Genomic DNA, 63,428 nt, shown 5'->3' with positions numbered 1-63,428 from the left:
TCCAGCGCCTGACCACTTGCTTCCCCAACTTCTAGCATCACCTTCTCTCCTTCTAGTACTAGAAAGGCATTCTCCTCCCATCTTATCCTTATAGTAAGCTTTACCCTCCCTTTCCATGTAACCATGATGACAGAATCATTTCAACAGAACGTGATTTATGGGAAAGTGGCAAGGATTTCAACAAACGCGTCTGTTTAGGCTGGGTGCAGTGGCACATCCCTGTAATCCCAGTGCTTTGGGAGGCCAAGGCAGGAGAATTACTTGAGCCCAAGAGCTCCAGATCAGCCTGGGCAACATAGTGAGATGCCATCTCTTTTTTAAAAAAATTATCCAGGTGTCGTGTTGTGTGCCTGTAGTCCCAACTAACTACCCGGGAAGCTGAAGCAGGAGGAGCCCTTCAACCCAGAAGTTTGAAGCTGCAGCGAGCTATGAATGCACCACTGCACTCCAGCCTGGGTGACAGAGTGAGACCCTGTCTCTTAAAAAAAAAAACTGTTTAGAATTTTCAAAATAGTATCCTTGTGAGTCATGTAATCATGTATATGTTTAAATACACAGAATGAGCAGCAGAAATGGAAAACAGAGATGCAAGGAGAAGCATTGAAAAGGCAAGGCACAGATGTCTACATGAAAAGTTAGAGTTATATAAGATGATGACTCAGTTTCCCCAGCATGATCAGAAGAGTATTGATGGGGAGAGTTTCCCTTAGGCTTGGCCTATTTTCTTCTTAGGCAATTCTACTTGTAAGTGTATCAACTGGATTCAACAGGAAATGGAAGACACCTTGCTTCTGGGTAATTTAGGGGAAGTTTTTCAAAGGGGCTGTTTGTAATGATGTGGACAAAGTTAAGGGCTGGTGTGGCACCCCAGAACTAGCAACACTGGGGAGCTGTTAACACTTACTAATGCCTGATGGTGCAAGGAAGAGAATGCTTACAGATGCCCAGAGAAAGCGGCTGTGTGGAAGGGCCTATGGCCCCTAATAAAGAGAGCAGCCAACTACAGCAACCAGGCATCTGCTATCTCTATAGTCTCCCTGACCTTTCTTTCCTTCTGACCTCCATCTCCTGACAATGCCTCCAATTGGCCAAACCCAACCAGAAACCAGAGGGTGCCAAGCCCATCAGCGTGGTCCATATAGGTTGTTCTCCTGAGACAACAAGCAAAGTAGACCTTTTGGGACAAATAGAAAACACAGCACATAAAGCACAGCCCATATCATATTTTCTTGGAGAATTTTATGGTGTCGGCTTCATCACCAGTGTTCAGCAAACTTTCCTTTTCCTAATTCCACAAAGTATAAAGGTAGGTTATTGATTTAGGTTCTTTCTTCTTTTTCAATGTAAGCATTCACAGCAATGAATTGCCCTCTGAGCCCTGCTTTTGCTGCATCCCATAAGTTTTAGTATGTTTTGTTTTCATTTTCATTCATCTCAATGTACTTTCCAATCTAACATAATTTCTTCTTTGACCTCCTGGTTAAGAGCATGTTGTTTAATGTCTGCATATTTGTAAAGTTTTCTTCTGTTACTGATTTCTTACTTTATTCCATTGTAGTCAAAGATACTTTGGATTATTTCAACCCAACACCAGCGTCTAATTAAACAAAAGTTAACTACTAAAGCACATTGAGACACCACTTTACATCTATTAGGATTGATATGATTTTTAAAAACATAAAATAGGCCAAGCATGGTGGTTCATGCCTGTAATCCCAGCACTTTGGGAGGCCAAGATGGCAGGATCATGAAGTCAGGAGTTCGAGATGATCCTGGCCAACATGGTGAAACCCCATCTCTACTAAAAATACAAAAATTAGCCGGGCATGGTGGCACGTGCCTGTAGTCTCGCTACTCAGGAGGCTGAGGCAGGAGAATCATTTGAACCCGGGAGGTGGACCCTGCAGTGAGCCAAGATTGCGCCACTGCACTCCAGCCTGGGCAACAAAGCGAGACTCTGTCTCAAAGAAAAAAAAAATTTAAAAAAAAAACTACTTCTTAGTGTGACAAAATAAAAGAATGCCGAGGACAGTGTCAGTCCAGATCAATGCTACTAGACACAACCTTCCACAGCCCACCCTCAAGGGGCTGCCTTAATGGCACCCTCCACTGGTGCACATCAGACACTGCAGACCACCATGCATAGCAGCCAAGTCCAGGAAATGAAGACAAAAGAAAAAGCATCCATTCCTGAGCTTATGCCAAGTCTCAGGCACTATTAGTTGACAAAGTCTATCTCATTTAAGGCATGGGAGTGAACCCTGTTTACCAGATGGGACAACTGAGTCTGTGGAGGTACACATGCTAATAAAAACCCTAGAGTGCCTGGGCTCAGTGGCTCACATCTGTAATCCCAGCATTTAGGGAAGCCAAGACAGGAGGCTCACTTGGGGCCAAGAGTCTGAGATCAGCCTGGGCAACAGAGTGAGACCCTATCTGTACAAAATTAGAATTTTAAAAATTAATTGGGCATGGTGGTGAACGCCTGTAGTCCCAGCCATGTGGGAGGCTGAGGAGGGAGGATCACTTAAGCCCAGGAGTTGGAGGCTGCAGTCAGCCATCATTGCACCACTGCACTCCAGCCTTGGCGACAGAGCAAGACCCTGTCTCCAAAAGGAAAAAAAAACCAAAAACTAGAATAGCATGAAATGTAGAGTGGGTTTTTGTTTGTTTGTTTGTTTCTGTTTTGTTTTGAGATGAAGTTTCGCTCTTGTCTCCCAGGCTGGAGTGCAATGGGGTGATCTCGGCTCACTGCAACCTCCACCTCCTGAGTTCAAGCAATTCTCCTGCCTCAGCTTCCCCAGTAGCTGGAATTGCAGGCGTGCATCATCACGCTCGGCTAATTTTTGTATTTTTATTAGAGACGGGGTTTCACCACGTTTGCCAGGTTGGTCTCCAACTCCTGACCTCAGGTAATCTGCCCGCCTTGGCCTCTCAAAGTGTGGGGATTACAGGCGTGAGCCACCGTGCCCAGTCAAGCAGGTTCTTATTTAAAAACCCCACGGCTCCACGCCAGGGTCCTCCTCAGAGCCACCCTCACCTCCTTGTTCCGCAGAGCGTACACCACACGGTTCAGCAGCGGCGTCACCACCGTGTAGAACACAGCCACCAGGCGGTCCTGGTCGGGGTTGGCCCTGGACTCCGGACGCAGGTAGACGATGGAAGCGCAGCCAAAATGCACCACGACCATGGTGACGTGGGCCGCGCAGGTGGAGAAGGACTTGTGCCGGCCGGCTGCTGAGGGAATCCTCACGATGGCAGCCACGATGAAGGCATAGGAGAGGAGGATCGGGACGAAGGACATCAGCACCACCAGGACGCTCAGGAAAAAGATGCCCAGCGCCTTGCGGGCGCTCTCGGCGCAGCTGAGCTTCAGCACCAGGGCGATGTCACAGAAGAAGTGCTCCACGCGGTCTCCGTGGCAAAAAGGCGATGAGAAGATCATGCTGGTCTCGATCAAGGCCACCAAGAACCCAGAACAGAAAACCAGGGCTCCCAGGTAGAGGCAAACGGTGGGTCTCATGATCATAGAGTAGCGCAGGGGGTGGCAGATGGCCACATAGCGGCCATAACCCATCAGGGTAAGGAGGAAGCAGTGGCTGCATCCCAGACCCAGGAAGAAAAACATCTGAGCCCGACAGCCAGGGATGGAGATGGCCTGGCTCTCCATCAGCAGATGAGCCAGCATGTTGGGGACGGTGACCAGCGTGTGGCAGGTCTCTGAGAGGGACAGCACTGCCAGGAAGTGGTACATGGGAGTGTGGAGGGACCTATCCGCATGGATGATGGTGATGATGGTGACGTTGCCACCGAGGGTGACCAGGTAGGTGAGGAAGAACAGTGTGAAGAGTGTGTGATCCTCAGGTGTGGGAAGTTGGAGAATCCAATCATCAGGAACTTTGTCACCAGCCAAGTCCCATTTTCCTGCTGCTTGTAAAGAGACAGAGAGGCGACAACAGAATAGGTAAAATAGAGTGATTCGTAAGGGTCTGCGACGCATCAGGTAGCAGTGCAGAAAGAAAATCATTCCTGGCCAGGCATGGTGGCTCACTCCTGTAATCCCAGCACTTTGGGAGGCCAAGGCGGGTGGATCACCCAAGGTCAGGAGTTCGAGACCAGCCTGGCCAACATGGCAGAACCCCGTCTCTACTAAAAATACAAAAAACGTAGCTGGGCGTATTGGTATGCACCTGTAATCCCAGCTACTTGGGAGGTTGAGGCAGGAGAATTGCTTGAACCCAGGAAGCGGAGGTTGTAGTGAGCTGAGATCACGCCACTGCACTCCAGCCTAGGCGACTGAGTGAAACTCCATCTCAGAAAAATAATAATAATAATAACTCCTGTTTTGCAAAAACTGAAAGGGGTACTCAGAAACAGTAAGTCCTTTGTTTTCCTAAGAGTCACACAACTAGCAAGTGACTCTTCCACAGATAAGAACATCAGAGGAATGTATGAGAAAATGATATCTGGTGTGTGGAAGGAAGATGGTAAGTTTGAATTTCCCTAGAAATAGATGCTTGATAAGGATTCAAGAGAAATATTTTACATAAAAGATGATTTCAAATGACATACGTAGGGAAGTGGGACATGAAACAAGGAAGGTAGACAACCGATACAACATACATCACCAAGGAAGATGCTGCCGTGGGCTACTGGAATTTAATCTTATGTGCAGAACCCTGGGATGTGTCCAGGAATATACACTTCTGTGTTTTTCTACCTAAGGTATGAGGGAGCTTGGGGATATATCCACTCAGTCCCATTAGCCACTGGTTGAAGGTTTCTCTCAGGAGGCATTAAAGTGCCAGCACATGCCGCTTGCCAGGTGTACAGAAAATTCAAAGTCCGGCTGCTGAGCAAGAAAAATAGGAGCAACAGGGATGTAGGTGAGAATTTTACAGGGTCTGCTATAGTCCATGTGAAAAAGAATACCTGGCCAGACACAGTGGCTCACGCTTGTAATCCCAACACTTTGGGAAGCCAAGGCAGGTGGATCACTTGAGGCCAGGAGTTCGAGACCAGCCCGACCAACATGGTAAAACCCTGTCTCTACTAAAAATACAAAAATTAGCCAGGCGTGGTTGTGTGCACCTGTAATCCCAGCTACTCAGGAGGCTGAGGCAAGAGTATTGCTTGAACCCAAGAGGTGGAGGTTGCAATGAGCCAGGATCGTGCCACTACACTCCAGCTTGGACGACAAAGCAAGACTCTGTTTCAAAAAAAAAACAAAAACCTTAGGAAGCCAAAGGCAAAGACTGCAAAATTGATACCTGAAATAAACCAAATAACACTTTCAGGAGAACGAGGTCAGCAAGATTATGGAATAGAAGTTTTCTGCCTTTACTTCCGTCAGCTACTGGAAATTGCTGGCAACTGTTCAAAGTCAAGAATTCTATCATTAATATCAAGACCTTAGGAGTGAGGCTGAGATGCCCCCTTGGATTGAAGAATTAAAAAAAAAAAAAAAAATTCATGGTGAAACAGTAAGAGGAATGGTTTTCTCTGACTACACTGTCCCTCCCTGAGGCCAGCAGGACACCATATGCTGAGAGTTCTCCTGGACGCATGGTTTTTGCAGTAGAAGGGATGAATTGGAAGTGAACATTCAGCTTCTCCGTCATTCTGGGATGCTTCGCGGGTAGCTTGCTCCTATCTCGTCCCACTTGAAATGTTGAGAATGCCGGCATGTCTGGACACCAGGGATCAGCTGGGTCAAAGAACAGCGGCCAAGGGGCTCACAGGAACCAGTTCATGGGTTTTGGTGCTTGCTCTGCATCCCCACCAGCAGAAGTGCCGATATGGTTAGGATATTTGTTCCCACCCAAATCTCATGTTGAATTATAATCCCTAATGTTGGAGGTGGGGCTTAGTGGGAGGTGTTTGGGTCATGGAGGCAGATCCCTCATGGCTTGGTGCTGTCCTCACAATAGTGAGTGAGTTCTTGCAAGATCTGGTCATTTAAAAGTGTGGAACTATTCCACCCCACTCTCTCTCTCTTGCTCCTGCTTTTGTTATGTGAATTGCCTGCTCCCATTTTGCCTTTCATCATGAGTAATGCTTCCTGAGGCCTCCCCAGAAGCAAAGCAGATGACACCATGAAGCATGCTGGCACCATGCTTCCTGCACAGCCTGCAGCACTCTTAGCCAATTAAACCTCTTTTCCTCATGAATTACTCAGTCTCAGGTATTTCTTTATAGCAATGCCAAGAATGGCTTACTACACTTGCCACACCATAGAAACTAGCAAACAGCATCATGTGCAAGAAACATGGTTCATGTTATTGTTCCTGACAACATTACCACCCAGCCAGGGAAAACAACATCCAACCATGCCTGATCAGAGACAATTGCAGAGCCCAGCCAGCAGCCCCACATAATGGCAGAGTCCAGCCAGGTGCCCTTACCAGACTGTGGAGCACATTCAGAAATACCACTCAACCTCAGAGAACAGGAAGCAACTCAGCCCAGTTAGAGAACCCCACAGCAAAGTCTGCCTGTCTGGAGTTTCAACGAGCCAGCCCATCCAGAATTCCAAACTAAACTAAGTAATAAAGGTCTATCACAACCAAATTACACCTGCAAAGACTGGAAAAGATGGCTATCTCCTCAAATGTAAAAGCAACTACATAGGACGCAGGTTGATGTTTTAAAAAACAAACAAATAAAAAGAAAAAAACAAGGAAACATAACACTATTAGAAAAAAATAATAAAGCTCCATTAACAGACCCAGAAGAAAAGGTAATCTATAAAATGACTGAAAATGAATTCACAATGATTCTCTAAAAGTTCAAGAGCCTAAAAGAAAATACAGATAGAAAATTAAATGAAATTTGAAAAAACTTTATCAACAAAATTAGAAGTTTGGCAAAGAAGTAGAAACAATTAAAAGCACGAATAGAAATCCTAGAAAGAAAAAAAACATAATAACCTAAATGAAAAGTTTGATACAAAGTAGGAGTAAGAGTGTAGAGATATTTTATTTCTGTGATCAAAGTTAAGTGGTTATCATCTTAAAATAATCTTTTAACACTATAGGATGTATTTTGCAAGCCTCCTGGCAAGCACAAAGCAAAGGCCTATAATAGATACACAACAAATGAAAAGGAAGGAGTCAGTGTTCGCTTTGGCAGCACATATACTAGAACTGGAATGATACAGGGATGATCGTGGCCCCTGCACAAAGATGACATGCACATTCTTGAAGCATCCCAACATAAAACTTATTTTAAAAGGAAGAAATCAAAACATACCCCTAGAATAAAGCATTTAAGTGCTAAGAAAAGAAAGTAAATGAGGAAGAAACAAAAAGAATACATAAAATAACTAGAAAATAATCAGCAAAATAGCAATAGTAAGTCCTCACCTGTCAACAATTACCTTGAATGGACATGAATTACATTCTCCATCAAAAAACATGGGGTGAAGGAATAGATAGAAAGAGGCACCCAATCATGTGCTGCCTACAAGAGACTTAATTCACCTGTAAGAAACACAGAATGAAAGAGATGGGATGGAAAAAGATATTCTAGGGCTGGGCATGGTGGCTCACATCTGTAATCCAATGCTTTGGGAGGCCAAGGTGAGCAGATCACTTGAGGTAGGCATTCAAGACCAGCCTGGCCAACATAGTGGAACCCCATCTCTACTAAAAGTACAAAAATTAGCCGGACATGGTGGCGTGTGCCTGTAATCCCAGCTGCTAAGGAGGCTGAGGCAGGAGAATCACTTGAACCCAGAGGCAGAGGTTGCAGTGAGTCGAGATCGCGCCACCGCACTCCAGCCTGGGCAACAAAGCAAGACTCCATCTCAAAAAAAAAAGAAAAAGAAAAGAAAGAAAAATATAATCCACTCAAAGGGAAGCCAAAAAAGAGCAGGAATTACAATCCTTATGTCAGGAAAAGAAAATAAACTTTAAATAAAAAACTATAAAGAAACAAAGAAAAACATTATATAATGATAAAGGGATCAATTCAGTAACAGGATACAGCAATTGTAAATATATATGCACCCAACAATGGAAAACACAAATGTATAAAACACATATTCCCTGAGGGATTCATGCCATGAAAAAGTAGGAAGCCTTACTTCAAATCTTCAGAAACTGAAGTAAAATGAAACCCCACGCCAAGAAACTCAGACTCCACTTAAGAAATCCAGATCCAGGCCCGAAGCGATGGCTCATGCCTGTAACCCCAGCACTTTGGGAGGCCAAGGCAGGCAGATCACAAGGTCAGGAGTTTGAGGCCAACCTGGCCAATGTGGTGAAACCCCGTCTCTACTAAAAATAGCCGGGTGTGGTGGCACACGCCTGTATTTCCAGCTACTCAGGAAGCTGAGACAGAAGAATTACTTGAACCCAGGAGGCAAAGGTTGCAGTGAGCTGAGATCAAGCCATTGCACTTCAGCCTGGGCAACAGAGCAAGACTCCATCTCAAAAAAAAAAAAAAGAAAAGAAAAAAAAATCCAGATCTAATAAAAAGCATACTGGCAGACATGCCCTAAATATGTCTGAAACAGGCCTTTTTATGGTGAAGTAAACAACATCAAAGAGAAGAACAGAACCCTTTATAGAGACCGTGATAGAAACTCAATAACAGGGAAGACTTCACAGTGAAAAAATAATGAGATATGACTATTTAAGAAGTATAATTACTTAACATGACAAAACATTGTTAAATTGAAACAAAGTTATAGGCAAATCACAAACTAGAACAAAGCTGTGATAAATGTTTACCTCTTACAAATTAAGAAAAATGTGAACCAGGCACAGTAACTCATGCCTGCAATCCCAACACTTTTGAGAGGCCAATACAGGCAGATCTCTTGAGCCCAAGAGTTTGAGACCAGCCTGAGCAACATGGTGAAAGTTCATCTCTACAAAAATATATATATATATATTAGCCAGCCACAATAGCACGTGCTTGTAGTCCCAGCTACTCTGGAGGCTGAGAAGGGAGGATCACTTGAGACCAGGAGATCAAAACTACAGTAAGCCACGATTGCACCACTGCACTCCAGCCTAGGTGACAGAGAAAGACCCTGAGAAAGAAAGAAGAAAGAAAGAAGAAAGAAAAAGAGAGAAAGAGAGAAAGGAAGGAAGGAAGGAAGGAAGGAAGGAAGGAAGGAAGGAAGGAAGGAAAGAAGGAAGGAAGGAAGGAAAGAAGGAAGGAAGAGAGGGAGGGAGGGAGGGAAAGAAGGAAGAAAGAAAGGAAGAAAGACAAAGGAAGGAAGGGAAGGGAAGGGAAAATGTATAGGACCACTCCCCAACATTCATGGAGCTCAAATAAAGACCCATATACCATGTGACTGATTATTTAAAGTTAAAAGTAAAGCTAATAAACAGTTAAGTAAAATATGCTCTAACTCATCACACTGACAGACAGCCTTCATAATGACATGAAAAAACAGAATTCAATTTAGGATTTCTGGACTCTTTAGAGTTCCACTCCAGAATGTGATGCTGTGGAGAGTACCTCTGTGCTAGTTTCTAGCCCATGTCCTATCCCCTTCTCTTCCCACCCCAGGTGCCACTTAGCACTGCAAGGGGCAGATATCCCAACCGTGCACGTTCAAGATGCAGCTACACCCTCCTTAACTACACCACTGCTTAACGACACCTAAGGAAATACACGCCAGCAGTGTGGTTCATATCAGAAGAAAGAAGTCCTACCTTTTGGCCCTGCTAATGGCTTGGAGCCACCTGGGCAGGGAATTCTAGGGTCTTGTAGAGCATCATCTACAATGAGGTGCAAGCTCAAGGTAAACACATACTCTTGACTTTGTAAACTCTTCACCCCTTGGGATGGGGTAGGACAGAACAGGGTCAGAGTAGAGTCTTCAGATGCATCAGTGCCAGGGCAGAGTCCCTCTTGCCCAAGGCTAACAGTGGTCCTCTAATACCCCAGTATAAAATCAGCAGATGATCCTGATTTCATTATGATATAATGTATACATGGATTGAAACATCAAACTGTACTCCATAAATACATAGAATTATTATGTGTCTGTCTAGATAATTTCACCTCTAGATTTTTCTCATTGAAAAATAACTGCACTTAGATATATAGGAATCTTCATAATTGCATTATTTAAATGTTTAAAGAGAACATGACCTAAGTATTTTATAGTCAAAATGCCCTTACAAACAAGGGTAAAACAAAATACTGACACTCTAATTGAAAAAGATATAAAGCACAAAAATAATAAGACATTATTAAAGTCATATCTTTGAGAATAGATAACAACATGGGAAGAATTCTCATACATGGGTTGTGTGAGAATGGGATACGAAACAGTAAAAATTCTGTGACGACATTTGCATACATTCTTTATACTTTTTTGAATTTCCCAAATTTTCTACATCAATTGCTAGTTGGTATCAATAGAAGAAATAACATTTCTTAGAGGAATTTTTTTCTCTTGATAAAGTCTTTTCCTGTTTAATCAATCTAGTTTGACAGAGGAAGCCAAGGGTTGAGATAAAGAATGCAAAACATGCTAAAGCCATTTGTAACCAAAGCTGTTCTGTTCTGTTCTGTTCTGTTCTGTTCTTTCTGTTCTGTTCTTTCTGTTCTGTTCTGTTTGAAATACAGTCTCACTCTTTCCCCCAGGCTGGACTGGAGTGCAGCGGCGCAATCTCAACTCACTGAAACCTCTACCTCCCGGATTCAAATGATTCTCCTGCCTCAGCCTCCACAGTAGCTAGGATTACAGGCATCTACCTGCCATCAAGCCCGGCTATCATTTGTAATTAAAGTTTTAAGAAACAATCTGAAGAGCAAGTGCCCGTGGAAGAGACCCCTTAAGGTATTATCACAGGCTCCCTTCACGTATAAGTCAGCCCCCTCTTGGGCGTCATATGGAAGGGAATTGGAAAGGAAACCCCCCTCGATATTTGCTCAGTGTAGGAGTGTCCCCTACCACAATTATCCTGCCTCCACTTGCTTGCCTCCAGTGATGAGAAGATCACTACCTGCAAAAGAAAATGCCCATTACCCACAGCAGAAATATCATGCTCAAGGACAGCCCCTCAGTGACCAGCAGCAATACCAAGTAGAGCTCTGTAATTTCGCAAGCCTAGATTTGAATGCTGGTGCCTTACCAGGAACAGGGTGACCTTGGTCAGCTAATTTTGCTCCTCTGAGCTTTATATATGAAAGTGGAGATTGATCTTGTGAAGTCATGGGTAGTAGGAAGATGCCCTGACAGTGTTAGGAATCTTTTCGTCTCTAACTTCTTTTTTTTTTTTTGAGGCTGAGTCTCACTCTGTCACCCAGGCTGGAGTTCAGTGGTGCAGTCTCGGCTCACTGCAACCTCTGCCTCTGGGTTCAAGCAATTCTCTTGCCTCAGCCTCCCAAGTAACTGGGATTACAGGTGCCCACCACCACACCTGGCTAATTTTTTGTATTTTTAGTACAGACGGGGTTTTGCCATGTTGGCCATGGGCCAGGCTGGTCTCGAACTCCTGACCTCAGGTGATCTGCCTGCCTTGGACTCCAAAAGTGCTGGGATTACAGGCGTGAGCCACCACACCCGGCCGGTCTCTAACTTCTTATGAGGACACCTGGGATTCTTATGCTCTGCTCTGCACTGCTTGAGAGGCAGAGTATAGCAGGTTTAATTTGCTCACATTCTCAGTCCTGGCATCAGGATTTTAGCAGGATTTAAGCCTGTCTCTGGAGGCTGTGCTTTCCGGACTGTGAGTTTCAGCGGCTCACCTTTCATTCCACACGTCTTCATGAACAGCTCCTCTGTGCCAGGTGCTGCTAAGGGCATGAGGACACAGCAGGGAACTAAATGGGCAGAGATCCCTGCCCTGGAGGAGCAGAAGGTACTAGGGGAGGCAGCTGGGCAAAAAGCCACAAACAGGATAACTCAACAAGTGAGTTACATCAGAGCTAAGTGCTAGAAACAGGAAAGAGGACTTAAAGGAAGAATTGGGAAATCAGGGGACAGTTGCCATTGTTAATGGGATGGTCAGAAAAGTCCTTGTTGATGTTTAATCACGGTCAGCTCAGAATTTCTCCTTCCTTGACTGCCCAATTTTCTGATCTCAGCTCTAGACTAGAGACGGATCGGGGTGGCTTCTCCAGCCAGGCAAAGACCCCGAACTCACAATTGAAAAACAATGAGGGAATGAGTCAAGACGGAGGAAAGCTTTCTAGGTGGAGGCAACAGTATGTGCAAACGCCCTGTGGCTGCACCATGCCTGGTATAGAAGCAGCAAGGAGGAATGGTGAGGGAGAGAGAGTGAGGGAGAGGGAGCAGGTGAGGACAGGGAGGCGTCAGAGGGATGTTGTGTAGGCCTTGTAGGTCAAGGGGAGGACTTGGCATTTACTCCTAGTGAGGTGGGACTGTGGAGGGTTCTAAGCAGAGGAGGGACATCCCCAGATTCAGGTGTTCCCAGGCGCCCTCTGGTGGCTATGGGAAAACAGTGTGCGTGAGACGTTGGACACACCAGGTTAAGAGGTGACTAGGCTGGTCCAGACCGATGATAATGGGACCAGTGTGGACCACATGGGCCCATGGAAGTGGGCTGGCCACGGTGGGCACATGGAGGTGGTGAGGAGTTGCCCATCTGGATGGGTTGTGAAGATGAAGCCCCATGAATTTCTTGATGGGTTAGAAGTGAGTTTAGAGACAGGCTGGGCATGGTGGCTCATGCCTGTAATCCCAGCACTTTGGGAGGCCAAGGCAGGCAGATCACTTGAGATCTGGCGTTCAAGACCAGCCTGGCCAACATGGTGAAACCCTGTCTGTGCTAAAAATACAAAAATTAGCTGGGTGTGGTGGCACATGCCTGTAATCCCAGCTACTTGGGAGGCTGAGGCAGGAGAATCACTTCAACCCGGGAGGCGGAGGTTGCAGTGAGCTGAGATTATGGCACTGCACTCCAACCTGGGCAAGAGAGTGAGACTCCATCTCAAAAAAAATTCAATAAATAAACAAATAAGTCAGATGCAGTGGTGTGCACTTGTGGTCCCAGCTACTTTGGAGGCTGAGGTGGAAGAATTGCTTGAGCCGGGGACCGGCAAGATGGCGGCGCGGACAGGGTTCGGGGCCGTGGGCCGGCGCCTCTGGCAGGGATTGGGGAATTTTTCTGTAAACACTTCTAAGGGCAATACAGCCAAAAATGGTGGCTTTCTTCTTACCAATATGAAGTGGGTACAGTTTTCAAACCTACACGTTGATGTTCCAAAAGATTTGACCAAACCTGTGATAACAATCTCTGATGAACCAGACACATTATATAAGCGCCTGTCGGTTTTAGTGAAAGGTCACGATAAGGCTGTACTGGACAGTTATGAATATTTTGCTGTGCTTGCTGCTAAAGAACTTGGTATCTCTATTAAAGTACACGAACCTCCAAGGAAAACAGAGCGATTTATTCTTCTCAAATCAGTGCGTATTTACAAGAAGCACAGAGTTCAGTATGAAATGAGGACACTTTACAGATGTTTGGAGTTAGAACATCTAACTGGAAGCACAGCAGATGTCTACTTGGAATATCTTCAGTGAAACTTACCTGAAGGGGTTGCCGTGGAAGTAACAAAGACACAATTAGAACAGTTACCAGAACACATCAAGGAGCCAATCTGGGAAACACTATCAGAAGAAAATGAAGCAAGCAAGTCATAAAGCCTCAGGGAGGCCATTTTTGCCTGAATTTGAAATGAGGGTGGGCCAGATGAGTATGTTTAAGTGGAGAGTGCTTCCAGCTGAGATGATTTGAGTCCACCCTAACTGCTCCATTGAGTTCTCGTGCCCTCATCAGCTGAGAGCAGGGAATGGAACTTTAATGGAAGAACCACTTTTATCTATTCTTTTTATACATGTCATTGTTTCAGTTCTGATTTCAACAAACATGAGCAAACCACTTTGACTCAAAGCGGAAAGAGTGAAAATTCTATTTTGTTATGCTACTGGTGTTCAATTATTAGTTTGTATCATTTTTAATTTATGTCAGTTGATGCATCTGAAATTAAGTGCTTGAAGTGTTCAAAAAAAAAAAAAAAAAAAAAAGAATTGCTTGAGCCTAGGAGATTGAGGCTGCAGTGAGCTGTGATCATGCCGCTACACTCCAGCCTGGGCAACAGAGCGAGATACTGTCTCAAAAAAAAAAAAAAAAAAAACAAAAAAAAAAACCTTAACCATTTCCATTCATTCATGTATTCATTGAAAAAATATTTAAATATTTTTAATTAAAAATTATATTTTCAGCTGGGCACAGTGACCCACTCCTGTAATCCCAGCACTTTGGGAAGCCGAGGTAGGTGGATCACCTGAGATCAGGAGTTCAAGACCAGCATGGACAACATAGTGAAACCCCATCTCTACCAAAAATACAAAAATTAGCCAGGTGTGGTGGCACACGTCTGTAATCCCAGCTACTCGGGAGGCTGAGACAGGAGAATCACTTGACCCAGGAGGCGGAGTTTGTAGTGAGCTGAGATCGCACCATTGCACTCCAGCCTGGGCAACAAGAGTGAGACTCTGTCTCAAAAAAAAAAAAAAGAAAATTATTGTTTTAAAAACAGAAGTAGGTTCACAGAAAGAGCTGGTGGAGGAGCTGGCAGAGTCACACTGGGGGATAGGGGCAGGGCCAGCTCACCTGGAGTTCAGCGAGGACTCTGTGCATCTCAGGATTGCTGGGGGTGGGGACCCACAGTGCCTAGAGCTCTCAAACCAACAACCTGGCCCCTCTCCAATCTCATCTTGGAGGTGGCATCTGCCCCAACCGTCGGAACCCACCCCAGACAGAAGGAAGAAGAAAGGAGGACATCAATCCCAAATGTGGCTGAACATTAACTCTGCAACAGCTGAGGAGTTGTGACTGACTTTGCCGCAATATGCCCAGATTCCAGGCCTGACCCAAAAGGAGGTCAATTTACAGTAGTAGAATATTCTTTATTTGCCTACCTGGAGCCCACGAAAATTGCACCGTTTGAGAGCGTCCAGGCTGGTTGCTTGCTTAGTGAGAGAGTTACAGGGAACCAGTTGGTGCTGAGTTCAGGGACCAAGCCGATGCCACCTCCACAGTGCAAGGAAGAGGGGACCAGGTGACACTCCTGAGAGCTGTCTGGAGCTGGGAAGCCGAGGAATGCATGGGATTGGGGTCTGGAGTCTTTCCTTTTCCTCTTTCTTCTCATCAGGAAGACCCCCAAAGGCCCTTCTCCTCCCCTTTCAGCCCCACCCTAAATGACTCTGTGTGTGTGTGTGTGCGCGTGTGTGCACTCATGAGACTCTAGGGCACATGCGTGTCCACACTCCACATCTTCCCTGTCTGCTTGCACACCTGTTCACACCATGATGCTGTGTCTGCATGTGTGTGACTTTTCAGGGGTCTCCTTTTGGTTCCCCCAGATGCGCCTCCTTTCCTTTCTGGGAAAATCTCATATTCTCCTCCAGCCCATGCTTTGTAGTCGGCAAAAAACAGATTGAACACCTTTCTAGGAAACTCCATCCAAGTGTGTCACTGCTCAGCCTTTTCTGGGTTAGCGTCATCCCTCTACAGTTTCTCTCTCCGCACTTATTTGTAGATCTGAACCTTAAGGCCAGGGATGGGCCGGGGTGGCTCCTTCAACCGGGAAAAGCCTCTGAATTCACACTCACCATTGCCAAGGGAGGCTCCTGCAGTGCCCGCTGGCATCGCTCTGTTCACCACCTAAAAAGGGAGGGGCTGAGGACACAGCTCCTGTTATGCTTAGGGTCCCCAGAGCTGCCATCCCACAGGCTCCCTGAACACTAACAAGTCCCATGAGCTCAGGCAGGTGGCACCCTGAGGGGTTTTTCCCTCCAGGAAACTCAAGACCCCTGGGTCAGCTTCCTAAGCCCACAGACCCTGAATGCACAGAGTGGGAAAAGGACTAATTACCATTTCTTTTTGTGGATGGCAAGCAGAAATTCATTAATGAATGGCAGAGCATTCATTAATGCTCCTAGTACCCACCCGCGCTAGGCAAGACTGCTTCCTTAGGAAATGCACCCCCAGGCCCTGCCCTCAAGAGAGGGAGGAAAGAGTGGATCATTTGATGTTGTTCTACCAATGTTGCCCAGGTTGAACATCTCTTGGTGACCTCAGCCTTCTCCATCCCTCCTTCCCTAGACCATTAATTACCAAATCAGCATTCTTCCTCTCAAAATTCTCTCTATCCCCTCACCTCCACCCTAACTCAGGACTGCATTATTCTTACCTGTTTTAAGAACCTGCAGTGTCAACTCCCTCCAGTCTGACCTCCGCACTGACCCAAGGACAGAAAACTCAAGCTGTGCTCCTCCTCTATGCAAGCGCCTTCCATGGTTCCGCATTGCTCTCAAAGTGTAAAATTCCTCCATCTTCACATCCAAGACCGTTGTGATATGACCCCTGCCACCTCCTCTACTTCTAAATACAGCCATTGCTCCACTCATAACAACACTCACTCTTACTTTTCCTAAAAACACACCACCAGCATCACCTTCTCCAGGAAGCCTTCCATAAGAACCCCCAAGCTAGTCATATGCAGTATCTGGGCTACCAGAGGTCCTGGGTTTTCTCTTCATATTGTCTGTGTTAGCCTGTGAGCTGTCTTGGACCTGGCCTCATCTTAATTCCTTTCTCCAGAAGCATTAATCTTAGATGATAAAGCTGTTCCTTGCAATGCTCCTTTCTCTTTCCTTTCATGGTATATGCTTTTTCTCTAGCCACTCTTCCTTAGTCTCCTCCTCTTCTGACCCCTAATATGATAATTCCCCAGGGCTCAGTCCTAGACCTTCTTATCTCTCCCTAGCTGATGAATACAGAGTCATGATTCTGTGTACCCAATCTATGCCAAAAAGCCTGCATAGTTTGGGTTTCCCCCAGACACAGACTCTGAGACAAGGATTCTAGTGGAAGTAAGTTTATTTGGGAGGTGATCCCAGATCTGAAGAAGTGAAAGTAGGAACAGAAGGAAGTTTATAAAGCATGTCTTATCAAGTAAGTTATTCCTGTAAGCAACTGGGGTCAATCCCACTGGAGACCTCTGGGTGGCAGCATAGAACATTCACTGCAGAGGGGTAAGGGAGCTGAGGTATGTATACACCCACTCCAGTTGGTAATTGTTGAGGGTTGCTCCTGAGTGCATTAATTATTCAATGCTCCTGTCCTGCTGTACATGTGGATGGAGTAAGCTTTAATGTCCCGAGAAAGCCCTCAGACAAATAGATGCAAGCATCGAGTGTTGGAAATCAGGCCAATATGCAGTGAAGTGGTCAGAGAAAGTGGATGCAGGCAGGGGACTGACACCATCTGCTGCATGTGGTTTGTCCACTTCATTTCTGACCATTCTTTGTCACTCTTTTTCTGTACTTTTACTGTTCTGATATTGAAGCAGCTCATGGCTTCAACCTTGACTCTCTTCTCTCTGACTAGTACAATCATATGGTTTTAAATACCACTTCCTTACCAATATTCCCCAAATCTACATCTTAGATCAGCCATCCACTCTGAGCTCCAGATGCATAATCCAACAATCAGTCATCAACCAATGTGAGGTGGAATGTCAGAAAAAATGTCAGAGTAAGGACCTCCATAAATTATGTCCTCCATAAAGAATGAAAAAGCTAGAAAAAATTGTTAGACTAAATTTTTGGGAATTCTAGAATTTAACTAAAGGCTTGACGCAACTCAGAGAAAATGTATTCAAAAAATTACTGAATATCAGTGAGAACAGCATACTCATTGACATTTTAACATCTCTGGTCTTCTCCCCCACTCTCCAGCTCCATGGTCGTCTTGAAAAATACCAGCCCAAACTCTGGTGCAGCCTGGCATCCACCAGAGAAAGCAAAACAGAGCTAAAGCCCTTTCAAGCCTCATTCCCAAAGAATTGTCATTTTTTTTTAATTTTATTTATTTATTTATTTATTGAGATGGAGTCTGTCTCTCTGTCACCCAGGCTGGAGTGCAGTGGTGCAATCTCAGCTCACTGCAACCTCTGCCTCCCAGGTTCAAGCAATTCTCCTGCCTCAGCCTCCCAAGTAGCTGAGATTACAGGCATGCATCACCACGCCTGGCTAATTTTTGTATTTTTAGTAGAGACAGGGCTTTACCATGTTGGCCAAGCTGGTCTCAAACTCCTGACTTGAAATGATCTGCCCACCTCGGCCTCCCAAAGTGCTGGGATTACAGGTGTGAGCCACTGAGCCCGGCCAAGAATTGTCATTATTTACCAAGCTAATGGTTACCCGCAAGATCCCACTGGCAAAGCTCTCTGTATTTGACCTGGCTCGGAGATAAACCATGCAAAAAGCCTTCTCCCTGGGGGTCCTTTGTTGACAGCAGCTGCAGGAAGGTATTTTAGCTTTATGGATGCCTGAGGCAGTGAGTGACAGTTGAGACAAATAGACTAAACCAAAAGCTAGGGAATGAGCTGTCTATAGAGGCTTTGAAAAGCTCAGATAAGGCTGGGTGCAGTGGCTCATGCCTGTAATCCCAGCACACTGGGAGGCCAAGGCGGGTGGATCATAAGGTCAGGAGTTCAAGACCAGCCTGGCCAACATGGTGACCCTGTCTCTACTTAAAAATACAAAAATTAGGCCAGGCGCAGTGGCTCACGCCTGTAATCCCAGCACTTTGGAAGGCTGAGGCTGGTGGATCACCTGAGGTCGGGAGTTTGAGACCAGGCTGACCAACATGAAGAAACCCCATCTCTACTAAAAATACAAAAATTAGCCAGGCGTGGTGGCACATGCCTGTAATCCCAGCTACTCAGGAGGTTAAGGCAGGAGAATCGCTTGAACCCAGGAAGCGGAGGTTGTGGTGAGTCGAGATCGTGCCATTGCACTCCAGCCTGGGCAACAAGAGTGAAACTCCATCTCAAAAAAAAAAAAAAAAAAAGATGAGGCTGGGCACGGTGGCTCACGCCTGTAATCCCAGCACTTTGGGAGGCCGAGACGGGCAGATCACGAGGTCAGGAGATCTAGAACATCCTGGCTAACACGGTGAAACCCCGTCTCTACTAAAAATACAAAAAATTAGCCAGGCGCGGTGGTGGGCGCCTGTAGCAACTTGGGAGGCTGAGGCAGGAGAATGGCGTGAACCTGGGAGGCGGAGTTTGCAGTGAGCCAAGATCGCACCACTGCACTCCAGCCTGGGCGATACAGCAAGACTCTGTCTCAAAAAAAAAAAAGAAGAAGAAGAAAGATTGGTAGATGGATAGAGAGAAAGATAGATACATGATAGATGATAGAAAAATAGAAAGATTCATAGATATAGATAGACAACAGAGGACAGAGAAGCATAAGATGGATATAATGGATGAAAGATAAATGATAGATGATAGACATAGATAGATAATAGATAAATGATTGACATGCTAGACAGATGAGGCATGCGCAGAATGTAGGCAAGGAATGTTACTATACCTTGGGGCTCACAATGGTGGAGAGCCTTTATCGCTTCTAGGACAAAAGGGCCAAGCAGAGGAAACAATAACCCAGACCCACAGAGGGTAGGTAGCTGGAGAGAGAGCACTGCAGGTACCCTGCAGGCAGGTAGCCAGGGAGACAAATACATTCCACCCTCTAATTCCTCACCTGTGTCTCTCACTGGCCAAACCCAAGTGGAAGCCAGAGAGTAAGGAAACCCATTGATGCCATCTACCTGGGTCATTCTCCCAGAGCACAGAGAAGAGTCGATGAAGATGAGTGCAGATCTGAAGGCAAAAAGCAGACACTCAGCTGTTTTATCATTGTCCTCTCAGTCAAGAAACCAACTAGGATGTCAATTCTAAAGTCCCCAACCCTTCCCAACTTATGCATGCCAATGAAATCACATACATCTGAATCTTTGAATCTCATTAGTTAATTTTCCTCAATCACCAATGCAGGCTTCCTAGTCCTCAACCTAACATCCTTTCTGCAATCATTCCAGGGAGCTCCCAGTGTGGGTGAGTCTCACATGTGCTTACAAATAAGTCAGCTCCACCAGGTACGAAAGTGGGTTCCCCCTGTGGGGCACTCTTCTTCAATATTCTGTTGACATAAAGCCAAGGTTGCATGATAGAGTGGACAAAATGGGTAGGGAGAATGACTTTCTCCTCATTTGTACAGCACTTGGGGAGAAGAATACCCAAACTTGCTTAAGCCCCAGTAGATATTTTATTTTTTATTCCCAAGAATCTACTCATGCATAAAGCTAAGATGGACTTCTCTTGGGCCAATGATTCAAGTGCAAGGAATTTATTCACAAGATCATTCCAGAAAGCTCTAGTAGGAATGAGAAAGGGTAGGTTGCTGCTGTGGACAACTGGGGCTTAATCCCAAAGAGCATCCTTTGGGAGACTCTGTGGATCACATCCATGAATTCCCCCAGAGAGTGGCGAGGAAGCTGGCGTATTTATCCACCATCTCTCTTTCATACCTCATATGTTGAGAGTTGCTCCTGCCCCACGCAAGAGAAAGTTCCTAGGTGGGGAGTCTCAAGTATTCAGTCAGATGCTGTCAGCAAGCACTAGAATGGTAAGCTCCGAGGGGATACAGGGGTGCACCCCCCATACATCCCCCAACTAGCCTGAAATTCCATAAAAGCAGAGACTGGGCCTATATAATTCACCATTCTATTCTCAACAACTTGTCCGGAAGTTGGCACACAGTAGGTGCCCAATACAGGTTAGAGGGTAAGGGAATAAACATAAAATAAAGTTGAGACAAACATAAAAGAGACTGTTTCATCTTCAAAGATTTAGCTTAAAGGGGGTGGGAGAGGAGTAAACATTTATTAGAAGCTTCCACAGAATTCATGCTTCTGCACACCTGATTGCCCCTAAATTTAGCACACCAGTAATTCCAAAGAAGAGACTTTAAGACATGCTTTAAGACAACAACAGGTGTAATTCTGCCTCCCAGATGACAATTGGCAATGTCTGGAGACATGTTATATTGGTTGTCACAAGTGGGAAAGGGGGGCTGCTGGTAGCTAATGGGTAGGGACCAGAGATGCTATTAAATATCCTACAATGCACAGGACAGCTCCCCACAGCAAAGAATGATTTGGCCCCAAATGTCAATAATGCTGAAATTAAGAAACCTTAGGTTAGAGGGTGGATACGTGAACCAACTGGAGTCAATAGAAAAATCAACCACAAGGTCGAGTGTGGTCACTCATGCCTGTAATCCCAGCACTTTGGGAGGCCAAGGTGGATGGATCACCTGAGGTCAGGAGTTCGAGACCAGCCTGGCCAACATGGTGAAACCCTGTCTCTACTAAAAATACAAAAATGAGCCAGGCATGGAGGTGGACACCTGTAATCCCAGCTACTCAGGAGGCTGAGGCAGGAGAATTGCTTGAACCCAGAGGCAGGGGATGCAGTGAGCTGAGATTGTGCCATTGCACTCCAGCCTGGGTGACAAGAACAAGACTCTATCTTAAAAAAAAAAAAAAAAAAAAAAGGAAGAAAGTAAAGAAAAGAAAAATCAATCACAATACTAGAAGTTTCTCTCTTCCCTGGAAAGAGCAATATGGCACCTATTTTGATAACACAGAGAGAAGGCTGGAGCTGCATGATGTAGGGAAGAAAGGTTGTACTGGGTGCCATGTGGAGCATGTAGATGAAACTGATGCCCAGAGAAAGCTGTAGAGATGAAGAGAAACTGGGCCATTGTTGACCACATTTGAGCCACTAGATCAATTCTCCCCTGAAGTTGGTCCTTTTAATTTATATGAGCTAATAAACCCCTTTCTTGTTTAAGCCAGTAGACTTTTGTGTCATTTGCAACCAGGAGCACTCCAACTTACAGAATCAACGAATCTGTCAAATCCTATCCTTCTTTCCTGAAGACACCAGTGTAAACAAAACCTTCTCTTGGAGCACGATTGGTTGTGAGAAACAGAAACCCACCGAAGCTGGCACAAGTAAAGAAGTATTTATTACATGGGTCCAAGGTTATCTCCAAAACCCAAAGGAGCATGAAGTAAAAGTGAAATTCATGCAGAACCATGATCAGACACTTAGAAAGCAATTAATAAATATCTGTTGATCTCAATGGAATGAACACTCAATTAACTGGAACTGATACAGCATTGGCAGCTGAGATAACCCCCCAGCCCTCAAGGGGCCATTTGAGCTCTCATTTCTGATTCTCCCTGAATATTAGCTTCATTCTTCTGCCCTGTTTGCTCATCTCTTTGCCCACCACCTCGAATTTGGCCACTGATATTTCTAAATCTGATTGTGACCTTAAGATCTCCACCAACTGACAACTTTCTTAGCCACTCCATTAAAGAAAGTTCTCGAGCAAAAGAATCTGATTGGCTCAGCTTAAGTCAGGTGACAACCACTAATCCAATTGGTAGTCATCTGCCAAAAGAGGAAGCATAAGTAGACTGGCAAGTCAAATGTATTTACCCCAAGAAGGGAGCTCAAGGTAGCCCTGGGTGGGGGAGATAGAAGTCCCGCTGCCACCAATCCCCACCTTACCTAGACAGAGACCAACAACACTGAGTGTTAACTATTCCTTTATTAGGTGGTGAGGGGAGTGGGGGGCTGTACAATGCAGGGCTTGGGAATTCAGCTACACAGGGATTTTGACCAGAAGCCATATTACAAAAATAGCCTAAAAATACCTCTATTCTGCCATGAGGCTGGGCCAGAGGATTACCAGGAAGAGGAAGTACCACTCAGGCAGCTCCTCTTCTTGTAGTCCCGCATTTACAGGGACACAAAGGAATGCATACATCTCCCCTGGTTCCCATTTCCCACCAGCAGCCCCCTAGTTCCCAAAGGGAGGTGGCCAAGGGTGGGGCTAGGGCAGAGGGAGTTGGCAGTGGGCCCTTCCCCAGCAAGGCTATGGAACACGTCCCATCTGGAATGCAGTGAAGTGAGGGAGGTGGGGTGGGGAGGAGGCTCCCAACACTCCCCTGACCCCTGGCCCAAGTGGGTGCGCCCAAGGGTGCCTACTTGGTACATACCTGGGTCGTGTACTCGGTACACGGGATCCCAGTCATGCCTGTGTACTAGGTACACAGAATCCAGCTTGGCCGAATGGGCCCACAGACTCAGCCCCACGGGGGCACTGGGGGGTTCACAGGGGGAGGGAGCATCTCCATATATATATTTTGTAAAAAATAATAATAATAAGTTTGTTTAAATGAATTTGTTTCTATACAAAATGTAAAAAAAAAAGAAAAAGAAAAATAATAATAATTCATTCATGTCAGAGTGTAAGGAAATGAGAGGCCAGAAGGAGAGAGAAAGGAATGAGGGAAGAGAGAAGTGGGGAAGAAGGAGGTCCCAGACTCTTCACAAGACTGAGAGGGTGGGTGGTAGCCCCCACCCATTATAAATAAAGGAAGACTGAAGCCCTGGGCCGATGACCTATCTCGGTCACACTGCAAGGCAAGGATGCAGGAGGGTTGGTGGAAAGAGAAGAGGATGAAAAAGACTAAAAGGAAGGAAGAGACAGAGAAAGAAAGGAGGCAGGACGGGGGTCTCTTTAGCCCCCCAAGATCTAAGAACTGACGAGCATCTCAGGCCAACACTTGCCTCTTGGGGGTAACTTCCGGCTGGGGCCCCAGCTGGGTCTGGGCCTGAGCAAGGGAGCTGGGGACAGACAAGGGAAGTGGCTGGGCAGGCAGTGCCCCAGTGGTGGTGGCCATGGCCCCGGTGGCAGTGGCCGGGCTGGGTGTGGATTCAGACCAGTCTGAGAGGGAGGGAGGCGAGGGGCTGGCCCAGTGCTCAGGGGATTCGGGGGATGGGGTCAGGTAAGGGTGCTCACTGGGAACCCGCAGGAAGCGGGCCTTTGGGGGGCTGCTGTGTGCCCCAGCTGCCGGGTACTCCTCGCCATGTCCTGGGACTGCCAGGTAAGGCGGGGGCCGCTCCTGCGGGGAGACGGGGGTCCCTGGGTTGAGCAGCTGGGGTCCCGGCGCCAGTGGCAGCAGGAACGAGGGGCCTGGAGGGGCAGGTGGGGGCAGCCGGGCCCAATCGAGGGGGACAGCTACAGGGTTCAGCAGGCCCAGGCTGAGTACACATCCTCCAGGGGGCTGGCGCCCTAGACCCGTCCGGCCTGGGCCACCAAGCTGTGCCAGAGACACTGCAGTGGCAGTGGCAGCTGCATAGGGCCCCTCAAGGGGGAAGCCACCAGGGGAAGCAGGGGGCCCACCGAAAGGCCGTGGGGAGTCCAGTGAGTCCACGGGCGACAGCGTGACCGAGCTGTCAGCCAGGGGGCCCGGGCAGGCCAGCGTCAGCTTCTTGCCCCGCCCCCGGGGCCCCTGTGGCCCCAGCCCCGCCTTCCCGGGGGGCCTCCTGCTCTTCTTGGACCCTGACTGTGCCGCTTTGAGGCCGGGGAGGAAGGCCCCTGGAGGACAGAGCAGAGGCCCCAGGCCGTGGGGACCGGCCGGGCTGCGGGGCCCACTGGGTTGATCCAGCAAGCGCACGATGTCCTGGTGCAGTCTCTCCTGGGCTATGTCCCGCGGCAGCCTGTCCAGGTGGTCGGTGATCTCACGGTTGGCAAAGTGGTCCAACAGCAGCTTGGCAGCCTCATAGCTGCCCTCGCGGGCGGCCAGGAAAAGGGGGGTCTCCTCCTGGGGGTCCAGAACCCACAGAGGTCAGCGAAATCCCCAGCTAACAGTAGCAAAGTCTTCCAGCCTCTTGGGGCAGCCCAAGAGCTATGAGTTTGTACACTGGAGCTTGACAGACCTGGGTTAAATCCCGGCTGCGCTGGGGGAGCCTGGACAAGTTCTTTCCTCTAAACCACATTCATCCATCACCTACTAAGTGCCAGAGGTCACGGCCAGGACTAGGGTGAGTTAAGCGAGGTACTCACCTTAGGCATAACTTTTTTTTCTTGTCTTTTTTTTTTTTTTTTTTGACAGAGTCTCGCTGTGTCGCCCAGGCTGGAGTGCAGTGGCGCCATCTCGGTTCACTGCAACCTCAGCCTTCCGGGTTCAAGCGATTCTCCTGCCTCAGCCTCCTGAGCAGCTAGGATTACAGGTGTGCACCACTACGCCCAGCTAATTTTTGTATTTTTAATAGAGACAGGGTTTTACTATGTTGGCCAGGCTGGTCTCGAACTCCTGACCTCAAGTAATCCACCCATCTCGACCTCCCAAAGTGCTGGGATTATAGGCGTGAACCACCACACCCAGCCATTAGGCACAAAATTTAAGGGGCCCCCAAAAACTTTAGTCACCAAAGTAAATTATATTTTAATGCAATGTTTGGGGTTTTGTTTTGTTTTGTTTTTTGAGACAGAATCTCACTCTGTTGCCCAGGCTGGAGTGCAATGGCGTTATGCCACTGCTGACCCCCAGTGGACCAAGGGCTGGGGCTCACCTTGCTATCCTGCATGTCCTTATTGGCTCCATTTTTGAGCAGGGCCAAAGTGGCTTCCACGTTGTTCACAGCCGCAGCCCAGTGTAAGGCTGATTTCCCTGGAGGGTGAAGGGGAGAGAGGTCAGGACCAGGCTCCTGTCCCGGGGCCCCCATGTCAGGGAGGCAAAAATTGTCTAGAATGTGGCCTAGGGGTAGAAGAGGCAGGCCTGCCAAGAATATCCAAGTACTTGTGTCTGGATCCATGTGTGTGCAAATCTGCAAAATGACTCTTTCTGTGCAATGGGGAAGCACTCTGTGTCTGTGTGTGTGTGTGTGTGCATGTGCATGACTGTCTAGACACAGGGGGTGCTGTGTGGACCTCCTTCAGTTGAACCTAGGGTTGTGACATCCAATACAGTAGTCAGTCACATGTGGTTTTTAATTTATCCATTTATTTATTTTTGAGGTAGTGTCTTGTTCTGTCACCCAGGCTGGAGTCTATTGGCACAATCTCAGTTCACTGCAACCTCTACCTCCTGGGCTCAAGTGATTTTCCTGCCTCAGCCTCCCTAGTAGCTGGGACTACAGGCATGTACCACCATGCCCAGCTGATTTTTTATATTTTTGATAGAGATAGAGTTCCACTATGTTGCCCAAACTGGTCTCAAACTCCTAAGCTCAAGTGATCCACCAGCCTTGGCCTCCCAAAGTGTTAGGATTACAGGCGTGATCCACCATGCCCAACCTACATGTGGTTCTTTAGACTTAAATTTAATAAAATAGGTGCCAGGACCATTCAATGGGGAAAGAATGGTCTTCTCAACTAATGGTGCTGGAACAACTGAATATTCACATTCAAAGAATGAAGTTGAACCCCTACCTCACACTTTATACAAAAATTAACTCAAAATGGATCAGAAACCTAAATATAAGAGCTCCAACTATAGAACTAAACATCTAGAAGAAAACATAAGAGTAAATCTTCATGACCTTGAATTAGGCCAAGATTCTTAGATGTGACACCAAAACCACAAATAACAATAACAACTACGAAACAGATAAATTAGACATGATCAAAATGGAAACTTTTGGCCAGGCACAGTGGCTCATGCCTATAATCTCAACACTTTGGGAGGCCAAGGTGGGAGTATTGCTTAAGGCCAGGAGTTTGAGATTAGCCTGGGCAACAAAGTGAGACCCCATCTCCGCAAAAAAAAATTTTTTTTGCAGTGTGCTGGCACACACCTGTAATACCAGCTACTCAGGAGGGTGGGATGGGAGGATCACTTGAGCCTGGGAGTTTGAGGCTGCAGTGAGCCGTAATCATGCCACTGCACTCCAGCCTGAGCGACAAGAGTGATACCCTATCTCTAAAAATTAAAGAAAAAAAAAAGTGGTCCATCGATACAATCGAGTATTATTCAGCTGAAATATGCTACAACATGGGTGAACCTTGAGAACATAATGCTAACTGAAAAAAAGGCAGACAAAAAAGACCACGTATCATATGATTACATTTATATGAAATGTCCAGAACAGGCAAATCCATGGAGGAGACAAAAAGCAAATCAGTGGTTGCACAGGGCTGGACAGATGAGGGGCTTGGCAGATGACGGCCAAGTGGTGAGAATTTCTTTTTCAGTTGATGAAATGTTCTAAAATTGATTGTGGTAATAGTTGTATGACTCTGATTATACTAAGAGCCATTGAATTGTACACTTTAAATGGGTGAATTGTATGGCATGTGAATTATATCTCAATAAAGCAGTTTTTTATTTTGGGGGGTTTTTTTTAAAGAAAAGAAAGGCTGGGCTCAGTGGCTCATGCCTATAACCCCAGCACTTTGGGAGGCCAAGGCAGGTGGATCACCTGAGGTCAGGAGTTCGAGGCCAGCCTGGCCAACACTGTGAAACCCCGTCTCTACTAAAAATACAAAAAAATAGCCAGGCATGGTGGCGGGCACCTCTAGTCCCAGACACTCAGGAGGCTGAGACAGGAGAATCACTGGAACCCGGGTAGTGGAGGTTGCAGTGAGCCAAGATCACACCATTGCACTCCAGCCTGGGTGACAAGAGTGAGACTCTCTCTCAAAAAAAAAAAAAAAAAAAAAGGCAACATAAGGAGAAAAAAAATTAAATGAACTAAAACATTTACTTCTTCGTTTGCCCCAGTCACATTTCAAGTCACCACATGTGGCCAGTGGCTACCATATTGGACAGTGCAGAGAATAATTCCATCATCACAGAAAGTCCTGTTGGCCAGCCCTGCCCTAGAACTGTGGTTCTCAACCAGGAGAAACTCCCTGCCCCCAGCCCCCAGGGCATTTGGCAATGTCTGGAGACTTTTTTTTTTTTGAGATGGAGTCTGTCACCAAGGCTGAGTGCAGGGGCACAATCACAGCTCACAGCCTCAACCTCCTGGGCTCAAACGACCCTCCCACCTCAGTTTCTCAAGTAGCTAGGGCCACAGGTATGCACCACCACATGTGGCTAATCTTTCAAAAAACTTTTTCAGAACCCACTATGTTGCCCAGTCTGATCTCAAACTCCTGGCCTCAAGTCATCCTCCTGCCTTGGCCTCCCAAAGTGTTGAGATCACAGGCATGAGCCACCACACATGGCCTGATGTGCACGTTTATTATAATAACTTCCAGCAGGTGGAAGTAGAGTGTGTCCGTCTAACAAAGCAGGTGGAAATGAAGTATCTAGGGGAAAGGCACCTTTTTCTAAATCCCTGAGGCACCCTAAGGACTAGTGGTGACACTGCATGACCCTGCAAGGCTTCATGAAGCCTGGTTATATGTGCATGAGCTTCAGTGATTGGGTCTCAACATGGGTATGAATTTGCACCAACATGACCCTCAGGGCCCAGGTGACACTAACCCAACCTAGACTTGATTCCTCTGCCAACCTACCAAGCTCATCCACAGCATTGACATCAGCATGGCTGGCAATGAGCTCTTCCACCATGCCCTCTACTGCCAGGCGGGCCGCCAGGATCAGTGCCGTTGAGCCATCTGCCATGCGGGCATCCAAGTCTGTAGAGCGGTTTCGGATGAGAATCTAGGACAGAGAGTGGATGCAGCAGGAGGAGTCACGGCAGGAACAGAGGAATCAGGAGCACCCCTAAGTCCCATGAAGTCCCCAACCCCCACACCCCAACCCCTGAAATTGGTGAGGTTCAGGGAGCAGCTGCTTGACAGATACTGTATTCCCATATATCACCATTTTCCAAATGAGAAAAAATGAGTCTGAAAGGCAGAACTGGGGCTCAAACCCAGGTAAGTCTAATGCCCGCCCCAGCTCTGAAGTCCAAAGTGTGTGCCTATCTCACCTGGAAGACACCCTGGGCATCAGCTGTGACAGCTGTGTGCAGGGGAGTGCGGCCTGAGTGGTCCTGGGCATTGGTGTCTGCCCCAGCATCCAGCAGCCGCTTGGCTGCATCAGCACGGGCATAACGGGCAGCCAGGTGCAAAGCAGTCTCGCCAGTACGGTCAGTCCGTGCCCCAAGCTGAGCCCCCTGGCAGATCAGGTCGGAGATGATGCTAGCTGATGTGTCATCTGCCTCATCCTCTTCAGTTGGCATTGGCTCCAGAGCCCCCCCACAGAAGGAAGCCAGCATTAGCGGGGTGAAGCCATCTGTGGGGACAGGAGTGTGTCAGCAGGCAGGTAAACACAGGATCCAAATATGCCACTTTTAGTTAAATGAGTTGATAAATCCCTTGTTTTACTTAAGCTAGTTTGAGTTGGACCTTTGTCACTTCCAACCAAGAGTGTTGCTGAACACACACCCTTCATAGAAGCTTAGAGATTCCTCCAGTTCTCCCCAAAACACGGACTCAGAAATAACCTCTAGGATGGGTGAGGGGCATCCCTTTGGGAGGGGCACTGTCACTGACCTGGGCCACGCACATTGACATCCATGCCATCAGCATCTGTGTCGCCCTGTGGTGGTGTCAGTGCCATGGCTGGTGCCACGCGGATGTCAGCAGCAACTAGATGGTGTTGAGTCCACTGACGGCAATCCACAGCCTCCTCAGCCCCCATGCCCGGCTCCTCTACCTGGAGGGGCAGGCACCCGGGATCTCAGATCTCACCCTTTGGCGCTGGGGAGAGCCACTGCCAGGGATGGGGCTGGGCATTCCTACCGGTTTCTCTTTAGGAGATACACACAGAGCCCTGGGAAATCATTTACCATCTGCTTGGTTTTTTGTTTGTTTGTTTTTGAGATAGAGTCTCACTCTGTCGCCCAGGCTGGAGTGCAGTGGCATGATCTCAGCTCACTGCAACCTCCGCCTCCCGGGTTCAAGTGATTCTCCTGCCTCAGCCTCTGGAGTAGCTGGGATTACAGGCACACGCCACCGTGTCCAGCTAATTGTATTTTTAGTAGAGAAGGGGTTTCACCATGTTGACCAGGCTAGTCTCAAACTCCTGACCTCAGGTGATCCGCCCCTCTCAGCCTCCCAAAGTGCTGGGATTAACAGGAAATCAATGTGTGCCACAGCCCAAGGAGTAACAAAAGGAAGACACAAGATTTCTTTTATTTTTTGTCTTTTTAAGTAATAAATGGCTTTAATTATTTATGTATATATTTTTTAGAGACTGAGTCTCACTGTTTCACTCAGGCTGGAGTGCAGTGGTGCAATCATACCTCACTGCAGCCTCAACCTCCCGGGCTCAAATGATCCTCCCACCTCAGCAGCCCTAGTAGCTGGGACTATAAGCACACAGTATAAGCAGCTTGGGATAGCATCTGATCCAGGTTCAAGTTCCAACCCCGCCCCTTAGTAGCTGGAAGGCTCTGGGCAAATCACATTGAAGCTCTGAGCTTCTCATTGGCAAAATCAGGATGACGCAGCCATTCCACCATGCTAAGATACCACCACAATTACATTGGGCCACCCTTTTAATACCTCTAATACCTACTTTGGGATGGGAAAGCAGAAAGAAAAGTCTGGGTTGAGCAGATTTTTTTATCTGTCCACTGTAATAGATGCCTCCATTTCACAACATTAAAATATGGACAGAGGAAGGGAGTTTGTAAATTGAAGTATATGTCAATAGCTACTTTACAGGGTCCTCAAAGAGATGAAATAAGATGTTTTATGTGCATTACAGACATTCAGTGGGTGCCTCAGTAATGCTAGCAGGAGTCTGTATGGACTCAATTATGCCCCCTCTAAAAATCATACACTGGCTGGGCGTAGTGGCTCACGTCTGTAATCCCAGCACTTTGGGAGGCCGAGGCGGGCAGATCACTTGAGGTCTGCAGTTTGAGACCAGCCTGGCTAACATGGTGAAACCCCATCTCTACTAAAAATACAAAAATTAGCCAGGCATGGTAGCACATGCCTATAATCCCAGCTACTCGGGAGGCTGAGGCAGGAGAATCACTTGAACCTGGGAGGTGGAGGTGCAATGAGCCAAGATCACGCCACTGCACTCCAGCTTGGGCAACAGAGTGAGACCTGGTCTCAAAAAAATAAATAAACAAACAAATAGAAATCAGACACTAAAACCCTAAATCATATATAAAACTTCCATGTGCCTGCATTTGAAGATAGGACTTTTTTTTAGACAAGGTCTTGCTCTGTTACCCAGGCTGGAGTGAAGTGATATAATCATAGCTCACTGCAGCCTCCAACTCCTGGACTCAAGTGATCCTCCTGTCTCAGCCTCCCAAGTAGCTGAAATCACAGGTGCAAACCACCAAGCCTGGTGAGATAGGGCCTTTAAGGAGGTAATTAAGGTTATACGAGGTTATAAATGTGGGACCATAATCCAACGGGACTGGTATCCTTACAAGAAGAGAATGGGACGCCAAATCTCTCTCTCTCTATCTCTCTCTCTCTCTCTCTCTCTCTCCCCTTTGTGTACACAGAGGAAAGGCCATGTGAGGCTTCAGTGAGAAGGCGGCCATCTGCAAGCCGGGAAGAGAGCCCTTACCAGGAACCAGCCCTGATGGCACCTAGGGCTTGGACTTCCAACCTCCAGAACCGTGAAAAAATTAATTTCTGTTGTTTAGGTCACCCATGCTGCGGGACTTTTTTTTTTTTTTTTTTTTTGAGACGGAGTTTCGCTCTTGTTGCCCAGTCTGGAGTGCCGGGTTCAAGGGATTCTCCTGCCTCAGCCTCCCGAGTAGCTGGGATTACAGGCGCCTGCCACCATGCCCAGCTAATCTTTTGTATTTTTAGTAAGGACAGGGTTTCACCATGTTGGTCAGGCTGGTCTCGAACTCCTGACCTCAGGTGATCCACCTCTGTGGGATTTTTTAATGGCAGCCAAAGCTGACTCATACTGAACCCAGGGGCATGACTCCATGAGCTCAGAACCGGCTCAGAGCACTTTCAGGCTAAGCCCATGCTGGACAAAATAGGAACTGACAGAGATAAGGCAGACTCGCTCTCTGGGCTGGGGGGACACCTCCAGGAAGAGTGCAGGCTGGCCAGGAAGCAGGATCCTGGCTAGGGAGGGGCAGGATGGAGGGGAGGATTTTCCACCTGCCCAGAGGGACCCTTGGGGCCCCAATGGCAAATCTTCCTCCCTCTGAGGTCACAGAACCACACTGAGAAGAAAGGGTTGCAAAGCTGGGACTATTCTCTGGAGCTAGGGAGGTGGGGACAGCGGTGCCATCCCCTGATTACACCCATCATCCATTGGGGACCTCACCCAGTACCCTGAGGGGAGGGGTCAGAGGAGGGGGCACAGGTCAGAGGAGGGGGCAGTACCTTCAGCCGCTTGGCCTCTGGGCACTCTGTGTCCATCCAGTCGGTGGCCACCTCCCCCATCAGGCTCTCACCCTTGGCCATGTTCCTGGCGGACAACGGGAAGAGGGGATGTGAGAGGGGACACTAGAGGTGTCCAGCTGGGAAGGAGGATTTGGGGTGGGGTCAGAGGTCTGAGTCAGGTCAAGGCGGGGCCAGGGTTCACAAGGTCCCCGTAGTCAGGGACAGGGAGCGAGCAGGGTTCTCACTTCATGCCCAGCGCGTCTTGGCCCACGGGTTCCCGCCGGCCCTTGTGACCAGAGGCCACGTCCTTGTGCAGTGAGAAGCCCTCGGGGAACCAGAGGGTGCTGTGCTCGCGCTTGCGCCGGGCCACCATGACGCCCAGGACGAGGATGACCAACAGCAAGACAGCGCCCACCACTAGCAGCGGCAGCAGCGGGACGCTAGGTTCTGGAGGCTCCAGCGGCTCCCCTAAGAGCAGCAAGCAGAGGGCGGGGCTTCAGTCGAGGGCGGGGCTTTGGCCTCGGTGAGGGGTTTCGGCTGCCCCCAGCTCTGCCCCCGCCACCCCCTCCCCAAGGCCGGGCCGCACCCCGCACGTCCCGCAGTGGGTACGGGAAGTCCAGGCGCTCCACCGCTGACAGCGCCCCCAGGTAGTCAGCGGCGCTCTGGGCATCTGGGAAGCAGTGATCATTCTCAGGTGACTGCAGGCAGAGCCGGTTGTCAATCTCCAACATCACTACGGAGCTGCAGGGACAGCCGGGAGGGACCAGAGGGCTCAAGAATTGCCCGATGCACCCCCTGGCACCAAGCCCCACCTTCCCTCCCCAGCGCCTGGCTCTGAAACGCCATCTCCACCCACAGGTCTCCATGGCCCACCTGCATCCACCTGGCATCCAACCCTACTGCACCTCTAAAACGTGTCTTGCTGTGGTCAGCAGTCCCCCCCAGAGCCGTGAATCCAATGGATATTGTTTTCTGGTCTTGCACCCAGGCTGGAGTGCAGCGGCGCGATCTCGGCTCACTGCAACTTCCCCTCCTGGGTTCAAGCGATTCTCCTGCCTCAGCCTCCCAAGTAGCTGGGATTACAGGCGTGTGCCACCACGCCCAGCTAATTTTTTTGTATTTTTAGTAGAGACGGGGTTTCACCATGTTGGCCAGGCTGGTCTTGAACTCCTGACCTCAAGTGATCCTCCTGCCTTGGCCTCCCAAAGTGCTGGGATTACAGGCGTGAGCCGCCGCTGCTCCTGGCCTGTTGTTTTTTGTTTGTTTGTTTGTTCTGTTTTGTTTTGTTTTTTGAGACAGTCTCAGTCACCCAGGCTGGAGCACAGTGGCGAAATCACAGCTCACTGTAGCCTTGACCTCCTGGCCTCAAGCCTCAATCTTTCCACCTCATTCTCCCAAAGAGCTGGGACCACAGGCATATGCCACCACAACTGGCTAATTTTTTGGGGGGGTTGGGGGTGGAGGGATAGAGACTAGGTCTCACTATGTTGCCCAGGCTAGTCTTGAACTCCTGGGCTCAAGCAATCCTCCCACCTCAGCCTCCCAGTGTGCTGGGTTTACAGGCCTGGGCCACTACGCCCAGCCAATGGACATTGTTTGTTTTTTGTTTTTTGTTTTTGAGATGAAGTCTTGCTCTTTCGACAGGCTGGAGTGCAGTGGTGCGATCTCAGCTCACTGCAGCCTCCGACTCCCTGGTTCAAGTGATTCTCTGCCTCAGCCTCCCGAGTAGCTGGGATTACAGGCACGCGCTACCACGCCCAAGTAATTTTTGTATTTTTAGTAGAGACGGGGTTTCACCGTGTTGGCCAGGACATTGTGTTTGTTTGTTTGTTTTGAGACAGAGTTTCACTCTTGTTGCCCAGGCTGGAGTGCAATGGTGCTATCTCAGCTCACCACAACCTCCACCTCCAGGGTTCAGACAATTCTCTTGCCTCAGCCTCCTGAGTAGCTGGGATTACAGGCATGTGCCACCACGCCCTGGTAATTTTGTATTTTTAGTATACCAGGGTTTCTCCATGTTGGTCAGGCTGGTCTCGAACTCCAGACCTCAGGTGATCCACCCGCCTCAACCTCCCAAAGTGCTGGGATCACAGTTGTGAGCTATCACACCCGGCCTCTTTCTCTTTTTTGAGCTAATTCCATTCATCCAATCCTTATGTCTCCGTGTCCCCAGATTAATTCCTCTGTTCCCTTCTCTCCCCACTCCTTTGAGTCCCTCTCATGGCTTCAATGATCATCAACACTTTTATGTCTTTCTTGTTTGTGTCTCTGGCCCCCAGGTACCTCCTTGGAGGTCTTCCCAGTACTCCCAGGTCCCTCAGACTCTGCAAGCTCCAAAATGACCTGTTTTTCACTTTGTGGCCCTATCATTCAGTTAGCTTAGCCAGGGGCTGGTACATCAACCACTCTCCTTCATCCCTCTACCCCTCCCCTTCCACCACCCGCATCCCAATATCTGTAAAACCCAATCCTCCTCTCTGTATCAGAGGCCCACCCCTCTCAGGTCTCTGCCGTCTCCTCAACAACAGCTACACCTCCCTTCTGGTACCTCTACCAGGCCACTAGCAGGATACTTCTATATTTTTTCTTTTTCTTTTTTTTTTTTTTTTTGAGACAGAGTCTCGCTCTGTTGCCCCGGCTGGAGTGCAGTGGCACAATCTTGGCTCACTGCAACCTTGGCTTCCTGAGTTCAAGTGATTCTCATGCCTCAGCCTCCTGAGTAGCTAGGACTAAAGGCATGCACCACCACACCTGGCTAATTTTTTGTATTTTTAGTAGAGACAGGGTTTTGCCATGTTGCCCAGGCTGGTCTCAAAGTCCTAACGTCAAATGATCTGCCTTCCAAAGTGCTGGGATTACAGGCGTGAGCCACTGCACCCCGCCTATTTCTTTTTTCTTCTTCTCCTCCCCCTCCCCCCCCTTCTTTTCCTTCTCCTTCTTCTTCTTTTTTTTTTTTTAAAGAGATCGGAGGCCAGGCACAGTGGCTCACACCTGTAATCCCAGCACTTTGGGAGGCCGAGGCAGGTGGATCACAAGGTCAGGAGATCGAGACCATCCTGGCTAACACAGTGAAACCCCGTCTCTACTAAAAATACAAAAAATTAGCCGGGCGTGGTGGTGGCCGCCTGTAGTCCCAGCTACTTGGGAGGCTGAGGCAGGAGAATGGCATGAACCTGGGAGGCGGAGCTTGCAGAAAGCTGAGATCGCGCCTCTGCACTCTAGCCTGGGCGACAGAGCAAGACTCTGTCTCAAAAAAAAAAGAGAGATGGGAGTCTTGCTATGTTGCCCAGGCTAGATTTGAATTCCTGGGCTCAAGTGATCCTCCAAGTAGCTGGGACTACAAGAATACACCATTGTGCCCGGCTTTATCTTCTATGTCTTTAAGAAGAAAATTAGCCCGGCGTGGTGGTGGATGCCCGTAATCCCAGCTACTCTGGAGGCTGAGGCAGAGAATTGCTTGAACCCAGGAGGCGGAGGTTGCAGTGAGCCGAGATCGCGCCACTGCACTCCAGCCTGGGCGACAGAGAGAGACTCCGTCTCAAAAAAAAAAAAAAGAAGAAGAAGAAGAAGACGAAGAAAAAAACCCTACACATGTATTTAACCACTCTGCCAAGCCACGTAGCAACCTGCCTCCCCAGGAGCCAGCGATTCTACCCCAGAAGCACTAGCTCCATCTGGAGGCATTTTTTGCTTGTCACCGCCAGGAGGCGGTGCTCCTGACACCTGGTGGGTAAAGGCATTAAGTGAAATGAAACACACAAGACCCGAGTCAACGGCATCTCTCCTCTCCCCAGCCACCACGGCTCTTCCAGGTGGAGTCACTCACCCAATCACCTCGGGGGCCAGTTCCCGACGGGCCCGGGGTTCGGAGCCAGGACTAGGCCGGTGGTAAGGGAAGACCATGGCCTGGCCGTGCGCGTCCAGGCGGAAGCGCAGCGAGGTGCGCAGGATGGCGCTGAGCCGCTGCAGAAAGTCGGCGCTGGAACGCAGTAGCTCCTCCGGCGGCAGCAGCACTGTGAGCACCAGCACGCCGCGGGCCAGCAGGGCCGGCACCTCGCTGGCACAATCCAGCCCATCCCAGCCGCATTCCTCCGTGTTGCAGCCCTGGTCGCAGCGGCCGTCGGCAAAGTGGTCGGCGCAGTACTTCTCGTACACCGGGCTGGTGGGGAAGGGTGAGGAAGAGAGGCGCGGAGTCAGTGGTCAGAGGAGACGATCCCCCTCCATGCATACACACCGTAGAGTACAGAGACTCCAGACAAGGCTTGCCCAAGGGACTGGAATGTACGGACCCAAGTCAGGCTTTCTGCAAATCTTGCCATTCACTGGATAATTTTTTTTTTTTTTTGAGACGGAGTCTTGCTCTGTCGCCCAGGCCGGAATGCAGTAGCATGATCTCTCGGCTCACTGCAGCGTCCACCTCCCCGGTTCCAGCGATTCTTCCGCCTCAGCCTCCCAAGTAGCTGGGATTACGGGCATGCACCACCACGCCCGTCTAATTTTTGTATTTTTAGCAGAGACAGGGTTTTACCATGTTGGCCAGGCTGCTGTTGAACTCCTGACCTCAGGTGATCCACCCGCCTCGGCCTCCCAAAGTGCTGGGATTACAGGCATAAGTCACCGCACCCAGCCCTTGATAATATTTTTTTAAATTGATTGATTGAAATGGGGTCTTGCTCTGTTGCCCACGCTGGAGTGCAGTGGTGCAATCACAGCTCTCTGCAGTCTCAAATTATCCTGGACTCAAATTATCCTCCCTCTTCAGCCTCCCAAGTAGCTAGGACTACAAGCCCACACCACACTCCCGGCCTCACTGGCTAACTATTAATTAATCAGTAAATACTAACTGACTACCATGTGCTGGGCACTGCTGCAGGCACAAGGATAAGGCCCGGCCACAATTCCTGGTCCACGTGCAGCTGGCATTCCACTGGGTGAAGGCAGATAGTAAGGGAGATACATGAGCCAAATATACAGCATCTCCACTACTCATCAATAAAATCAAAATACAGGCTGGGTGCGGTGGCTCATGCCTGTAGTCCCAGCACTTTGAGAGGCCGAGGTGTACGGATCACCTGAGGTCAGGAGTTCTAGGCCAGCCTGGCCAACATGGTGAAAGCCCCGTCTCTACTAAAAATACAAAAATTAGTGGGACGTGGTGGCGGGCACCTGTAATCCCAGCTACTCGGGAAGCTGAGGCAGGAGAATAGCTTAAACCCAGGAGGTGGAGGTTGCAGTGAGCCAAGATCACACCACTGCACTCCAGCCTGGGCAATGGGAGAGAAATCCTGTCTGAAAAAAAAAAAAAAAAAAATATATATATATATATATACACACACACACACACACACATGCACACACATAGTACTGGATGGAATTAAATGCTAAGAAGAAAAATAAAGCAGAGGAAGGGCTGGGGGTGACCAGGGAGGTGCTCACTGAGAAGGTACCACCATTTCAGCAAAGACTTGAAGGAGGTGAGGGAGGAGCCATGTGGAGGAAGGGAAGAACCAGGCAGTAGGAACAGCTTGTGCAAAGGCCCTGATGTGGGATCAAGCCTGGGGTATCTGGGGAACAGCAGAGAGGCCAGGGTGGCTGGAACAGAGTGAGTGAGGGAGAAAGCAGGGAAGATGAGGATGTGGAGATTAAGGGGGAGGAGGGTTCCAAGCGGACAGAGAGATACGCAGAGGAACAGAAGGGGCAGGGTGTAGGGATGGACAGATGGACTGCCTAGGACAGACAGAGAGAGGGGCAGAAGAGGGGCAGAGATAGTCACGGGCACACACAGATAGCCATACAGAGAAGCAAAAAGAGTTCATGGACAGACAGATTTGGTCCAAGGATGGACAAGCAGGGGTGGAGGAAGACAGTTGGGTACACAGAGGAACAAAAGCAATTTTTTTTTTTTTTTTTTTTGGTGAAACACAGATTTATTCTCGTTGCCCAGGCTGGAGTGCAATGGCACGATCTCGGCTCACCGCATCCTCCATCTCCCAGGTTCAAGCAATTCTCCTGCCTCAGCCTCCCGAGTAGCTGGGATTACAGGCATGTGCCACCACACCCGGCTAATTTTGTATTTTTAGTAGAGACGGAGTTTCACCATGTTGCCCAAGCTGATCTCGAACTCCTGACCTCAGGTGATCCGCCCTCCTCTGCCTCCCAAAGTGCTGGGATTACAGGCGTGAGCCACTGTGCCCGGCCAATAAAAGCAATTTTTAGGACAGATGTGGTGGCTCAGGCCCATAATCCCAGCACTTCGAGAGGCTAAGCTGGGTGGATCACTTTGGGCTCAGGTGTTCAAGACTAGCCTGGACAACATGGCGAAACCCCATCTCAAAAAAAAGAAGCACAAAAGTTACCCGGGCGCGGTGGCTCACACCTGTGGTCCCAGCTCCTAGGGAGGCTGAGGTGTGAGGATTACTTGAGCCCAGGAGGTAGCGATTGCAGTGAGCCAAGATCACACCACTGCACTCCAGCCTGGGCCACACAGCAAGACCCTGTCTAAAAAAAAAAAAAAAAAGGAGCCAGGTGTGGTGGCTCACGCCTGTAATCCCAGCACTTTGGGAGGCCGAGGCAGGCGGATCACAAGGTCAGGAGTCCGCGACCAGCCTGGCCAATATGGTGAAACCCTGTCTCTACTAAAAATACAAAAAAAAAAAAAAAAAAAAGCCAGGCATGGTGGCAGGCACCTGTAGTCCCAGCTACTCGGAAGGCTGAAGCAGGAGAATCGCTTGAACCCTGGAGGCGGAGGTTGCAGTGAGCCGAGATGGAGCCACTGCACTCCAGCCTGGGCAAGAGAGTGAGACTCCGTCTCAGAAAAAAAAAAAAAAAAAAAAGGAATTCGGCTGGGCACGGTGGCTCACGCCTGTAATCCCAGAGGCTGAGGCAGGAGAACTGCTTAAACCCGGGAGGCGGAGGTTGCAGTGAGCCGAGATCACGCCACTGCACTCTAGCCTGGGCCACAGAGCAAGACTCCATCTCGGGAAAAAAATAAAATAAAATAAAAAGGAATTATTGGATGGAGAAAAGGGCAGACAAACGGGGCAGAGAAGTGCATAGGCAGATAGAAACAAGAACAAGATAGGCAGGACACATGGATGAACAGACAGACGGACAGACACGTGGGACACACCGACGGGCAGATAGGGTGCACAGAAAAACAGACGGGGCAAGTGGATGGGCAAGTGGAAAGAGAGGCAGGGCCCATGGACAAACACACTGGGATGGATGCATAGACAGACGGATCGATCGGGTGGATGGGCTCACTTGCAAGTGCGCTCGCGGCCACCGGCGTGGCAGTCGAAGTTGTCGTAGAGGCAGGCGGGCGAGCTGCAGGCGGGGTCGCAGCGGCTGTTGTTGAAGAGGCGCCAGCACTGCAGCGCCTCGCACTGCCGCCAGGGGTCGCCCACGCTCAGCGAGCAGTCGCCGCCGTCCCAGCCGCAGCCCGGGCTGTTGCACTCGCGGTCGCAGCGCTGGTCTCCACGCTTGGCCTGGCAGGCGGCGCGCGGGCACCGCGGCTCCTCCGCGACCTCGGGTGCCACGGCGGGCGCCTCGCAGCGCGGCCCGGTCCAGCCGTGCGCGCAAGCGCAGCGGAAGAAGGGCGCGAGCGGCGCGGGGCGGCAGGAGCCCCCGTGGAGACAGGGGGCCGCCACGCAGCTGGCGTTGCTGGCCCCCGGCGGCGACCCCGGGAAGCTGCGGCAGGAGAGTCCCGATAACCCTGGGGGGCAGGCGCAGCGCGGCCCGCGGGGCGTCTGCTGGCATGGGACGCCCACCGGGCACTGCAGCTCCCGGCAGGAGCGCGCCACCCGCTCGCAACGCGGACCCCAGAACGGCTGGGGTCGGGTTTGGGGAGGGAGGAAAAAAAGTGAGGGTGGAGAGTGGAGGGAAGGAGGAGAAGAAATGGAGGAGTGGGGAAAAGAAGAGTCAAGGGGAGAGAGGGGGAAGAGAAGAGGTCAAGACTAAGGTTGAGACCCCCCCCAACCTCCCCATGTCCCACCCAACCTCTCCCCTTTCCACAGTGGAGACCCCACCTGGCAGATAAGCCCTGTCATCCCAGGAGGCCACGCCCCCCAATCACCATCCTCACCCCCTTTTCCCTTCAAACCTCCAGGAAATGTCGGGGCAGGGGGTTGTTCCTTTGTTTTTTGAGACGGAGTGTCAGTCGCCAGGCTGGAGTGCAATGGCGCGATGGCTCACTGCAACCTCCGCCTCCTGGGTTCAAGTGATTCTCCTGCCTCAGCCTCCCGAGTAGCTGGGATTACAGGCGGCTGCCACTACGCCCGGCTAATTTTTATATTTTTAGTAGAGACTGGGTTTCACCAGTTGCCCAGGTTAGTCTCGAACTCCTGGCCTCAAACTCCTGGCCTCAAGTGATCCTTCCGCCTCGGCCTCCCAACGTGCTGGGATTACAGGTGTGAGCTACCACACCTGGCGGAAATGTCAGCATTTTCCAGAAACTCCCTTCCCTCCGATGTCTCCCCTAAAGCCACATCCTCCTCCTAGACGCCACGCCCCTACTACTCCAGAGGCCACGCCCCTACTCCTCCTCCAAAGGCCGCCGCCCACACCTACCTGGGCACAGTGACAGGTGAAGGTCAGCCCACCCCCAGGACCCGGGCTAGGACGGCACTGGCCTCCATGCTGGCATGGCTGGGACTCGCAGGGAGACAGGACAGTCTGACAGCGAGGACCTGAGTGAGCAGGAGCATGTAGATCAGCCACAATGGGGGAATGATAGGCGGGGTCCCAGGCCAGCCCCTTCGCCAACGCTTACCTGAGAAGCCAGCGTGACAAAGACAACGGAAACCTCCGCCTGGGTCCTGCAGGCAGTCCCGGGTGTGTGCCGCGTGGCAGGCACCTGAGCGACACTCATTGATGTCTGCCTCGCAGCGCAAACCAGTGTATCCTGGGGGACAGGTGCAGCGGAAACCGCCCACCAGGTCCACGCAGGTGCCATTGTGTAGGCACCGGGGCCCTGAGTCCAGGGGTGGGCCTAGGCCGCAGTCATCCTCATTAATCTCGCAGAGCACGCCTGGGGGAAGAAACAAGGGGTGGTCAAGAGGGAATGAAGACAGCCTCTCATCCTGTCCCCCCAACCCTGGCCCTGGCATACCCAGCGTTCCTGGGGGACAGGAGCAGAGATAGCGGGCCACGAGGTCAATGCATGAACCCCCGTGCTGGCAGGGCTGGGAGGCACATTCGTCCACGTCGTCCTCACAGTTATCACCATTGTAGCCAGGAAGACACTTCAGTGGGGTAAGAGAGAGACCCACTCAGCTTAGTGGGACACAGAGACACCTGGACATACCCATGAAGACGCAAAGAACCCCAGCACAAAAGGACACACACAGATGTTCAGCGCACTACCAGTAGGTAATCCCAGCACTTTGGGAGGCCGAGGTAGGCAGATCACCTGAGATCAGGAGTTCGAGACCAGCCTGGCCAACATGGTGAAACCTCGTCTCTACGAAAAATACAAAAATTAGCTGGGCGTGGTGGTGGGCGCCTGTACTCCCAGCTATAACGAGAGGCTGAGGCAGAAGAATCACCTGAACCCGGGAGGCAAAGATTGCAGTGAGCCGAGATCGCGCCACTGCACTCGTCTGGGTGACAGAGTGAGAACCTGTCTCAAACAAACAAACACACAAACAAACAAGAACACCCGAGATCTACCCAGAGTAACACCCACAGATACACCAAGAGCCACAGAAGCAAAAACTCAGATCTATCGAGAGACATACCCATACCAAGCCACAGATGCACAGAAACGTGTGCCCAGACACACCCAAGCATGCCCACCTCCTCTTCCCTCTCCTGGGGAGCACCCCCTTACCTCACACATGTAGCCCCCCATATAGCCACGGCAGGTCCCCCCATGCTGGCAGGGCTGGGCCAAGCAGGGGTCCACCTCCTGCTCACAGTGGCTACCAGTACGGCCCTCTGGGCACACGCAGTAGTGGGAGCTGTCTTCATCCACACACTGCCCACCCGCCTGACACAGCTGCTCCAGCCGCACCCCTGCAAAGAGAGTGGCACAGGAGCAGAGGTAACCCCATACACCCCCCTTCTGCCTCCATCACACACATCATTCAACATCCTTGGTGGAATAAGTCCCCAGGATCGCACCCACACTCCATCAGGTTGTCACACATCCCCCCATCAGGCAAGGTCTCATCACTGACATACACACACATGCCTTCAATGCTCACAGCAGCTCGGTCACACCCTGTAGCACACACACCATCCCTGCTGTCTCACAGTGACAGACACACACCATCCCGGCCAGTTGTCACATGCTCACACACCCACACCACTCAGCCACACAGCCCATCATGCCCCATAGGCTCTATGACACCCCCATTCGGCTCACACTAGCAGGAGGTACGTGCATGAGCCCCTTCCCGAGGCCCCACACGCCCGCCCGCGTGCTCCCACTCACCGATCTGGGCTGCGGCCTCCCTGCAGGGCAAGCTTCGGATGTCACAGAGGCGTCCGCTCCATCCAGGGGGACAAAGGCAATAGGCTCCAGTCTGGACGCAGCGACCCCCGTTTTGACAAGGCTGGCGGCTGCACCAATCCACCAGCATCTGGAGGGGAAGCACTCAGAGTCAGTACTCGGGGGTGAGGGGTAGTCTGGGAGAAACTGTGTCCCGACTTGGTTTCTCCCTCCTAGGATCCCAGGCAGGCCCCTCCCCCAGGTCCCCAGTAACTCCACCCACCTGGCACTGTGGGCCCGTGAAGCTCTCGGGGCAGGTGCAGCGGAAGCCAGGGTGGGCGGCGCTGCAGACGCCCCCGTGCAGGCAGGGCCGCGAGAGGCAGGGGTCTGCCTCATGTTGGCAGTGGGCTCCTGTGTAGCCGGGACGGCACAGGCAGCTGAACGAGTTCACGCCGTCCACGCAGGTCCCGCCATTGAAGCAGGAGCTGGAGGGGAAGGAGTGGGAGGGAGGATCAGGCTCCGCCCCCTCACAGGCCCTGCCCTCCTTCCAGAGTCCCGCTGGAAGCGCTGAGTCCCGCTGGTAGCGCTGGGGACATCCCACTCGCTGACCCTTATCTCCGTAAGAAGCTGCAGCCCCAGCAGAAGCCAACCAGATCCCTTAGCCCCAATTCACCAGGGACTTCAGCCCTAAGGTGAGAGCCACCTGGAGGCCATGCCCTCTCAGGCACCAGAGACTCCAAGGTGGTCTCCAAACAGACGCCTTGCTCCTTCCCTGGCCCTGCCCCATCAGTCATCAGAGTCTGCAGTGGGTACCAAGCTGAGGACTCCCCCAAGTCCTTGCTGTCCCCACTTCGTCCCAGGTCCCAGGCCCCATCCCAAGCCAGAATCCCTGCGCTCCAAGCAGAGGCCCCGCCCACCTGGGGCTGCAGTCGGGCAGGTCCTGTTCGCAGTGGAAGCCTCCGTAGCCCGGCGGGCAGGTGCAGGTGAAGGAGGCCACGTGGTCGGTGCAGGTGCCCGGGCCGCAGGGGTTGCTCAGGCACTCGTCCACGTCGCGGGCGCATCGCGGGCCAGCGAAACCAGGGAGGCAGGAGCAGGAAAAGGAGCCCACGCCGTCTTGGCACGAGCCACCGTTCAGGCATGGGTCTGCGGACAGGAGGAAGGCGGTCTGGTCACCTACCTTGCCCGCATTAGCCCAGTCTGACTGGGATATGCCTTGGATTGAGAAGAATTCAGGAGGAAACCAGGTTCAACTGGGATGGGGTGCATTTGGTCAGAGGAATCTAAATCCATCCCCTTCTGTGGCCTCGTCCCCTCCTTTATCTGGAAACCTCACCTATGTGGCAAGGGCAGGATGTTGGGAAAACCAAAAGGTCCCTTTAAGCTGCCAAGCAAATGCTGCTAATTGTGCCTGATCTAATTCCTGTGCTTGGGACAGGCCAAAGACAGTGGCCATTAGCCACATGTGGCTACTGAGTCCTTGAAATTGTGACTAAATGGAGATGTGCTATAAATGTAAAATACACACTGGGTTTCAGCTTTTGAAGACTTGGTATGAAAAAAAATAGGCTGGGCATGGTGGCACACACTTGTAATCCCAGCACTTTGGGAGGCCGAGGTGGGCAGATCACTTGAGCTCAGGAGTTCGAGACCAACCTGGAAAACATGGCAAGACCCCATTTCTATAAAAAATACAAAAATTAGCTGGGCGTGGTGGTGCACAGCTATAGTCCCAGCTACTGGGGAGGCTGAGATGGGAGGATCACTTAAGCCTAGGAGGTCAAGGCTGCAGTGAGTTATGATCGCACCACTGCACTCCAGTCTGGGTGACAGAGTGAGACCTTGTCTCAAAAAAAAAAAAAGGAAAAAATATAAAATATCTCATTAACAATTTTATACTGATTACATGTTGAAATGATATGTTAATATATTGGGTTAAATAAAATAGATTATATACAGTTATTTATGTATTTTTATTTTTACTTTTTGTTTTGAGATGGAGTTTCACTCTTGTTGCCCAGGCTGGAGTGCAATGGCACGATCTCAGCTCACCACAACCTCCGCCTCCTGGGTTCAAGTGATTCTCCTACCTCAGCCTCCTGAGTAGCTGGGATTATAGGCACGTGCCACCACGCCCTGCTAATTTTGTATTTTTAGTAGAGATGGGGTTTCTCCATGTTGGTCAGCCTGGTCTCGAACTTCTGACCTCAGGTGATCCACCTGCCTCAGCCTCCCAAAGTGCTGGGATTACAGGTGTGAGCTACCGTGTCCAGCCAATTATATACATTCAATAAATTAAATTTAAATATATTAAATTTGGCCAGGCACAGTGGCAGCAGTTTGAGAGGCCAAGGCAGGAGGATGGCTTGAGGCCAGGAGTTTGAGACCAGCCTAGACACACAGCGAGACCCCATCTCTACAGAATAAAATAAAAATATTAGCTAGGCATGGTAGTGAGTGCCTGTAATCCTAGCTAGTCAGGAGGTTAAGACAGGAGGAATGCCTCAGCCCAGGAGTTCGAGACTGCACTGAGCCAAGATTGCACCACTGCACTCCAGCCTGGGCGACAGAGCCTCACTCTGAATAAATAATAAATAAATAAATATAAAATATTAACTTTAATATCTCCCATTTCTGTTTATTTTTTAATGTGGCTACTAGAAAATTTAAAATTGCATATGTGGCTTGTGTTATTTATCTGTTCGGCAGCGCCCCTGGGGAACCCTCTGGGGGGCCTTTTGTTTGTTTGTTTGTTTGTTTCTTTGTTTTTGAGACGGAGTTTCGCCTTGTTGCACAGGCTGCAGTACAATGACACGATCTCGGCTCACCGCAACCTCCACCTCCAAGGTTCAAGTGATTCTCCTGCCTCAGCCTCCCAAGTAGCTGGGATTACAGGCATGCACATGCACCACCATGCCCTGCTAATTTTGTATTTTTAGTAGAGATGTGGTTTCTCCATGTTGGTCAGGCTGGTCTCGCACTCCTGACCTCAGGCCTCCCAAAGTGCTGGGATTACAGGTGTGAGCCACCTCGCCCGGCCTCTGGGGGGCCTTTTATCTCATACTTTGCACACGATATTAACTCGCTTGCTCTCAAAGACAGTGCACTCAGGCCGGGTGTGGTTGCTCACGCCTGTAATCCCAGCACTTTGGGAGGTGGAGACAGGTAGATAGCTTGAGCCCAGGAACTGGAGACCACCATGGGCAACATGGTGAAACTCCGTGTCTACAAAAGACACAAAATATTAGCTGGGCGTGGTGGTGCATGCCTATAGTCCCAGCCACTAGGGAGGCTGAGGTGCTTGAGCCCAGAAGGCAGAGGTTGCAGTGAGCCATGATTGCACCACTGCACTCCAGCGACAGAGCTAAGACTCTGTCTCAAAAAAAAAAAAAAAAAAAAAAAAGAGGCAGCACACAGACTCCAAGGTTCTAAGCCCAGCTCATTCCCTAACTTGTTCCATGGCCTTGGGCAAGAAGTCACTCAACCTTCTCGGGCCTCAGTTTCCATATAAATAAAATGGGAAAAGTAAGATAACTGTGAAGATGAAATGACAGCACAGTGCCAGGCACACAGTTCAAGCTTAATGACTGTGTTCCCCAGAGCAGCACCCCCAAGAGCTCCCCTGCACTCACTGGGGTCACAATCATTGATGTCCTGATCGCAGGAAGGGCCAGTGTACCCTCCATGGCAGGTGCAGCTGAAACTCCCTGCCAGGTTGGTGCAGATACCATGAGGGCCACAGGGTGCGGGGCCAGCACACTCGTCCACATCCTGCTGGCATCGTGGGCCTGGGGGTGGGGAGCAAGGTTACACCTAGGGTTACAGGGTACAGAGCAGGGTCCCAGGGACCTGGGGCTCAGGAAGAACCTGCAGGCCGAGATGGGTGAAGGCAAAATAAACCATGCTGTCATTCGCGTCTGGGCATTTTGCACATGCAGTTTCAGAATGGCCATCTCCCTGTCTCAGTAGGTGGCAAATACCTACTATGAGGTCTGCTCCTCCAGGAAGCTGTACCCCAAACCCCGCCCTAAGTCCCAGCATCTCTAGCCCCATAGCCCTTCCTCTTCCAAGGGCTGACCCACACAGGCTGCATATCTGTGTCCAGCTCTGTCCTTCCCAGAAGGAAGCCCCTCTCAAAGGCAGGGCTGGGGATGGGTCCCCCTCTGGATCCCCAGCATCATCCCTGATAGGGTAGGGGGCAGAGGAGATGGAGAGGAGGAGGGGAGATAAGCAGGTGGCATACCTTGCCAGCCCTGGGGGCAGGAGCAGACAAGCAGCTGGCCAGGGGCAGACTCACAGCGGCCCCCATGCTCACAGGGGTTCGGGGTGCAGGGGGAGAGGAGCTCACATTGACGTCCTGTGGGGGGTGGAAGAGAGGGAAGCAGAGATAGCCGTGAAGGACTCCCTGATCCCATCTCCCCCCACTTTCCCCAACCCCGGGGTCTCCATCTCAATACCGACCTCCCAAGCTCCTGGAGGGAAATGATTGAAAGCAAAAAAGAAGCTAATATAGGGGGAGGAGAGAGTAGGGGAGGAGAGAGATGAGAAGGCCGATGGTGTTGGTGGGGCTGCGGAGGGAAGGTGAGGTACACACCCTGGACACCAGGGGGGCAGGTGCAGTGGAAACCCATTCCATCACTGCTGCACGTCCCGCCGGCCTGGCAGGGCTGGGACTCACAGGCATCTTGGGCCAGGCTCTGGCTGCAGCGGGGGCCACTCCAGCCAGGCTCACACACACAGCGGAACCTGGCAGGGGAAGGTAGTCAGGCCAGGGAGGTGGGCCAGGGAGAGGGGGCGGTGTCTGAGGTTGAGAAGGGACCTCACCCGCCAGGTGCATCATAGCAGATGCCGTGACTGCAGGGCTCATGGGCACAAGGATGGCTCGGGGGGAGGCAGAGTGGGGGCAAGGAGCCGGGCGGGCAGAGGCAGCGGAAGCCGTTTTCCCCATCCACACAGGAACCTCCCTCGCCGCACGGGCTGGAAGCACACTCATTGATCTCCACGTTACAAAGGGGCCCTGGGGAGTACACAAGCAATCTCATCTCAGAACAAAGCCAGCAGGGACAACCAGGGAGGGACGACCTGACCCCACTTAGCACACCCACACCCCCAAGCAAGGACCTCTTTTTCATAATGCATCAGCTCCTGTGCAAATTAGGACACCCACCTCCTCAACCAAGAGCTGCCTTGCCCCAGATCATTCTGGTCCCCAAACTTCCATGGAGTCCCTTTCTTTTTCTTTTCTTCTTCTTCTTATTTTTTGAGATAGGGTCTCACTCTGTCACCCAGGCTGGACTGCAGTGGCGTGGTCATAGCTCACCACAGCCTCCACCTCCTGGGCTCAAGCGATCCTCCCATCTCAGCCTCCCGAGTGGCTGGGACTACAGTTGTGCACCACCACGTCCGGCTAATTGTGTGTGCGTGTGTGTGTGTGTATTTATCTACTTATTGACTAATCTGGCTTTGGGAGTGTGTTTATTTTTTGTAGAGACAGGGTTTCATTATGTTGCCCAGGCTAGTCTGGAACTCCTGGGCTCAAGTGATCCTCATGTCTCAGCCTCCCAAAGTGCTGGGGGATTACGGACATGAGCCAACACACCTAGCAAAGTCACATTCATTTCCACTAAGGATTACTTTAGCCCCATTCAGAAATAACCTAGTCACTGAGTTTGGACACTTTCATCTATGTTCCAGAATAATCTTTTTTTGTTTGTTTTGTGCATGCGTGTGTGTGTGTGTGTGTGTGTGTGTGTGTGTGTGTGTGTGTGTGTGTTTGAAATGAAGTCTCACTCTTTCGCCCAGACAGGAGCACAGTGGCACAATCTTGGCTCACTGCCACCTCTGCCTCCTGGGTTCAAGCAATTCTCCTGCCTCAGCCTCCCGAGTAGCTGGAACTACAGGCGCCCACCACCACACCCGGCTAATTTTTGTATTTTTAGTAGAGACAGGGCTTCTCGATGTTGGCCACGCTGGTCTGGAACTCCTGGCCTCAAGTGAGCCACCTGCTTTGGCCTCCCAGAGCGCTGGGATTACAGGCGTGAGCCACCGCGCCTGGCCTCCAGAATAATCTCTAAACAACCTTATGCCAATGAGACAGCACAGACTCAAGGCAAAGCATGGACAACCTCGTTGGACAAGAGTCTGCAAAGATACGGGCAAAACAGGCCCACAGAGACGAGTGACTTTACCCTCGATCTAAGGACCCCCTTTCCATGGCAGCCACTTGCCCACCTGTGAAGCCAGGTTGGCAGACACAGTCGTAGCGGTTGATACCATCACGGCAGACTCCAAAGGTGCAGGGGTTGCTGGCACAGTCGTCAATGTTCACTTCGCAGTTCACACCTGGGGGCCAGGAACATGGCATGGAGTGGCCACCACTGTGCCCCACTGGTTGCACTATTCCCAAACCCTCTGTGCCCCTCCAGGTGTGCTGTTTCTGCCCCAGCCCCTGGTCCCACCTGTGGTCCCAGAAGGGCAGCGGCAGAGGTACTTGTCCACGAGGTCTAGGCATTTGCCGCCATGGCGGCAGGGCTGGCTGCGGCATTCGTCCACCTGGCTCTCGCAGCGTGTGCCCGTGTAGCCAGGGGCACAGGCACATGAGAAGCTGGCGATGCCATCCACACAGCGACCATGGTGGCATGGGTCAGGGGAGCAGTCATCCACGTTGTGCTCACACAGCGTGCCCTCAAAGCCTGTGGGGCCAAGAGGGTCAGGCTCCGCCCACTTGCCAGGGGCCTGCCCACAGGTGAGGCCTCGGACCAGTCCTGGTTCAGCTCTATCTGAGGCCCTGCCCATCAAGCTGTCAGGAGGTGGGCTCAATACAGGCCCCACCCCCCCCACTTCCACTCCACCCCGCTACAAGCTCCAGAATTTGTCCCTAGCCAAGACTCTCCCACAGTTAAATCCCACCCCCAGCTATGGCCCCACCTCCAGCCCTGTTTCTGCCCCACCCTCCACTGGAGATGGGAGCACATGGCAGGTGCCAGGGGAAGGTATTGGGCCCTCCCCATTCAGTTACACGCACCCTGTGCCCAGCCCAACCCTTTGGCTCCACACGTAGCCTTATGTCAGTCTATATGCATTATTGGCTCCACCCCCCAACTCTGTCACTGGGTCCCGCCTTGCTACAACCCCACCCCCAAGCTCTCCCCAAGTCTGTTATTGGCCCTGTCGCCCACAAGCCCCGCCTCCTGATTCTTGTCGGACTGTCATTGGCCCGCCTCACCCTCGGCACAGCGGCACTCGTAGCCATCGGGCTGGTCCACGCACTTGGCGCCATTCCTGCAGGGCGTGCTGGCGCATTCGTCCACGTCCAGCTGACACGTGGAGCCGCTGAAGCCTGGGGTGGGGAGTGGGATGAGCAGAGGCCCAGAAAGGGTGAGAGCAGTACACCTCTCTCCAGCCCCGCCTTGTTTGGGTGGAAAAACCCATTTACTTGGATTTAAATTAACTTCAATGTGTTTCATAACATATGGTTTCTATTGTAAGTTATCCACTAACGTGGTTTTATAGGTTCCCACCCTGGAGTTTTTGCCCCTTCCCAGACATGTCTTTTCGGGCTCCCTCTCCCGAGGTCCTCACCCGAGGGGCAGGTGCAGCTGAAGCCATTGACTCGGTCCTTGCAGACCCCACCGTTGACACAGGGGCTACTCTGACACTCATCAATGTCCACCTCACAATAGGTTCCTGTGAAGCCTGGGGCAGGGAATAGGGCTTAGGAAAGCGGGGGCTACCCTATGGTGTGAACGGGGTGCAAGGAAGGAGGTACTTCCCTTCCTACTCATCGACAAATCCCCCGAGCCTTCGTCCCCATCTCCACACTCCCAGCCCAACTTTAATTTTCAGCCACAGGCTGGACTGTCACCCAGCTGTGGTCCCAACTGGCCCAAGGCTCATGGGTGTCCGCAGAGGCCTTGCCTTCAAACCCCTCCTTCTCTCCCCAGTCCTCAGACTAAGCCCTTTCCCCAGTCCCCAGCCCCAGCCCCAGGGCCCCCCATAGCCTTTGCCCAGGCTTACTGCAAGACTGTCTGCAGGCTTCACCTTGACCTCACAGCAGCCCCAACTCTGCCTCTCTATCCCCAACCCCTTCCCGAGTGGGTCCTAAGGCCAAGAATCCTCCCAGCCCACCTGAGGTTCTACTGACTCCATTTGACCAAGCCCCCAGAATCACACAGGATTCCCTTCTGGCCCTGACCTCACCTCCTTCCAGGCTTCAGTCTTTAAGGGTCCCTCCCACTCCAAACCTACTTCCACCCCATTCTGCTCAGCTCCCTATCTGTGGGCTTCTCTGGCCCCGCCCCCCGCCTCAGGACCCACCCAGGCCACGCCCACCACCCACCTGCCATACAGATACAGGTGAACTGGCCTATGCGGTCAAGGCACGTGGCCTGGTTTCGGCAGGGCCCCGACAGACACTCGTTGACATCGGTCTCACAGCGAGGTCCAGTGTAGCCACGGCCGCACTGGCACAGGAAGGAGCCCTGCGTGTTCACGCACCTGCCCAAGTGCTCGCAGGGGTTGGCGCCTGCGGGATGGAGTGTGATCAGTGTGGGCATGGCTGGCTGGGACCCCCTCCTCTCCCCTCTTTCCCAGCCCATTCACAGACGATGGAGCTCCCCTCACCGATAGAGCACTCGTCCACATCCTGGTCACACGCCCCACCAGTGAAGCCGGGAGGACAGGTGCAAATGGCCCGGCCGTTCACCGGATTTGTGTCACAGATAGCATCCTCGTGGCAGGGGTTGCTGACACAGGCGTCATCCAGGTGACACAAGAGGCCTGGGAAGTGGTAGGCAGAAGTCATAGGCAGATCTTCCTGCTCTGCCCAAAAGACCCACACCCCTTGAGTATTGTTTTGTTGTTGTTGTTTTGTTTTGTTTTTTGAGACAAAGTTTCGTTCTTGTTGCCCAAGCTGGAGTACAATAGCGCAATCTCGGCTCACTGCAGCCTCCACCTCCCGGGTTCAAGCGATTCACCTGCTCAGCCTCCCGAATAGCTGGGATTACAAGCATGTGCCACCACGCCCGGCTAATTTTTTGTATTTTTAGTAGAAATGGGGTTTCACCAAGTTAGCCAGGCTGGTCTCAAACTCCTGACCTCAGGTGATCTGCCTGCCTCAGCCTCCCAAAGTGCTGGGATTACAGGCATGAGCCACCAAGCCCGGCCTGTTGTTGTTTTTATTAAGCCTAAACAGTATTTAGTAGCTGCTTGTTTTATCCATTTATTATGAGAACTGTCAAACATACAGAAAAGTTGACCATTCATATACCCACCACCTAGATTCAACTATTGTTAGCTTAATCTACCAATCTTTTTTTTCTAAACCATTTAAAAATAAATTGCAGACCAGGCACAGTGGCTCACGTCTATAATCCCAGCACTTTGGGAGGCCAAGGTGAGTTCAAGAGTTCAAGACCGGCCAGGCGCGGTGGCTCACGCTTGTAATCCCAGCACTTTGGGAGGCCGAGGCGGGCGGATCACGAGGTCAGGAGATCGAGACCACGGTGAAACCTCGTCTCTACTAAAAATACAAAAAATTAGCCGGGCATGGTGGCGGGCACCTGTAGTGCCAGCTACTTGGAGAGGCTGAGGCAGGAGAATGGTGTGAACTTGGGAGGCGGAGCTTGCAGTAGCCGAGATTGTGCCACTGCACTCCAACCTGGGCGACAGAACGAGACTCCGTCTCAAAAAAAAAAAAAAAAAAGAGTTCAAGACCAGCCTGGGCAATATAGCGAGACCCGTCTCTACAAAAAATACAAAGCTTAGCCGGGCATGGTGGCGCACGCCTGTAATCCCAGCTACTTGGGGGACTGAGGTGGGAGGATCACTTGAGCCCAGGAAGTCGAGGCTGCAGTGAGCTGAGATCATGCCACTGTACTCCAACCTGGGTGACAAAGTGAGACTCTGTCTCAAAAATAAAATAAAATAAATTGCAAACATCCACATATTGTTTTAAAACCTTTTGACTCTTCTGATTACAAAAGGGTCCTACACTCCAGCCTTTGCTTCTGTAATACCCTCTGCCATGTATGCCCTCTTTCTATATCCATGTTCCCCTCCTAAACATGTTCTCTGATCTTTGCCACTTCCAAAGGTAACTCCCAGGAGTTTCCCCTTCCAATGGCTTCTGCCCTGAGCCATGCATCAATGCAATGTCAGCCTCCTCCCAAGCCTCTCCCAGGCTTACACTTCCCCTCTAAAGCTGCCTCCAGCATAATCTTTTTCTCTCTCTTTTTCTTTATACACGGTCTTACACTGTCTCCCAGGCTGGAATGCAGTGGCTCAATCTCAGCTCACTGCAACCTCCACCTTCTGGGCTCAAGCCATCCTTCAACCTTAGCATCTAGAGTAGCTGGGACTACAGGCATGCACTACCATGCCCAGCTAATTTTTTGTATTTTTGGTAGAGATAGGGTTTTGCCATGTTGCCCAGGCTGGTCTCAAACTGCTGAGCTCAAGCAATCCACCCGCCTGGGCCTCACAATGTGTTGGGGTTACAGGCGTGAGCCACCACACCCAGCCTACCAAGTTTTTGTAGAGATGAGGTCTCACTATGTTGTCCAGGCTGGTCTCAAAGTCCTGGGCCTAAGCGATCCTCCCATCTTGGCCTCCCAAAGCGCTGGGATTACAGGCATGAGCCACTGTGCCCAGCCTAGCATAATCTTTTTATTATTTTTTTTTAATTTGAGAAGGAGTCTCACTCTGTCACCCAGGCTGGAGTGCAGTGGCACGATCTTGGCTCACTGCAATCTCCACCTCCTGGGTTCAAGCTAGTCTCGTGCCTTAGCCTCCTGAGAAACTGTGACTACAGGTGCTCGCCACCACGCGCAGCTAATTTTTGTGTTTTTAGTAGAGATGGGGTTTCACCATATTAACCAGGCTGGTCTCAAACTCCTGACCCCAGTGATCCGCCCGCCTGGGCCTCCCAAAGTGCTATGATTACAGGTATGAGCCACTCCGCCCAGCCTAGCATAATCTTTCTAACACTCAAGTTAAACTTCTTATTTGCCCCCCACTAAAAACCATCCATGGCTCCCTGCAGAGAAAACAGCCACTCACCAGTCTTGCCCATGGGGCAGGCACAGTAGAAAGAAGCCACACGGTCATGGCAGGTGGCCCCATGGAAGCACACGGCTGTGGCACAGTCATCGATATTCTGACTGCAGCTCTCGCCTGTCCAGCCATTGACACACACGCAGCTATGGCCACCCAGCGTGTTAAAGCAGGTACCCCCATTGTGGCAGGCGTTGGGCTGCAGCTGACACTCATCCACGTCCTCCGTGCAGAACTGGCCTGTGGCACACAGATGCAGCAGTCCAGCCACCTGGCGCATGTCCACCCGAGGCCTGCCTCCCCGCTCCCTCTGGCCACAGTGCCCACCTGTCCACTCAGGAGGGCACTGGCAGTTATAGGTGTTGACGCCATCCACGCATGTCCCTCCATTGAGACATCGGTGTCCTGGACAGTCGTCCACGTTCACTTCACAATTCTGACCCTCAAACCCTAGCAGGAAAGGGGGCAAGGATGGTCACCGCCGGGCTGGCCTGCTGTCCCCACGCCCACCCCTCTGCCTCCCCTGAGTAGGGCTCACTCACCAGGAAGACAGGCACAGTCATAAGTGAGGTCACCACTCTGCCTGCAGGTGCCCCCGTTACGGCATGGCGAGGGCGCACAGGGCACCGCGGGGTTCTCACATAGCAGCCCCGTGTAGCCAGCTGGACACTGGCAGCGGAAGGAGCCAGGCGTGTTGAGGCAGGTGCCACCATGGCGGCAGGGCTCACCCACCCGGCACTCGTCCACGTCGCTTCGGCAGCTGCGGCCCTGGTAGCCAGGTGGGCAGGAGCAGAGGAAGCGTCCATCGGGCCCCACTGAGCAGCGGGCACCGTGGGCACAAGGGCTGCTGAGGCAAGGATCTGGCAGGGAGCAGTCAGGGCCTGGAGGGACCGGGACAGGGTGAGTTTAGGACTGACCACACCCCCACCTGCCTCCCCTCCAGACTCTTCCCCTCTCACCTCGGAAGCCACGGGGGCACCGGCATGAGAATCGGGCGGTGCCAGCCACCACTGAACTCTGGCAGACACCACGGCCAGCACAGGGGCCTGAGTGACAGGGGTCCTCCAGCTGACACCGCTCACCCACCCAGCCGGGCGGGCACCTGTGGGCAGAGATGGCTTGGTCGGGCAGCACAGGGCAGGATGGCCCCAGACACAAAGATACACACAAGACAGGCGAGAAACACACAGGGAAACAGAGCACCAAACACACATTTGCTGGGTGCGGTGGCTCAAGCCTGTAATCCCAGAACTTTGGGAGGCTGCGGCGGGCAGATCACTTGGGGTCAGGAGTTCAAGACCAGCCTAGCCAACATGGTGTAACCCCATCTCTACTAAAAGTACAAAACTTTGCTGGGCATAGTGGTGCATGCCTGGTCCCAGCTACTCAAGAGGCTGAGGCAGGAGAATCGCTTGAACTCGGGAGGTGGAGGTTGCAGTGAGCCAAGATCGCGCCACTGCACTCCAGCCTGGGTGACAGAGTGAGACTCGGTCTCAAAAAAACAAAACAAAACAAAACACACATTCATTCATGCAACAAATATTTACTGAGTACCTACTATGTCCTGAGCAATACAAATACAGCAACAAACACAATGAAAGGGGTCCCTACCCCTCTAGATCCTTGCCACCAGGTCCAGGCAAGGAGAACATATACAAATAACAATTTAATATACAATATGCTGGCAGGGGGTGTTGAAAGCCATCAGAACCATGAAGGATGTAGTCAGTTGGGTGGCGGTCCCTGAAAAGATGACGTCCATGTCCCAGAACCTGTGACTAGGACCTTATTTTTTTTTAAATGGCTCTTTCCAGATGTATTTTTTTTTTTAAGAGACAGAGTCTTGCTCTGTCACCCAGGCTGGAGTGCAGTGGCACGATCTTGGCTCACTGCAACCTCCACCTTCCGGGGTTCAAGCAATTCTTCGTCTCAGCCTCCTGAGTAGCTGGGAGTACAGGCACACCGCACCACGCCTGGCTATGTAGATGTAATTAAATGAGAGATGTCAAGATGAGATTATTCTGAATTATCCACCTGGGCCCTAAATTCAGTGACAAGTGTTCATACAAGAGAAAGACTCACAACTGTAATCCCAACACTTTGGGAGGTCAAGAAAGGATAATCGTTTCAAGCCAGAAGTTCAAGATCAGCCTGAGCAACATAGGGAGACCTTTTTTCCACAAAAAAAAAAAAAATTTAAAAATTATAACCGGGCATGGTGGCAGGAGCCTGTAATCCCAGCTAGTCTGGAGGCTGAGGCAGGAGAATCGCTTGAACCCGGGAGGCGGAGGTTGCAATGAGCCGAAATTGCGCCACTGCCCTCCAGCCTGGTTGACAGAGGGAGACTCCATCTCAAAAAAACAAAAACAAAAACAAACAAACAGAAAAAACCAGGCTGGGCACAGTGGCTCACACCTGTAATCCCAGCACTCTGGGAGACTAAGGCAGGCGGATCACGAGTTCAGGAGTTCAAGACCAGCCTGGCCAATATGGTGAAACCTTGTCGCTACCAAAAATACAAAAATTAGCCGGGCGTGGTGGTGCATGCGTGTAGTCCCCGCTACTCAGGAGGCTGAGACAGAAGAATCGCTTGAACCTGGGAGGCGGAGGTTGCAGTAAGCTGAGATCGTGCCACTGCACTCCAGCCTGGGTGACAGACAGAGACTCCATCTAACAAATAAAAATAAAAGATTAGCTGGCCGCGGTGGCTCACACCTGTAGTCCTAGCTTCTTGGGAGGCTGAGGTGGGAGGATTGCTTCAGCCTGGGAGTTGAAGGCTGCAGTGAACTGAGATTGCACCACTGCACTCCAGCCTGGGTGACAGAGCAAGACTCTGTCTCAAAAAAACAGAGAGGCAGCCAAAAGGAGATTTGGGTGGGAGAAGGAAGAGAAGGAGACAGAGACAGGGACTTGAGTGAGACAGCCACTAGCTGAGAAATGTCTGGAGCCACCGGAAGCTGCAAGAGTCAGTTCTCCCTTGGGTCCCCATGGAGAGGCTCAGCCCTGCTGATACCTTGATTTCAGACTTCCAATCTCCAGAACTTCAAGAGAATAAATTACTATTGTTCAAGCTACCCAGTTTGTAATTTGTTAGAGCAGCCATAGGAAGCTAAAGCACAGGGTTAAGGGGGAAAGAATGATGGGGTCGAGGAGGTGGAATTCTATTTTCACAGACATATGAAGGTAAGGAGGGGGCCATGGGGATTTCTGGGGAACAGCATTCCAGGCAGAGGGAACAGCAAATGAAAAGTCTCAGACCCATGTCCAGGCGCGGCGGCTCACACCTGTAATCCCAACACTTTGGGAGACCGAGGCAGGTGGATCACCTGACATCAAGAATTCGAGACCAGCCTGACCAACATGAAGAAACCCCGTCTCTACTAAAAACACAAAAAATCAGCCAGGTGTGGTGGCGCATGCCTGTAATCCCAGCTACTCTGGAGGCTGAGGCAGGAAAATCGCTTGAACCCAGGAGGTAGAGGTTGCAGTGAGCCGAGATCGAGCCACTGCACTCCAGCCTGGGCAACAAGAGCGAAACTCGATCTCAAAAAAAAAAAAGGAAAAAAAGAAAAGCCTCAGACCCCAGGACACAACCACCCAGGCACACACAGACAGGCCCAGAAACCACAGCTACACACACAGAAGGACACACCAATTGGACACCATGGCCTGGCCAACACTCAAGATACCAACCCACAGCATCCCACGCGGAAATGAGCAACTCTCTCACAGGGACAGACAGCAGGGCTCCCACAAACCCTCAAGTCCCTTCCCTGGGACTTATATAGCCTCCTACGAAGGGATGGGAGGGTGGAGGGTTGGGGTACTGACACCACTGTTGGTACCCTCATCTTGGGGGGGTGGTCCTTCAACCTGCAGCCCCCTCCCCAAGCCCACCAAGGAGTGTGAGGAATTGGAACTGGGAGGGGTTGGTCTTAAGACTGGAAATCTCCAAGGGGCACTAGCGGGGTCAGAGGGAGGGGCTTAGAGAACCCAGAGAATCCAAGCTCCGCCCCCCGACGCTGCCAACCCTCACCCCCCTCTACCTCCCCCGCCCCTGGCGCGGTTGTCCTCCCTCCGGCTCGTCCCAGACGCCTGAGACTGAACTCAACAAGCGGCTGACTCAGTCCTTAGCGTCACCCGCAAGATCCCCCCCACCCCGGCCCCCAGCGAAACAGGTCGGGGCACGGCCGAGCAAGCAGGGGTGCGAGTGGCGTTGGAAGGAGAGGGCACAGCTCCCGCCCCCTCCTCCAAGGCCCGCAGGGCGACCACTGCGGCCGCGACCGCGCGTCGGGAGGGGGCGCGCTGCGCTGGGCGCGGAGGATAGCCGGTCCCACCGCCAGGCAGGGCGCGACCCGCGCGGGCCCCCTCCCGACGCCCCGGGCGGGTTCCCACGCTCTGCGTCCCGCGCCCCCGCCGACCGGTCGGGCCGGTTCCAGCCCCAGCCCGCACCCCGCCCCACGGCCTAAGCTTTGGGGGAGACGGAGGGGGGAGCGCAGACCTAGTTAGGGGGGGCACGGCGGGTGAGGCGAGGACTAGGAGATGGGGACGAGGTCTATGGAAACGTCTGCGGCCGGTGGGGGGGTCTTGGGGGATCCATGGGTGGGGTGACAGCTTGGGGCATCCGTGAAAGGACTTGAGTATTTGAGACCATGAAAGAGACTCGTGGAGGGTGGAGGGCGTGTAGGGAGTGGTTCCCACAGCCCAGCTCGGAGGACTGAGCCCGCTCCACTCCGGGCGATCCGGGCGATCCGGGCTCCAGGCGCCGCGCGCGCCGGTGATTCACCTGTCGAAGGGCGGGGCAGCCGCGGGCGCATTCACCTGTCGGCAGTATTCCAGGCGCGGAGGTCCACTGCGCAGGCGCCCCGCCCCACCGCTCGCCCTCCCAGGTATGTGGCTCCAGGTAAGGTCACACTTTTCCCCATCCCGCCCCACCTTCGCAGATCCCCCCAGCCCCAGGAAACCCTCGCAGTCAGGCTCAGCCCTCCACAAAGGTGAGCCCGAGTGGGAGATCCAGCCAAAATAAATGTAGGTGTAACTTCAAAGCGGCTCTTCTTGGTCTAAAATCACCCCAGACCCACCCAGCTTGGGCCTGACCCAGCACTTGGCACACATGATGCTGAATAAATGAATACATTAATGAGTCAATTAATGGCTACTGCGTGAACTGCTGTTATTAACGATAGCATGAAAGGAGCCAAGCATTTCCTCATAACCTTGAGAGACTTCTCCTTAGAGCACCTGTTTCCTGCCTCCCTACCATTACTATTTATAATAATGCCTACGTTAAGCACATACTATATTCTGAGCACTTAATGTATGTTGAGTGCATACAGGAGTTATTATTGCCCTATTTTCCAGATGCAAAAACTGAGGCTCAAAAAGCTTGAATGTTCAAGGTGTCCCAGACCCCAGAATTCAAACTGAGCTCTTTCTGTCTCTGCTCAGCTCCTTCCCAGCCTCTGTTCTGCTCCCGGCAACCCCTTGCCTTTCCTTGTGATATCTAACAACTAAATTGTTAAGTCCCTTCACAGTCGCCAGAGTGAAGCAGTCCCTATTTCACAGGTGCAATGATGATCAGAGAGGGAAAGTGACTAACCCAAAGTCACACTGCAAGTAAGTGGCAGCGGGGGACTGTATTATAGGCCTCCTGTGTCCCCCACCACTAAATGTTGAGAGATGGGAGGGGTGTGGAGGGTGTGAGCCACTGCCATTGGTCCCTGATAGTTTGTTGATTGAATAATACCAGCCTCATGGGGGGCTTTACGTGTGACCTCAGGTGGCCAAGAACTGTGAAGCTGGGATTACTGGGCCCATTTTGCAGACCATGACACTGAGACGTAAAGAGTTTAATTCCTAGCCCGTCAGCAACATGATGTGGGACTTGAACCCATGCCAGGAAAAGTGCAGAGCCCCAGCTCAGTTTCCACTGGGGAAACACGAGAGGCTGCCCAAGCCACACACATGTAGGAAGTGGTAGAGACATCCATGGTGAACACAGAGGCAGAGGGAGAAGACAAATCGCCCCCCTCCCCGCCCCCACACACAGGGCCCACTGGTGGCTCTGAGCCAGGCACTCACAGGCAGGCAACCTCCCGGGAGGGCAGCTGGGTGCAACGACCTCCATTTGCACACGGGCTTCCGTCCAGGCAAGGGGGGGCTGTGTGGGGGTGAAGGAAAGTGGAGGATCAGCCAGGTGCCCAGGAACCCCAGGCCCCAAGTGACAAACCCCCTCCCTCCCTCAACCAGGCAACAGCTGCATGGGGCTGGGGGCATCTCTGCGGGTGCAGGGAGTCCCCCCATCCACAGTTCCCACGCCCCCCACCCCCCGCCCCAGCCCCAGCTGTTGAGGCTGCAGCTGTCCCTGCCAGCTCAAGCCCTGGGAACCACAAAGCAGGGGCGGGCAGGAGGAGGGGCTGTCTTGTGCCAGATGTGGGGGCTCGGGAAGCTGCCAGAGCTAAGATGTGCAGAATGGGGTGTGCTGAGACAGGAAGTAAGGGTGCTGAGTGTTACAGGGAGGTCTGGGGCTTCATGCCCAGGTTAGGGGGTAATAGAAGGGGAAGGGGCAGGGGGTCCTAGGGCCACGGGTCTTCCTTTCCCTGATGGGCATCTACTCCAGCCAGGCAGGCGTGCGTGGTGCTCTTGGGAGAGGGACCAAGGCATGTACCCACGAGTGAGCACAGCATCTCCAGAAGCAGCCAGCGATGGGCGTTGCTGGAATAGGGCGTGTGTTGAAGGGAGGGGCAACTGGCACAAGGCATGTGCTGCCCTGTCCAACATCGCCGTCCCTAAGGGCTGTGTCCCTCTAGGGTGTGGCATAGTCTAACTGTCCTGCCAGAAGAGTCCAGGGTGTGGCTGGGTCTGAGCTAGTGGAGAACTGTGTGCATGCGATCAGGTGTGGGGACACAGTGCGTGTGTCCATGCGTGCTCTTGTCAGAGAGAGGGTGATGGAGAGAGGAAGGAAGATCGAGAAAAACACAAAGACACATAAGAATGAACTAGAAGCAGACAGACCAGGAGAAGACAGAGAAGGACAGAAAGAAATAGAAAGCGGCCAGGCGCGGTGGCTCAGGCCTGTAATCCCAACACTTTGGGAGGCCAAGGCAGGTGGATCACCTGAGGTCAGGAGTTCGAAACCAGCCTGGCCAACATAGTGAAACCCAGTCTGTACTAAAAATACAAAAATTAGCTGGGCATGGTGGCAGGTGCCTGTAACCCTAGCTACTCAGGAGGCTGAGGCAGGAGAACCGCTTGAACCCAGGAGCCGGAGGTTCCAGTGAGCTGAGATCACGCCATCGCACTCCATCCTGGGCAACAAGAGCCAAACTCCCTCTCAAAAAAAAAAAAAACAAATAAATTAGCTGGGTGTGGTGGTGCACGCCTGTAGTCCCAGCTACTCGGGAGGCTGAGGCAGGAGAATCGCTTGAACCCAGGAGGCAGAGGTTGCAGTGAGCCGAGATTGCGCCACTGCACTCCAGCCTGGTGACAGAGTGAGACTCTGTCTCAAAAAAAAAAAAAAGGGGGTGGGGGGAGAGAGAAGGACAGAAAGAAATAGAAAACAAGAGGGTGAGTTACAGAATCTGTCGAGCTGAACCTGAGCATGGGCCTACATGGTATATGCCCCTTCCTCACAGGACAAGCCGATTGGACACTATCACCCATACCAGGACCTGTGGGTGTTCGTGAACTCACACTGTGGGTCCCATAACATGGGCTATGGGCCACGCTGAGCTGTAGGCAATGTGAGCCACATGTGTGTGCGTGCATGGGCCTGTGTGTCAGTCTGTATGTGGATTTGGGCATGCATCTATTGTGTCCCAGTGCAGCTACATGTGAGTCTATCTGTACATGCATGTCAGCGTGGGTGTACCCGTGTGTGTATGAGCTGCACACCCGTAGGGGAATGCACAGATGTGTGTGCTGTCTGTATGCAGGTTGTGTCTGTTGTGCGTCTGTGTATGTGAACCGTGTAAATGGGTGTACAGCTGTGTGTTGGCGCAACCTGTGTGTGCACCGGTGTGTCTGTGTATGGGTTGGCTGTGTCTGTCCATCTGCATGTGTGAGCTGGGTGTAAGCATGTCCTTGAATCTTCATCTATGTGCTGTCTGAGTGTGTGCAGGCAGTGTGTGTGCCACACCTGTGTGATCATATTTGTGTGTGCATGTATGTCAATGTGTGAGCTGTGTGCGTGCAGCTGGGTGTGTCTTTCCTGAGCCAGGTGTGCATGTCTGCGAGTGTGCTGTGTGTGTGCAGGTTTGCATCTCTGTTACGTGACCTGGAGCTGTGTGCCAGCGAGTGTGTCACAGACCATGTGTGTGCGCCGCTGGTCCGGCGGAGGCGGCGGCTCCTGCCTGGTCCTGCCCCGTCCGGGCCCTAGGGCTGGGCTGGGGAGGCCGTTTACTCCAGAAACCCCCACCTCGCCCAGCGCCAAGCCCCACAGTGGCGTCTGGGACCCCTGGCCAGGGGCCTTGGCCCGCGCCCCTCCCCCGCCCACCAGGCCTCCCGTAGCGGTGAGGGGGGTGCCCCCGCAGCCCCCTCCCCGGCCCAGCCGCGGGTCCCGCTTTGTCTGGCAAAGAAAGCGCGAGGCCGGCCGGGGGGAGGGGGTGTCTAGACGGCGCGGCCATTGTCCCGAGCGGGGGAGGGGAGGGAGGAGAAGAGGAGGGGCGGGGGGCCCCTGGCCGGCTGGGGAGGGGCTCTGGCCGCGGGGAGGGGGCGCTGGAGCCGAAAGGGAGCACGTGGGCCCTCGCCCCTTCCCCTCCCCGCGCAGGGGCGGGGTCCCAGGGCCTCCGGGTCCCCGCGGCCAGAGGAGGGAGCGGGGCTGCGGGCGGGGGAGGGGGCACGCGCGCCGCCGAGGCTCCGGCTCCGAATCCGGCTCCGGGTCTTGCTGCGCGCCGGCCTGGGAAGTTTTCTCCGAGTTCAGAGCTCCCAGAACTTCGCGCCCCCTCCCCACCCCCCGCCTGGCCCGGCCCGCCCGGGGTGTCGGGGGCGGGGTGGGGGGGCTTTTGTGCGAGAGGTCCCCGGCCTAGAAGTACCTGGGCCCCCAATCATAACCTACCTAGGACTCCAGGCGTGAGTTGGGTGGGGACGAGTCCCGAACTCTGTACGCCCCCCCCACCTCGAGTCCCTGATCCCCGCACCTCGAGCTCCCAGTCTGGGACTCCTGGGTCCCTTCATCTTCAGCTCTGATCGCTCAAGGGTCCCTGTTCCTTGGGCCTCTGGGGTCCTCCCCATTCGGAATCTCTGGGTCCTCCAGGACTGGCATGAAGCCCGGGGCTCCTGCGCCCCTTCCCCGACCCTGGTTCTTGCCTCCCATGAACCCCCCCAGCCCCGGCCTTGGGGGTTCTTGCACTCCCCCTCTGCCGCCTTCGTCCCATCCACCAGGTCCCGGCCCCTCACCTGCAGCCCCCGGCCCCGCTAGCAGCAGCAGCAGGGGCAGCGCCCGCACGGGTGGCGGTGGCGGTGGCGGCGACATCGGGCGACGGCGGCGGCGGCGGCCACGGGCCCCCGGCCCCATGGCGGCCGGCCGCGACCCTCCCCTCCTCCCTCCTTCCCTGGGCTCCGGGCGCGTCCCGGGCCAGCCTCCGCGCCGCCAACTTCGCCGAAGTGAGGCGGCCGGGCCGCCCCACCCCCAGCCCTCGAAGGCTCGCCCCGCCCCGGGGCCGGCCCAGCGCGCCCCCGCCCCCCGCCCGGCCTCCCGGGGTCCCTGCCCACCCTCCACCCGCACAGCCTGGGACGCGCGGACCCTCGGAAACCCAGGCTGAGCATGCAGTGAGACGCAGGCAGAACCCGGAGTGGCGGGCACACCCAACCTCGTGAACGCCCACGCACCCCATCCCCATCCCCCAGTACACACCCAGAGCCGGACACCTCTGGAGCCGGGACAAAAAACACAGCCTCCGAGAAACCCTGGAAACTGAGGCCAGTCACGTCCTGAGGAGGCTCATGGAC

The 63,428-nt window shown here is 51.8% G+C and overlaps 1 protein-coding gene, 1 non-coding gene and 1 pseudogene across 2 annotated transcripts; 2 read left to right on the top strand and 1 right to left on the bottom strand.

Annotated features, from left to right (window-relative positions):
• Nucleotides 1-7,115: 7,115 nt before the first annotated feature.
• LOC115837107 lies at nucleotides 7,116-7,227 on the top strand. Its single transcript, XR_004032146.1, has one exon. It is a non-coding gene; the product is annotated as a U6 spliceosomal RNA (small nuclear RNA).
• Nucleotides 7,228-13,036: 5,809 nt separating this feature from the next.
• Nucleotides 13,037-13,816, top strand: LOC115837068 (annotated as a pseudogene).
• An 8,645-nt stretch (nucleotides 13,817-22,461) lies between these two features.
• On the bottom strand, nucleotides 22,462-63,078 carry NOTCH3 (notch receptor 3). Its single transcript, XM_030820578.1, has 33 exons — nucleotides 62,877-63,078; nucleotides 59,562-59,640; nucleotides 54,440-54,582; nucleotides 54,023-54,361; nucleotides 53,808-53,930; nucleotides 53,487-53,720; nucleotides 51,051-51,206; nucleotides 50,767-50,952; nucleotides 50,010-50,123; nucleotides 49,654-49,767; nucleotides 48,887-49,120; nucleotides 48,660-48,770; nucleotides 47,253-47,445; nucleotides 47,023-47,174; nucleotides 46,672-46,785; nucleotides 46,061-46,216; nucleotides 43,349-43,574; nucleotides 42,715-42,916; nucleotides 42,435-42,582; nucleotides 41,829-42,013; nucleotides 41,109-41,241; nucleotides 40,770-41,027; nucleotides 40,568-40,686; nucleotides 39,263-39,828; nucleotides 35,826-36,158; nucleotides 32,586-32,740; nucleotides 32,245-32,467; nucleotides 32,000-32,084; nucleotides 29,171-29,333; nucleotides 28,606-28,910; nucleotides 28,187-28,334; nucleotides 25,294-25,391; nucleotides 22,462-24,542 (listed from the first exon to the last, which is right to left on the bottom strand). The coding sequence occupies exons 1-33, from the start codon at nucleotides 62,992-62,994 to the stop codon at nucleotides 23,490-23,492; spliced, it is 6,966 nt and encodes a 2,321-aa protein (XP_030676438.1). The 5' UTR covers nucleotides 62,995-63,078; the 3' UTR covers nucleotides 22,462-23,489.
• Between the last annotated feature and the right edge of the window lie 350 nt (nucleotides 63,079-63,428).

The sequence above is a fragment of the Nomascus leucogenys genome, chromosome 10 (assembly GCF_006542625.1).
Source record: "Nomascus leucogenys isolate Asia chromosome 10, Asia_NLE_v1, whole genome shotgun sequence".
NCBI lineage: Eukaryota > Metazoa > Chordata > Mammalia > Primates > Hylobatidae > Nomascus > Nomascus leucogenys.
This window is presented reverse-complemented; position numbering and strand designations above follow the sequence as displayed.

Excerpts from the sequence above, each read along its gene's own strand:
- NOTCH3 (XM_030820578.1), bottom strand. The coding sequence starts at position 62,994 with ATGGGGCCGGGGGCCCGTGGCCGCCGCCGCCGCCGTCGCCCGATGTCG. Across the intron at positions 39,829-40,567 it reads TCACCTGTCACTGTGCCCAG|CCGTTCTGGGGTCCGCGTTG; the intron begins GTAGGTGTGGGC and ends ACCCGACCCCAG. Across the intron at positions 29,334-31,999 it reads CAGAGGCCAAGCGGCTGAAG|GTAGAGGAGCCGGGCATGGG; the intron begins GTACTGCCCCCT and ends CTGCCCCTCCAG.